Raw genomic sequence first — 72,089 nt, 5'->3', positions numbered from 1 at the left:
CATATTAGGGCATAACTTTTTGCATTATGCTTAATATTTACCCACCTCCCGAGGTGTTGTGAGGATTTGGAAAGTAATATTTATACAGCATTTTGCAGATGAAAAGAATTGCATAAGTGATAATTATTACCTACATTTATCTTCATGCCTCAGTTGAAACATCTTTTTGTCCAAGGTACTTAGTTTTTCTTTTCCTTCTTTTTCTTTTTTTTTAATTAATGTGTTATTTAACTTTATATAAGATTCTGGGATATAATTCTGGAGAAGGCAGCTGCTATACAGTTTATATTATACTGTGTCAGATGATTCTTCTCTTTTTTGTTTTTCATCCCATGATGCTTTTACCAATCCACTTTGCAACTAGAGGTTTATTCATACCAGAAAAAAAAAAATAGTTTGACTGTTCAGAAAATCAGCCAAGATTCAGAAGGCCTAAATTTGTTCCATTCTGACACAGGTTTCTTGTCTGACACTGGAAAAAAATCACTTAATTTCTTCATGTCTCAGCTGGCCATCTGTAAAGCAGAAATGGTCTTTCCCTACTGTGTACCTGGGTTTTAGTGTTACTTTTCTATATTAAACAGTGTTCATATATGTGATAGGAAAACCAATATACTTCAAAAGATGTTGTTAATCTCCTGTGTGCAGGTCATGGGATCTAGTGACCTGCAACATGGGGCCTGTATTTCAGAAATGCATACTAGTTTAACTGTCAATTAACTGAAGTAGTTTCCATTTTCTTCAGAGAGGATCAGGCAACAGTCATTTCAATATAATTACACATATCTCCAATGTTTCTCTTGATGTTTGCTTACAGAAAAGAAGATACAGTTTCTGGATTTGTCCCACAGAAAAAATATAATTAAGTTATTTCTGGAAATTTTACTTTGGACACACATTTCTGTGATTTTGTGTCAGATATAAACAGTCATTTCATTCTCTTATCTGGAGTCCACTTGCTCTTGCCATGATATGCAAAAGCGTATCTTCTGGGAGATGACGTGTAACAGTAATTGTTACTGATGGACCGCAGATTGGTAATTAGGTCTGGGGATATATGTGTCCATCCACACATATGTCACAATGTAGGACATACGAGAAGGCTGTTATACTCAAGTTATTCCCTACTGCAAGTAGTCAGGGAAAAATATGAATGTGTTGTACAACATGTGATCAGGTGAAAGCTGCTAAACATAAACAGTCATGTTCTTATTAGCTTTTTGATCAGCATGCAATGCTGGAAGTGTGGGTAAGATGGAGATCAAAATTTATCATATTTTAATTGAATTCAGTTATGCTTTTCAAATGGTGCCTCTATCCCAGTGGGAATGATCCATGGCAAGATAATGTTACTTAATAGTTTTATTTCTAAAATGCACCTTCTTTTTTCTATACGTGCAAGTGCTTTACAGCTCAATAAAAACCATTGTGAAACAGATACTAAAACATTACCCAAAAAAAATCATTTCACTTTCTGCCTTAAATGTAGCCATTAAAGTAATAAAGGAGGTCTACTGCACAGGAAAAAAAATGAAAACCAAAAAGTTTATATGTGGGGATAACAGATCATTCTAATCATGCTGAAGTTTCTATCAGCTGCAGTTTCACTGTCTTGAAATTGTATTAGGTAGACTCAGATCCAATATCCCCCACAGAAATAAGGCTGGTTGCTTGAAAAGGTAGAAGTTTTCTGAATGTATTACTTTGGAAGAATGAAGACAAGGTTATAACTACGAAAGGCAATTAACTGTTTATACGTTGACAGCTGTTAATGTTCAAAAAATGAAATTATTTTTGGAAGTTGATCAATAGTGCCATTATATTCCTGTCCAACTTCGATGGTCTTCCACTCTACTTCCAATACTGAAGGTGAAATGTGTGTGTCAACATAATCAAGGGAAGTTCCTTGGGTAAAGGCAGAAAGTCATCCAATTTACCTTCATTTCCTGGTAGCATAAGAGATGTAAAGGAGTAATAGAATTATTTTCTTTCCATAGAATCTTAGAATGGTTAGGGTTGGAAAACACCTTAAGATCATCTAGTTCCAACACCCCTGCCATGGGCAGGGACGCCTTACAGTAGACTATATCACCCAAGGCTCTGTCCAATCAAACCTTGAGCACTCGCAGGAATGGCACATTTACTGCTTCCTTGGGCAGCCTCTTCCAGTGCGTCACCACTCTCACAGTAAAGACCACCTTCCTTATATCTAACCTCAACTTCCCCTGTTTAGGTTTAAACTCATCATCCTACTGCCACAGTCCCTGATGAAGAATCCCTCTCCAACATCTTTATAGGGCCCCCTTCAGATACTGGAAGGCTGCTATGAGGTCTCCATGCAGCTTCTCTTCTCTAGGCTGAACAGCCCCAACTTTCTCAGCCTGTCTTCATACAGGAGGTGCTCATGGCCCCTTGATCATCCTTGTGGCCCTCCTCTGGACTTGTTTCAAAAGCTCCATGTCCTTCTTATGTTAAGGACACCAGAACTGCAAACAGTGCTCCAACTGAGGTCTCACAAGAGCAGGGTGGAGGGGCAGGATCATCTCCTTTGACCTACTGGTCAAGCTCCTTTTAATGCAGCCCAAGATATGATTGGTTTCTGGGCTGTGAGCGCACACTGAAGCCAGCTCGTGTTCATTTTCTCATTGACCACCACCTCGAAGTCTTCCTCCGCAGGGCTGCTCTTAACCTGTTCTCCACTTAACCTGTAGCTGTGCCTGGAATTGCCCCTACCCAGGTGTAGGACCTTGCATTTTACTTTGTTGAACTTAATGACTCATTTTTATTCAGACTCTAAAATTTTCTGAAAACAGGTTAGCTCTAGGTTATTTGTTGAGCTTATTCTAGAATAATATCTCAATAGGTAATGTGTGGTTGTATCTTATTCCCTTAATATATTTGTCATCTTACCATTTTCATGGGGGTGTCCCATCTCATGTACAGTGTTAATAAGACAAGTTTTGAAAGTTTTATGAAGATTCTTTTCAAAGCTGATATTTGCTTCCTATATATCTACAGACTTTTCAGAGACTGGCTGGTACTTGATTAGGTTGTCTTCTTGTTCTTTATTTTAACATAGCTATGTGTATCCTCATATACACCCCAATCTGATCTGAAACTCCTGTCTAAAATGTTATTTTCAAGGTTTCTAAAAGCATTGTGGAAAACCTGTGTTTCCTGTAAGGGTGAGATGAAAGAAACAGAGTTTTCATAATGCTTCTGTGATTCAAAGAATTATTTCTTGAGATCATAGTACACAATGTCTTCTTGTACAAATATTCTCAGATGTGATTACAAATGAGTTTGGCAACTATTTTTAACCTCTAGATATTACTTCCTTTGTGTCCTGCATTCTCCATTTTTATTCACTTCCTAACAGTATTATAGCAGGTTTTTCACCATAGCAGGCAGCTTTTGGGGTAATAATGTAGAATGTATTTTCAGCTCTAAAAGACTTCAGTTGCAATTATTCTCCTCAGAAAGATCATTCTGTACATAGATGTGTGTGTATATGTGCATGCATACACATACAAATATGTATACCCATACAGAGGCAATCAGTGTTCTTAATTACACTCTGTGATCCTCTGCATTTAGTCAGACTAGAGAGGGAACCAGCTTGTAAATAAGAACTACTTGTTTAGAAGAAATGCGCCTCAAGAATTAGCAATTCCTTCATGACTGGTCTGATATTTAGTTTTAGGCCACATCGAGAAAATTTGTATGCTCAGCTTTCTCTTACAAAAAGAGGTATTGACAGTCAAATTTTGTCACACTATGAAAGAGGCCCTCAAAAAGAAAACTTAGGAATTGTGTCCTGCAATCACTATTTTTACAGGTATAAATAATGGATTACGTTAAAATGACTAGCACTATGGCAGTATATCTGCACATCAAATAGTGTTCTTTTAGCTGATGGTAGAACTCACTCCTTACAGAAACCTGTTTTCTATAAATTATGTACCAATTTGCAATGCAAAGAACACCAAAGTATTTTACTGTATTTTGATATCTAGTGGCTTGTGACAGATGTATTTTTTTTAAACCTGCACATTGCTATCATTAAGCTGCCTAAAGACTTGCTTTCAACTGAAGCTTCTACAGTGCTGCAAACGATGAAAACGACTCAAAAAATTAATTTTTGCCAGTCACAGTGTGTAGTGATGCAGGAATAACAAGAGAGTATTATGAAATCTTGAGTAAGAAAAAGTAACTTCATCCTAAAATTCTTTTGCTTAAGACTTGAAGCTAAAATTTATTGTGTGAGAAATGATAATGAAAACTCACTGAGAAATGAATAGTCAGAAACTGAGGTGTTGAACAGAGCCATGATTAGCTTAATTTTAGCAAATTTTTAAATTTGGCAATTGTTAAAGTTTCAGGAAAGACACCTGAAATAGAAAAACAGGGTAGTAGAATTTCAGTATTACAGAACCAAGCTTATACTTACTAAACACAAAAGTAAATGTTAACATGACAAATACATCTTGGCGTTAGTCTTGTGTGTAACTAGGGATAGTTAGTACCAGACGAGATGATGTTAGGAAGCTAATGGCCATATGGTTAAATTGCTCAGTTCACAGTTCACTTTTACATTAGCAAGAGTATTTTAAAGAATTTGCTATCCATGGGTCTAGAACAACCATGTGGTACTCCTGCTAAATAACACTTTGAGCCAAGCTCAAGCTAGAGTAATGAATCCACTGAAGGATCACTTTGGTCCCAGAACTCCTAGGAGCTGCTTGGAGTGGTACCTTGTTTGAATGTTTCAAAACTAAGAATGCTTTCCTACTATAAAAAAAATTTTCACACGTAACCCTAAATTTGCATTCTCCCCTTCACTGATGGCAGTCTTCCACTAGCTTCCACTGTCACCCTGACATCTCTAGTGCTCATGTCTTTTTTTCATACTTCTCCACATATCATCTCTTTCATTACAGAAACTCATCTGCTAAAGGAATTCAAATCAAGTGCTCCCAAACATTAAAGGTATTTGAAAGCCACACCCAAATCTGCATCTGAATTTCAGTCTTTAAAGAGAATAGAAACAAAATGCATGGTGACACGTTAGCCTAGTAACAGGATTAACAAATTTCTAGTTGAGTTGAACTCCAAAATAGCAGTAGTTCTAACCACCATCAGGTTTAGAAATACAAAGCTGGATGTGAATTATGCTTTATTAATTTCTACTGACATATGAATTAAACTTAGGAAAGTGTTTTCTGCTTACATATTATTTAGTTACTGTCCCAACTAAATTTAGATTTCCTAAAACAATATATGAATTTAAATGAGTTTCCTGCCCATGCACATTTTTAATTTTTGTACTACTCATATCTTTTTGATAGCACATTGTTTTATTCCTTCAGTCAAAAAAAAAAAAAAAAAGAAAAGAAAAACCTGCCACAAAAGTGAATTTTTTTTATTGCATTTCATCTTAAGTCATCTTTTTAAAGATCTGTCATTTATACAATGACAAGAAAACTTTCTAAATTGGAACTAATTTATGAATTCCTTCTTTTTGGCATAATGTCACTTTGGAAGTTAAAATGATAATGACTGGAAAAATCAAATATGTTTATCTAAAAAAAGAAAAGGGGTTTTAAGACTTTGCTCTCATTAGAAATCTTTGCAAACTCTGTACACAGCAAGGTTATAGATTCTTTGAGTGAAAAAAATCTTTTAGGTTAAAAAAAAAAGCTTTAGCTGAGAAAGGTGAAGTTTGAAGAGAGCTCAGAATTCCTTTGTCTAACAGTTATAGATGGGTGAAATATCTGTTTTTCACTTATGTGATTGTTAGCAACAAAATTAATTTTCATTTTAAGTCTACCCTTCGAAATACTCCATATATGTAAGTAGATTCTTCCTACTCACCTTTCCATTCATGTGCAGTCCTTTGACTGCACAAATATTCACAAAACAGTATGGTACCTCGTGTTTTGCAATGAGAGGTTACAGCAGTGAGATGCACAGCTGAGTCTTTGCAACCAGTGAAGTAATTATGTGTTATTTTTTAATAACTTCTCCCTTGTAACAGAATGCTTTAGGAATATGCTTACAGTGGAATGTTAGTACACTGGAAAACTTTCTGACCTCTGTCTTTTCATTACAAGGATTTTGGTGCTAAGGAAACAACTAAGCTGCAGCAAATGAAGTAGAATTAATACCATTATGCTCACAATATGCCCATTGCCCTGGGGGAGTGCTGTCGACTGATCTAATAATACCAGAATCGCATCCTCACACCAATGTAAACTGCATCCATATGTTTCTTATCAAGACCACTGGTGGCACAAGTCCTTGATCCAGGCAAGTAATAGTCTTTAAAGCTGTACAGAAGAAAAGTTTCATTTGATGCTGTTGCTGTGCCCTGTACTACTGCTTCCTCTTACACTTCTGAATTTTTTGTTACTACCAGTAATGTTGGCATTTCACCATCTGTTCTTTCTTCAGTTTTTATTTTTATCCCATGTTTTAATCTTTTGTGATGTGCTCTTCACCAATGAAGTGCTTAAAAGCAGTATGTGGAAGGTATATATAAAAAGGAAGAAAAGTTTCCACCACTCATTTCCTTTCACTTCAAGTGTAAGTATTTTTGAAGCAAGGACTTTAAAATAATTATGATAGAATTTTGAAACCACTACAAATATTTCATGTCAGATTTTCTAAAGTTTTCTCTAGGCACAGTGGATTCAGTAGAGATTTCAGATTGCAAGTGAATAGGAAAATGATTCTTACCAAAAATAGATGTCAAATAAGCTAGTAGTTTCACCTTATAGTTAAAATCTCATTTTAACTATAGCATTCACACTGCAAAATATTCTTCTAATATCTGATGCATAAGCATAAAAAAATTAGAAATAAAAGTATAAACATGAATAAGATTAAAAAATATTCAGACAACATTGTTTCCTGTTTAAATCACTTTGAGGATTGATTTTCTCTTTTGGGATTATGAATAAAGCTCCTATCCAGGGTTTTCCTTTAATATCACTTGCAGCTCATTGTGTCACTGAAAAAGGTCTCACAGTTTAGTGATCTCTGAAAGTGTTTATTCAGTATTATTCTCAGAAGCTTCCACTGTCCTGCCCAGATTGTGCTACTTTTATTGACTAAACAGAACTCTGAAGGATCAGTTGTATCAGACATGCTGGGAGGAAAAAAAAAATAAATAAAAAAATAGTAGCTTATTGACAGTATAACCCAATATAATTAACAAATATATAACAAACAATATAACAAATAAGTATGCTTTGTCATTTTGTCTCTAGAAGAATTGGGGATTTTTTTATCCTTTATATGCAAAATTTCTGAGGCAGCTCAAGTGTGACATGGAACAAAAACACCCTTTACATGCAGTACTCATACTGATACTACTGAAGCATGCAATTCAGTATCAATCTCTATTTTATATTCAGTGTCTTGAAAGTATAAATAAGACTACAATTAGATAACGTGTATGAGCTTTTATACAAAGCTTCAAATCACTAATGAAATATGAAAAGTAAGCACGAGAGCAGGTGCTGCAGCTGGCTGACATAGAAAAAGAAGTTTCATTTCTGTCATATTTGAAGCACAAGAAGATGGGAGTGTCTATGATCAACAACATATTAAAAGCCTTTTCAAAGAAAATAAGTGATCCCAAGCTATCTGGATGCTATCCAGATTTCTTTGGAAGTGCTGTAATATGAGGATAATTGAAAGCCAATCTCTAGATAAAATTTTAATGTTAATCTTTATTCTGATATTAGAAATCTCTCCTATCACTGTATATTAACTGTCACATTTGTAGGGTCATGTACTTGACTTCTGTGCTTTATGTCAATTTTCTTTATTTCAAAGATAATTTGAGAAATGTTGAGATACACTGAGCTACATTCTGCTAGGAATCCATAGTGTTCGTGCACCATATGAGGAAACTTTTCATGAAGCAAAGAGACTGTAAGATACAATTATACAAAAATTCCTGAAATAGATTGTCAGTTTATCTACATCTGTAAATATAGGTAAAGATGTCCTTTAAGTTATGAATTTAAAAGTCATTGTTTGGACAACATTGATCTTTTATATGAAATCCAGCAATGCTACAATTCACCCCTGCTCTATCAAAGATAAATTTTTATTAATCTTTTCTATGAAATTTTAAAAACTGTATTATGCTATTTAACAACATGACTCTGAAAATTCATTTCCAGCTTCACTTTGAGAACTGAATCCTGTTCTCTCTCTGTCTCTCTTCATATAGACAGAGCTGGAACATTATATAAAAGCCAGTACAAGGATTGTGCTATTGTTACAAGCATTCCATTTGTAGAGGCATGACAGCATGAAAGAAGAATTAGTTCATGGTTGTGTCTCCTTCCTCACTCATAAGAGGGAAATGTAGTAGAAAACTCATGACACTGTTCTAGAAATATTATCATGCTGTATGTTTTCTGGTTTTCAAGGAGCAGGAGGAAGAATAATAGAGATCTAGAGTCTTGAATAGTTCCTTCTTCCTACAAGAATTATATTTACCATGTTTCATTTGTAGGAAGTCTTGTATCTGACTACAGGTGATCACAGAAAAAGGCTTTACCTGCAGATATACCTGGATATTGCTTGTTGTGTATTTGAGTGACAATAATGTCAGGGTGGAATTGCACTAATGTGTTTAAGAAAATACTTTTGGCCAACTTTTTTTACATACATGAATATAGTTTTTAGCTAAACCTTCAAAATTCTTCATTTTGTGAACAGTACTTTTATTTTGGATGCAATGTATCTGTCAGGCAAATTAAAAATAGTAATTTTGGAATGTTCAGACCCCAAATTGTACTGCCATTGCATTGGGATATTGCCACATTGTAGTACTGCAGTATTGACTTCTTAACTGATTTTACCCCTTTCTTCTGTTTGAGCTACCTATTTATCTTGACAAATCTGAGGATGAGCACCAAGGGGAGAGGCTCTGGTTATTATTTTAGTATGAATTCTTCAGATTTAGCATGAGTACAAGTTCTTTCTGCAGTGACAGCGTATGTGTTTACTTTAACAGTGCCGTTTTGAATGGATTTCCAAAGGAAGCTCCATCAGAGTCATAGCTTGTTGGATGCAATTATAATTCCAGTGGAATTTCCAGTGGAAACAACCAGCTGATTACAGGTTAAAGAGCCTCAGTGAAGCTGCCAAAGTCTGATACTTAACAGCAGAATTTTTTTTTTAATATTTTTTCCTCTTTTCTGTTTTGATTTTAAAGGGATGTAACTTAGCAAAAAGTCCATCATAGACTGGAAGGCTTGTGCAGACAGAAGGTAGTTAGTAAATGGAATTATGTGCAGAAAGGCTTTAATCCCTGCAGCTCTTATATAAGAACATCTGCTTGAGTTACATGCCATACATAAATTGTGTGTGTTCTTGTTTTTGTCACAGATCCTTCCCCTCCACCCTCTGCTCCCCTCATCTTATATGATACAAGACAAAAAAACCCCCAAAACAACTAATTAGTACTTCCAGCCCCCCCATTAGTGAAACTTGATATGTTTACTAAAAAAATAATTACGACATTCCATTCATAAATCTTTAGCAATGTCAGCATTATACTGATGGAATTATGATGTCCCAGTACAAATTGTCTGACCTGCTTTATGTTCCCCAGCACATAATTAAGCTGGCGGTGTGTTAAAGGAAGTAATTTTGTTCAAAGCTTTGGCACCAGCCGTGCAATGTCTTTTGCTCGTATTACTAACAGTTACCAGTCAATGTAAGGGACTGCATCATGTTTGATTCTGAGACAAGACATATCCTTGTGGCTCTGAGCGCAAGGCTTTGAGCAACACATGCAAAATTGAAAATAATGCTCTGTGCAGTGATTCTGTCAGGGTTTGGGTCTTACTCTCTTGAGGATTTGAGTGAGCAAATAAAGTAATGAATGATGACATGAAAAGCTTAAAACCAACAAACTTTAGGTTGTTTTCACAGATATTTTGAAACAGCTTGTTTCTTCTCATTGTTATCTTTGAACTTTCTTGCCCTGTTCTTTGAAGATAGAAGTTGCAAGAGAGTCTCTTTGTTAGCAAATTTAATTTTATTATCAGATACTCTGATATAATCTATATATTATATTAATAATGTATCACAGTATCACAGTACTGTGATAATTCACATCTTCTGGATATTGATTCTAGAAGATCAGCGTACTGTGAATTTATGCAGACAATACCAGTGCTGGTATAAGATCCTGATCCCACAGACAGCTCAAACTGTGTGTCTCACTGAAGTTCCTGAGTAATCACATAATGTTGAAAAACACAAATGTTTCTTTACAGTTCAGGCACACCAATGCCTTCTTCGCCGTTTGCAGTCATGAGGTCTCCAAGCCGGTAGACTGTAAGCTGGGTCTGAGTTTTTGTAGACTTAGAATCATAGAAGAGTTAGGGTCGGAAAAGACCTGAAAATCATCTAGTTCCAACCCTCCTGCCATGAGCAGGGACACTTCTAGGTGCAGCTCTCATTTGCAAAATTTTCTTGCATGTTAGATAATAGAATTTGGTTGAACATAAAAAAGTTGATAAAATACATAATTATTAACAAGGTAAATATGATTAAATGTATTTTCTCTGTCCCTGTGAAGAACTCAGGCTTGGGCGGATGATAGGGAAATTGCTACTGTTAGTTTAATTTAGGATCTAAAATACTTAGTACCTTGAAGACTCTGAAATTGCCTCCTGATTTCACTGTGGTTTAGAACATACCTTTAATGAAGACCTCTTTATTATTATTGTTGTTGTTGTTGATGTTATTATTCAGTAGAAAAAACTTCTGCTTTATTTCCTTTGATAAGTGAAAAGAGGTGATGATGATTAATTGTAGAATCAGCAAAATAACTCTAGTTCAAAGGATTAATAATAGTAACATTGAATAGGCTGATTATAAACAAGTAGTTTATTGCATTAAAAAAAAGAAGCCTTTTGTTTAAAATTCTCTTAGTTATACATAGTTTATGTCTTTAAATAGCTACAAATTCCGTTTCTGTTTATAAGTCAAAATTACATGCACTCTAATTCCTCCTACAGTTAATACACGATACAGTATTTACATTTGTTGAGCCGAACAAAGAGTCAGCTACATCTAGGAAGTATGCGCTCATATTTGAGCATGGCTGAAACTTTCCCATTAAAGTCAGCAAAACATTTAATCCAGGGTTAGCTTTAAATTGTCAATCTATCTAGTTACATAGTCTGAATGTAAACACTCCCCTGCCATCATTTATATCAAGTCTGGCATTTTTTTTGTACAGCATTCTTTTAAGATTTCAGTAACGTTTGTAAGATATATTTTGCCACCATTGGCTTTTCAGTGCATTCAAAACAGGTTAATAACCCAAAATATGCATTTTAAAGTAATTTCTCTGCTGTGAATGATAAATACTGGCTTTTCTGCTCTGTTCTCTGACTGAAAACACACTAAAAGACTGTAGACATGTCTTGAAACTTGTATTGCTCTTCTCACCTGATCTCAATGATGCAGGATTTCATTTCAGCATTTCTTTCTACTGTTGATTTGGATGTACAACTAAGGTTCCTAAAAAAAAAATCACACATAAAAAGAAGTATAGAAATGAATTATTAAAAGTTTTGGATTTTAATTATCTGATACCAGTGTCAACCTGTTTTTTCTGTTTGTTGCTTCTGAGGTGTAGGAAACATGTCATTAGACAGATTGCCTTGTAAGGACAAAATTAGCTGTTGCTCTTTCTTGTAAAACTTTAATTGCTGAATAATTTCCATGTAGATTAGCAATTATTAATTGCATTGCAATGACTTGGCTGTTTATAGACTGCAAATTAAAGGTGTATGTAAATATCTTGGAAACAGTGGAAAATAGACACTGCTTAGTAATAAAACCTGTCTTATTCAAATAGCAGAATGTTACATATCCTATTTCCTTCTAAATACTATAGGGTCTTCTAAACATTCACAGGATTGGGGCTCACTAAGCAGTATGTTGCATTGCAAATTACAACAAGCCTTAAAATTACCATTTGAAATAAAATACAACAAAAATGTTACCAAGTATAAGTAGAGCTCTGGATAAACTATTTGAAAATCCAAGTTAAGGAAGAAAGAAAAAAAACCACCGTAACATTTATTTCTGAACAAAGAAGTTTCAGAGTGGCTGAAACTATTTGACAAATAGTCTGAGTAGAAACAAAACTGACAAAAATGTTTCAACACAATGTTGAAATGCTTCATTTTGCAAATGTCAAAATGAGCTCTTTCGGCGTTTCGAAATGTTTTGGGTTTGTGCATTGTAATGGGAGCCAAAGAAATAAAAGGCTGTGTCCTCTTGCCAAATAAATGCTGTGAGATGCCTTGGCTTGAGCAGTTTGCCGTCTTCCTGCCTTCCAATAGAGTGCCCTCACCCTTGCCCAAGACAATGTGAATTCTGATTCTTGATGATGACCCACTTTGCATGACCAATTTGTACATCACTTAGCAGAGAGGGAATCAGTCTCACATCATAATTGTTCGAACATGTACTAGGAAGACAGAAAAGCATGAATTTCTGCCCATGCACTAAATTCAGCAGAGACCAAACTTTAACCAAGGACTTTGATGTCTCAAGGAACTGTATTACCCTCATGGCATCAGTATTTTAGGGTGAAACATCTGTAGTCTACTCCTTTGTATGGAGTATTTAAATGTTATTTGTTGAACAGAACAAAATTCATCATAATCTATATTTGGAGTATCGTTGGGTAATAATTCTTGAGTATCTACTTATTTATTTTCATCTGTTTTTCTTTTTTTACCCAAACTAAACTTTCTTCCTGAGGAGATTTTTTTACAATTTATTTCACTTCTGGGGTTTTTCAACTAGTTACCTGACAAGAAAAAAAAAAACAACCAAAAAAAAACCCAAACCAGTATTTTCAGATTTCTTCTCCAGTTGACCAGATCTTTAAAATACTGATTTAACAAAATTCCATATTTGGACTGATGGGAGTTGCAGGAATATGTCAAGGTTCAGAATTAAACTTTATATCTATTAGGCTGTCTCAGTAAGTGTAAATCAGCATAGCTCCATTCATAGAATCATAAAATGTTTAGGTCTGGAAAGGACTTTAGGATTATTGTGCCGTGGGCAGAGACGCCTCACTCTAGATCAGGTTGCCCAATGCTCTGTCCAACCTGGGCTTGAACACTGACAAGGATGGAGCATTTACCACTTCTTTGGCAGCCTGTTCCAGTGCCTCATGACCCTCACAGTAAAGAACTTCTTCCATATATCTAACCAGAACTTCCTCTGTTTAAGTTTAAATGCATTTGTGAGAATGAAGACCTTGGGTCCACTGTAGGAGAGGAACTGGTTCAAGACCATTTTAAAAATCTGAATGTGCACAAGTACATGGGTCCTGATGAAAACCATCCATGGGTCCTGAAGGAGCTGGTGAATGACTCTGCTAAGCCATTGGCCATCATATTTGAGAAATCATGGCAGTCAGGTGAAGTCCCCAGTGACTGGAAAGAGGCAAATATATCCCCCATTTTCAAGAAGGGGAAAATGGATGACCCGGGGAATTACAGACCAGTCAGTCTCACCTCTGTGCCTGGCAAAATCTTCGAGCATATTCTCCTGGAAGGCATGCTAAGGCACATGAAAATCAACAAGGTGTTTGGTGACACCCTTCACTAAGGGGAAATCCTGCCTGACCAATTTGGTGGCCTTCTATGATGGGGCTACGGAACTGATGGACAGCAGTAGAGCAGTTGATGTCATCTACCTGGACTTGCGCAAAGCGTTTGACACTGTCCCACACAACATCCTTGTCTCTAAATTGGAGAGACATCAATTTGCTGGATGGACCACTCGGTGGATAAAGAACTGTCTGGATGGCTGCACACAAAGTGTTGTGGTCAGTGGCTCAATGTCCGGCTAGAGACCAGTAACAAGTAGTGTCCATCAGGGATCAGTGCTGGGACCCGTCTTGTTCAGTATCTTTGTCCGTGACATGGACAGTGGGATTCAGTGTATCCTCAACAAGTTTGTTAATGACACCAAGCTGTGTGGTTTGGTTGATATGCTGGAGGCAAGGAATGCCATTCAGAGGGACCTTGACACGCTTGTGAGGTGGGCTGATGCCAACCTTATGAGTTTAACCATGACAAGTGCAAGGTCCTAAACCTGGGTGGGATCAATCCCAGACATCTACAGGTTGGGCAGAGAAGAGATTCAGAGCAGCCCTGAGGAGAAGGACTTGGTGGTGCTGGTCAATGAGAAAATGAACATGAGCTGGCAGTGTGCGCTCACAGTCCAGAAAGCCAACCATATCCTGGGCTGCATCAAAAGAAGCGTGACCAGCAGGTCGAAGGAGGTGATCCTGCCCCTCTACTCTGCTCTTGTGAGACCTCATTTGGAGTATTGTGTGCAGTTCTGGTGTCTTCAACATAAAAAGGACATGGAACTGTTGAAACAAGTCCAGAGGACGGCCAGGAGGATGATCACAGGACTGGAGCACCTCCCGTATGAAGGTAGGCAGAGAAAGTTGGGGCTGTTCAGCCTGGCAAAGAGAAGGCTGCGTGGAGACCTTATAGGAGTCTTCCAGTATCTTAAGGGGGCTTATAGGGATGCTGGGGAGCAGCTCTTCATTAGGGACTGTAGTGATAGGACAAGGGGTAATGGGTTAAAACTGAAACAGGGGAAGTTTAGATTGGATATAAGGAGGAAATTCTTTCCTGTTAGGGTGGTGAGGCACTGGAATGGGTTGCCCAGGGAAGTTGTGAATGCTCCATCCCTGGCAGTGTTCAAGACCAGGTTGGACGAGGCCTTGGGTGATATGGTTTAGGGTGAGGTGTCCCTGCCCATGGTGGGGGAGTTGGAACTTTATGATCTTAAGGTCCTTTCCAACCCGAACTATTCTATGATTCTATGATTTCATCTTGTCCCTGATGAAAAGTCCCTCTCCAGTATCCTTGTAGGTCCCCTTCAGACAGTGGAAGGCTGCTGTGAGTTCCTCATGCAGCCTTCTCTTCTCCAGACTAAATAGCCCAAATTTTCTTAGCCTGTCTTCATGTAGGAGGTGCTCATGGCCCTCCTCTGGACCCGCTCCAACAACTCCATGTCCTTCTTAAGTTGAGGTCAGCGAAATTACACAAAGTACGCCAGTGTCAGTTAGTTGTGCTGTTTTATACTAAGCAGGGTATTGACTCACTGTGCTTTGACTTATACTAGGAAAATTACAAACAGGTGTGGTAATGGATTTGTTTTTTCCCCACAAATCCCTTACTTGCTGCTATGTATCTGTTTATCTAAAAACACATAATAGTTTCATTGACTCAACTGACATATTCATAAAATAAGTTAATTAATGCTGAATTGTTTCTGAAAGACTGAGATTGGAAGTCTGGTATATTTTGAGAAATGATAACATCTGTGTTATGTATATTTGTGTTTGCATATTCAAGTATATATTGTTAAAATCCATCATTTCTGTTCTTTTCTTTCCACCTCACAATTGAACAGGACAGGAAAATCGAACTTAGCTTGAAGAAGTTTTATTAGTGTCCATTCAAACAGTATGAATGTAGTAGTATGGCAGTATACTATAGTATAAACTTTTGTCACTAGCAGTGACAAAAGTAGTATAAAACTTTCATGTCATTAGTTCCTGTGTATATAAGGAAACAGCTGGAAGAATCTTATTTAACCTTTTTTTTGAGTATTGCTGTCATCTACAACACCATAACTGAAGATAGTGAGTCAAAATTGTTGCAGATCAATATTATATAGATTTTATGAAAAATGAGGAACGTATATAACCAGTTATAATATTGTCAATCTGCCATGTCTTCCTATTCTTTTTTAAAACCTCCCCATTGCAAATCACAGTATCATGTGCTTTAATTAAAATGAAAAGAGTGCATATTTATCTTACTCCAAATGTTGTTCAAGAGTTTCATAAGGTTACTTCCTCAAATGTTAGGCTGTGCCCTTTGCCTTCTCTTATCATTTCCATCTGCTGAAAAATTAATTCTGTGTGAAATAAAACTATATCAGAGTAGCCATGGTACATAAGGCCGTAAAGAGTCAGCCTAACCTGTTATATAATGCCCACTTAAATCCTACTAGTTTCAACTGCATTGATGTTACCATTGTACACATTCCTGATTATTGCTTAAATACACGCAATGTTTCATATTAAGAGAAAAGTGTGCTTTTCTTAATAAGAATCTCTTAACTGCTCTTCCAAAGTCCAATAAATTTATAACACTTTGGACTGATTTCACTGCATTTAAAGATCAGGCCTTTAAATACATGTTTAAGGAAAACTCTTCAGCCAAAAGTATATAATACGAGACCTTTTTTGCACTGAGACAGTCCTGGTAAATTATGTCCCATTACAAGGTTATACAGGTAAAGCACAAGCTCTGACCTCCTTCTGTAATACAAACAGGGAGTCAGATTTAGGGGCAGAAAGATGCAGGTTAGCATCTCCAAAGAGTGTCACAGGAACTGAGGTAAGCCTTTCTCAAACATCATTATATGTGCCATTTGAGACTCCGTGATCTTGTAATTTTGGATCCCACCCTCTATAAATCTCATTAACAAGTTAGTTAATAAGATATGTGTTTGTCTATATGTATATATATATCCAGGGTATGTATTGTGAATCATACGATTTTTTTAAGCTACAGTAAATTGCTGGCAGCATATCTATAAAAGAAAACATGATGAGTGATCAGTCTAAAAAAACAAATGGGGAACTCCAACTGATCGCAGTTTGAAGTCCTTTGCTGGTATATTTATAATATCCTGGTGTTTTAATAAAAGTTGAGAGATTCATGCAGTAAATGATTTTTCCTAATTGACTCAGCACATTTATGCATGAGAAGTTTATTTATATTCTTAAGAAGTTTGCAAGCACAGAAATACTTCTTGTTTGTAAAATAAACTGCTGTTTTAAGAAATTAAGCCTATACTTCTAGTACAAATCTTTGTTAAACTGAGTTTTGTAATAATAGCATAAATTCTGAATAAATGTATAAGCCAATTATGAGATTTTAATGAGAAGATAACACGTTTCCTAGGCAAAATATTAATTTAAATTTCTCTTGCTTTTCACTAATGAATTGGTTGTTGCCTTTCGGTGGGTTTTGTGAGCGACTTGTTTTTATACACTTCGACAATACCGCGTGATTAAAATCAATAGTACTGTTGAAGTCAGGGTATATCTAGAAGAGCATGGTGTTACATTTATAGTATTTCTTCTCCTTTTACGTTTTTTTTTTTTTTTTTAGTTAAAAAAAAGTATGCCACTGGAGCATTTAATGTACTAAATTAAACAGCAGTCAGAAATGTAAATATATGTATTTTCTTGTTTCAAAACATAGTATAACATAAATCTATATTTTTTTTATTCTAAAGGCTGTCACTGTACTGCATAACATGCATCCATAAGAACTCGATTTTCATACCTTAATTTCAGCAAAATACTTTTTATGCGATATTTGACTAGGTTCTACTTGGTTTGATTCATGGATCATCCTGTATCCATGGCAGATTACTTTGGCAAGTGTGAGCTTCCCCTCATAAGACTACAGCAACACTTTCCTATCTCTCATCAGGATTATGAAGACAAAAATCAGCCCATGATAGTAATTTTTTCTCCACTGAGAAACTTAAAACACTTCACATAGGTATCTTAGCCTCTTCTTGCCTACCGATGGTCACTAATAAGTTGATACTTAAACTTCTTCCCTTTTCTCTATGTTCGAACTTGGGAAAATTCAGTAACAGTTTTGTATGTTAAGTCCTAGCTTCAGGCCATGGAAGCAACCCTTCAAGAAGTAGGCCAAGATCATCAATATGTCACAAATCCATGTGCTTTCAACATAGTAGCACAGACAAAACAGTCAAGTTTAACCTTAACAAGTTCCACCTTGTGTAGGTGGTTAATGTTTAAAGCCATTCCAGATCAATATCTTCTACTGATTTTTTCTTCATATAGGAGGAACACATATTTTTGTGTGACATCATAAAATATAAAGTATCTAAGAACTTCTGAGATCTTGTGAACTGGTTTGAGAACATCAGACAATCAGCAAGCTGACTCAGTGCTTCTGATCATTTTCTTGTGATTCCCTATTCCAGAAAAACCCAAGAAGTACATGCCACATATTTATAGTAAAATATTGGATGCAGTTCTTTAGTTTGTGATATAAGAACACAGATTAGCTGATTAACATGAGTGGTGGGAAAATCCCTAAAGCTCATTCTAGCTTAGTGTATACACCTTTGAAAAGGCAAGTGCTGGCATAAGCATCTCTCAGATGCACTTGCCACACTGCAGAGCTCTGAAATGTCTAAGCAATTGGAGGTTGTCTACCTTCTCTCCCAGGATTTGTCAGTATGTCACTGTCCACAGCTACTGACTCTTTTGGATCTTATTTTTTAGTCCCATTCTCCCCAGTCCCTATCCAGGTGCGGAATTTATATGCAAGTTCTTGGCCTAGAGGCAGGAATGCTCCCCGGTGAGCTATCCTGACACTATAGTACATCCTGCCATGAGTTTTAACATCACTAGAGACAATTTTCCCCCAAAGGAAATAATGACTTGCAGTAACACAGCTTGTTGTGAGATCTTGTTGGAAATCCAAACATGTGGCAATTTACGAGTGTCGGCAGATGTTTTTAGACTTGTGTGGCAATACGCGCTGTGTGTTAGATGTTGGAATCTGACCCTTTGGCTTCACCACAATGGTGTTCTAGGAAAACCATGTAGAGTTGCCTCTACTATCTTTTCTATTTACTTTCTTTTCCTTAATATACTCCAGTATGGTTTACCCATAAAGGAATCCATGTAAGTTCTGCCTGTAGACATTTTTATCACAGTCTGAAATCCTGCCTACAGCTTTTCTATTTTATCTAATCAATGAATTTTGTGTGTATTTTTTTGTTTTCTTTTTTTTTTTTTTGTTGTCATTTATGCTTTCTTTTTATGAAATTCTTGATTGACTGAATTAGGGTTGTAAAGACTTAAGTAAGAGACAAAAAATAATGAGGGTCATAAATTTATTTTTCCTTTCTCCTCCCCCAACCTTATGATAATCAGTATTATTTAATAAGAAGAGTGATATTTTTCCTACAAAAAAAAAAAGAAACTTCAATTCTCAAATACAATTTGAATACCTGTATTCTGCCTAACTGGAAAGTAAAGCAATATGGATTTCATACTGTTTAATGACAAAACAGTCTTTGCATTCATCCTTGAAAAGTGAAATGGGGTTTCTGGCTATTACTATCAAGAAGAGCATAAATAAAGCTGAGCACACTTCTGTGCAGTGTTCAAATAGAAAATAATGTTGTTACAGGCTGACTTGTCTGAAACCTGGGTTTGGCATATTTAGCATGTTTTATATCATCAGTTTCTGTTACAGCTGTTGGCACTAGCCTGCAACATGATTAAGAGGTTTTGATGACCTCAGCTTCTGCAGCTTATTAAGTCACCCAAACAAATAAAGAGGCTCTGTCAAACAGCTTGCACCCAATCTCTGCCTTACCTGTCTAGCGACTCCTAGTTCTCTGCTAGTATCCAGCTGGTTCTGCATTGCAGAAAGTTTTAAAAGTTGATTATTTCATCAAAACTGGAAATTCTCAGAGAGCTTTTTCATCAGTTCTCTGTTGAAATCGGACTCATAAGGTTAGGAGACATTTGATAAATGACAACATTTGAAAACTCAAAAGCTTTATTTTTCCAAATTAGATGAAAGTCTTTGGCCTTCACATAGAAATCCATATGGTGTGGTGGTGTCGTGGTTTAACCCACAGCCAGACAGCTTGTTACCCACTCCCCCCCCTTCTTGCCCTCCCCCTACTCCTGGGGGAACGGAGAGGAGAATCAAAAAGAAATGCAACTCCCACGGGTTGAGATAAGAACAGTTTAGTAACTAAGGTACAATACGAATCACCACTGCTACCACCAACGACAACAATGATAAGAGAAAACAGCAAAGGAAAGGAGTACAATACCACGCGCCGAACCGCCAGTCCGACCCGGCCGACCCCCTCTCCTTCCGGGTTCCCCCCCAGTTCCCCCCTCGGCATGACGTGCTGTGGTATGGAATACCTCTTTGGTCAGTTTGGGTCAGGTGTCCTGTCTCTGCTTCCTCCCGGCCTCCCCTCCTCCCTGGCAGAGCATGAGACTCACAAAGTCCTTGGCCAAACCAAAACATCACCTCTATCAGCTTTGTTCCGAGCCCGAAAGTCAAAACACAGCACTGCACCAGCTACCAAGAAGGAGAAAAAATGACTGCTGCTGCTAAACCCAGGACAGGTGGTAAAACTGATACTTCAAGCCAGGTTGGAATTAAAGTGAAAACAGCTTTCCTGTTGGTATTTCAAAATATCTGTCAGGCAAGTAGGTTTTGGCACAATGGAAAAAAGAGAATACCAACGCAGCACTAAGCAAATCTGGTGATCCGAAAACCTCACTAAAGCAGAAGTCTGTATGACTTACCACAGTGGAAAGTCTGCACCTAGTTTCCGTCCCATGCATGTGTTGCTTGGAAGTGACTGTATGTGGCTGTACCACCTTGGGATGATCCCCTGTGCCTGGCTCTCAGGCATAACTCTGCCACTGGAAATGGGACAATGCTGAAGATTAGCTTCCATGAGCAGAAAACATTTGGAGGCTATATGTTTCTATTTTCTCTTTCCTCTGGAAATTTTAAAATAGCGCCTAATGCTTTGCGGGTGCTAGTACAAGCCAACTATTGCATTTTCAGAAGAAAGATACCTGAAGTCAACAGCAAGAACTTCATAAAGCCTGTGGAGTCTCAGCGAGTGGAGCAAAAGAAGGCTAGAACTTAATATGGCCTCTAACTGTGTGTTTGCTCTGTGGCAGAGTCACTACCTGAAGTAATACAATGTCATGTCTTCCTTGGAGAAGGTCCAACTTACGTGGATTATCTGGTGTTAGCCCTAAGAGGCTATGGTACATGTGTCCTCCTAGCAAGTATAGCTATGACTAGATATCACAGATAGGAGATGTGGCTAAAGCTAACAACATTTTTAGATAAAATTTTGTAACCTCTGTGTCACACCCCAGAGTTCATCCAAGGATTTGGCATTTTCGTGTGTATAAATCCAAACAAATGATCTTGAATGAGAAGCCAATGACTTTGGGTTTCACTACCAGCACTCAAAACACACTGCACACTTCAGTGAAAATGGATTAGATCACATTCTAGGGATCACATATGGAAATGGAGCTTACTGGGTTTTTTTACAGAGCAAAAGGAAGGATCAGAGTGTTCTGAGTCATGACAGAAGGCTCTATTTACTCTTAAGTTAGGAATCTGCTATGTAACAGTTAGGACTATTCTGTCACCATCAAGGGAATGCTGGCACAGGCCACTAAAATGACAGTCTGCTTGGCTGGGTCTCATTCTGGGGGAGTTTGCAATGGTGCCAACAACTTCGAAGTGAATCAGAAGTTGTTTTAAAGTACTGAAAAGCAACATACACTGAGCAAATACATGAGCAATAAGAACAAAGCTGTCATCAGCTGTCCTGTGGAAGCAGGAAAATGCATGTTGTAAAGTGTGGCTAAAAGCAAAATTCTTATTTGCTGCCTCAGTGAGTACCCAGCTTTCACAGAAGAAAAGCTGATCATTTTCAAATACACGTGCACAGTATGTCTGCTTAAGCTGCTTCAGTAATAACCTGTATGGAAAATGATGACAAAAAGCAGTCGTACTGTCCTTCAAGTCAAAATTTTTCTTGTGATTTTAACTCAGGTCCTGGTTACAAGCTAGTTCGATTTATTTTCATTTGACTTCCACAGTTTTTGAATCCAGTTTTCAACATGCCCGAATTTGTGAAAAGCTGGGGAGCATGTTTATTCCCAAAGTGAAGCAGTCTTACAGGCACCTTTCTTTTTCTCTAAGGCTGCCCCTTTCTCTTTGGCATAAAAGTGTGGGCAATAGGCCATGCTTCAATGTCTGGGACCATCTGCCAATGCAAACAGAAAAAAATTAATTATGAATGGTGTCTTCCCATGCTAATCATTTATTGTAAAGGAGGTTTTCAGCTTGTTTGCAATGGCTGTAGCCTAAGGGTTCACACTGTATAAATTGCCTGATTAGAGGATACAGAACACTTCTTAATAGGCCTCAGATGATTAGGAGAGGGGAAAGAAATTAAAAAGGCCATTTCCCTTTAGGTATGCAAATAGATTGCAGAACAATAGGCAAAGATATGATAGATCATGACATAACATACCCTCTTTTACCTTATGTACTAGGCAAGTAGCAAGCTCCATTACATATGTCAGCTGAGATGTGAATTTTTTCATAATTGAAACAATGCCACTGCCAGATAATGCATGTTAGATTTCAAGATAAACTACCAGATTTTATGTCCTTAAGCAATTTGGGCTTTGCTGCCTAAATCTATCTTAGCAGTGGTTATATTCTGACCTTGGTTTAATTTAATTCCGCCTGCTTTAGCTTCTTTGAGCTGCCTACTCAAATAGTAAAGACTAAATTTGCTTTTGCCACACTAGATCTTCCTCTCGAGTCATAGTTTACATGCCTGCATCTCCTAAACAGCTAGTGTTTTACTGCCCATTTGAAAGTAGCTGGGTGTATTTAAACAGTTAAGTAAACAGCAGGAGCCATCACCTAGTTGACTGTCATACACATATATGCATTCTATTTTTCCCATACAGTTACACACATAGGCATCTGCATAGGTCAAGCATCTGCTGTTTCCTGTGAGCTTGAATATTTTGGGAGATACAAATTCATGTTTCCTGGTACAAAGTAACTTGACTGTCTTTAAAGTAGCTCCTAGGGAATTGAAAGGTGAAAGGTGATAGATAATATGGCATTTAAGGATTGTTCTTTGATGACATACATGATTTCTTGGAGCCTAAATTACTGCAGAAGTTGGTCAGAACTGAGTGCTTAACAGCTACAACCCTCTGAAAAATCACAGCACATGGTAGAGTGCAGTGGAGATAGTCAGCAAAAAATCTCAAGTGCTAACAGGATAGTCTGAAGTTTTCCCTCCTATCTGACTGAAGAGTTAATTCTGATAGTCACATTGCTATGTCATCAGTGTTCTGGAGGCAGGATGCTGAGAATCATCAAATGAGGTTTAAAAAGCATAGATTTTTAAAAATACGAAACTTTTGAAATATTTTTATTCTAATATATGAGCATTTGGGCTTAAGATTTTCTTTACAAGTATGCATGAAAAGTAGCAGGGGTTAAGACCCCAAGTCCAGTCTGTTCTGAAATTTTTGAATAGCCAAAACTAGAATTCTTCCATAATTATAAGAGGCTAGCACCTGAACATATAATATGAAGCTTGTTCTCAAACTACTGGATTTTAAAACTGCCTACAATTTAAACTGTCTGCATCTTGCTGTATTCCTTATAACATCATAGAAACAGGTAGTAAGTTTGCATGCTTATCCAGGGGAAGTTTATGAGAGCAGAATGAACTGTGTGTTACAGTCATGAGAAGCTCAGCTACACATGAGAAACAGTGATGGTTTAGTGTCTCCCAGAATAAATCAAAATAAAGATTCAGGAAGTAATCAAGTCTAATTTTTTTTTTTAGATAGATATTTTGTTTCTCATATAATAAGTGAGCAAACAAGGAACTGAATAAAACCTTCAAGTAGGTGAACTGTGTCTGCATGGCGTACTTTTCTGACAGTTCAGTATTCCCTGCTTTCTCACCCCAGTATTTTTCCAGAGGATAAATGTATTTGCAGGTACACCTTACATGTAGAGCTTGATCCTGTGATCCAAGTTCAGGATTTTAACTACAGTAATGCCCTTCAATCAGATGCAAGGCAGAAAAGGGTGACAGGGCAGAGGGCAAGGAGAATTTTATGATACAGTCATCTGCAGCTTCCAAGAGCTGTAAATGGGGATTTAGAGTGATATTGCTGTTCTTTCATTTATTTCACCAAGTAACAAGGGAAACAGCACTTTGATTGTAGTACTAATGAATAAATAATGCAGTCATTTGAAAGATGGAGTTTAGATTGAGAAATATATCCAGTATTTTTTAGTGGCCTTGAAGTTCCATTAATTTACCAGATCAGAGAGAGGAACCACACAGAGAGATGCATGCAGTGCAAGTGTGACCTTGCCAGTTGCCCCAGACAATGAGGGGCAAGAGAATGATGTTCCTGACATATCTTTGCTAGTACTGCCTCTGCACCCCATGATTTTTTTTTTTTCCCTTAAGGGATGGGGTGGGGGGGGTAGGGGGTGGGGGAAAGAAGATAATTCTAGGTTAAATACTGTTCAAACCTGTAGTATCTTTTTTGAGCTTGATGAGTTGCATCCTATGAGGCCCCTGGCCTGCCGGAGCAAAGCACAGTGAGGGATTACCAGTCTCATTGGGAAGCTCTAACATCATCTGTCAATGTTCTATGACCATGTCCTTGGAATGTTTGATGAACTTTCCGTAGATAGTTCTGGTCCATTTGGTTATCAACCGGGAGTGCTGTCACTGTAGTAGCATGTAAACTTTCTGGATTAGGTGAAACATATTCCCTTAAAACGTCAAAGATGATCAGAGATCAAAGCACTTTAAAGTTACCTTTCCTCCTAATAATTTCTCATTACTTTCTGTTGCAATTCTTTCTAAGCAGTTCTTCCTCCTATATAGGACTGTGTAGACCTGGCTTACAACTGTCCCTTGATTGCCAGTGGATCCTTTCTACAGCATTTCTCTCTTAGTTCGATTACAGCAAGAACAAAACCAAATTATAATTTCTTGCTTTGTATAGCTCCAAATGTACTGTTGCTGATTACTTTTCTAATAATTTGAAAAAAAAAGGTTGAAAATCTGTCATGTGCATCTTCTGTCTTTATTATACCTTGCTAATAGAGTCTCGGAAGGCCTAGGAGCGGTGGTGCACATTTGTGTTGGTTTGGAAAAGGAGTACCTCCCATAAATATGTTTGTGGACTTTCCCCTCCCTGCTTCTGTGGATTTTAAATGCTCGATGAACAACTGAGATCAGGTCAGAATAGGATGAAACCTGTCAAACATTATTGATTTCTTTTAGAAATGAAGAAATTGGTAAGCCATAATATTAATTGGTCCTGCTTGGCAAATCAGTAGTTCTCTATGGATGCAGGCATTTCAGGATCACTATCATCATTCAGACATGAAAAATTTTTAAATGGATATGTAATAGACTATTAATTTTTATTAAATTAATATTTCCAGTTAGCATCAACAAAACATTTCATTTCATTTGATGTTTGTGTTTTTCCTTGTTCTTAACTATTAGATAGATGAAAAGCTTTGAATCCAGTTTGAAATATGGTATTATATATCCTACGTTAGGTATCTTTGAAATAGCATGTGTGGGTGTTTATGACATTTTTGAAGACTGATGATTGACAGTCACTCCCATAAAAATGGTAATATGAAGAATCACTTGTTCCAAGAATGCTGAGAGCATTCCTTACTTTGATTTTTATTCCTTCATTTCTGAAATCTGAAAAAGTTTTATTTATTTAAGAATAAGAAAATATTAACAAAAAGGCACTCCATTAGGCTAATCTACTATTTTTTTTACTTGACTGCACAACCTAAAAAATCAGATCATATTCTGCCTCCTAATGTCATACAAAGTATTGTTTCAGGTCTTGTTGATTGTAAACTCAGTACTACATGATGCTTATTATTCCACAGCACCTTGGAAAGGCAAAACAACTACAAAAACAATGTAAGGAAAAGGTGATTTTGTGAGGTGATTTCTACCACAGTGAGTGTGAAAACCAGAAGAAAATATCATTATCAAAAGTGAAAAACAGCTCTAGTGTCTAATCACATTTCACCCCACACCTCACCATGTTTGGGATAAAAGTCAAATAGTATTTTAAACTCTAAGGAAATCATGCTACCAGAGAAACTGCCCGGACAGCAACCTGCGGTTTGAATGCAGACAGCTATCTGAGCAAAATTAAGCTCTGTCTGAATCTTCTTTCCTGTTTTGGTTTTGACATGATCAATCCCCCTGTTTCTAGTCTGGTCATTGTATGTGATGAGACAAAGTATCAGACTGTAGTGAGATTGTTGAATATTGACTGGAATCTTAAAATGCTTCTTCATTTATTCAATTTTCAGTTTTGCGGCAGTTTTATATGCACATACAGAGTTTCTTGGTTTAGGATGTTTTAGGTGTAGGAGGAGTGCACTAAGGATCAAAGCAAAACTGATGATGATGGGTGCATTAAATTATTTTTGATATCCATTACAGGATTTTTACAGGTGAAGTAAGTTTTTATCATAAAGTTTGGTCTCTCTGACAGTTAGACTAAGACTTTTTGTTTACTCCTCATTTCCATCGGATTCAGCTTGCTTTGATACAAAACAGTCCTAAATTTTGTCTTGTCCATTCCAGGTCACTTTTCACTATAGACAGCTTTTATTAACTAATCATAGAACATATAACCATATAACTAAAAAAATCCATATAATTGTTAAAATGAAGTACTCTATAAAAATAAGTTCCTTTCTTTTGTGCTGTTCTGCCAAGAGGTAAATCCTACCTGTCAGTTTTTCATTTAAATTGCAATGTACGGCATTGATAGCATTTATATAGTCTTTGAGGAATGTTGGCTTGTGATGCTACAGAGTTTAGGGAAGGTCAATTAATTTTTATTTTTGAATATAGAGCAGAAAGATATCTATCTGCAGAGTGTTCCTGCTTAGCATACTGACAAATGAGATATTTGGTGCAAATAAGTATAGCTCCCCAAAACTTCCTTACAACAGCTATGAATCTGTGCAAGTTTATAAATTTCATGCTAGTTACCAACTCCAAAAGATAACACTTTTTTGTATACACTTCACCAAACTGTCTCTTTCCACAGCAACAGTGCAGTATGTACTAGCTGAAAGAAGTGCCATTTTAGCCTTCAACATACCAAATTTATAAAATAATCAAGTCACATTCCAGGGCTTAAAAACTACTCCTTTCATGAGTGAATCATGTGAATTTAGCAATTAGATAAAATCTACTTACATTTTTAAGGATATTAAAAAATACAAGATATAAAATATTTATACTTTATATAGATAAATTAATAAATATACATAGATAAATCTAAAATATTTATACTTATATAAATAGATAGAAGGCAGTACATTTAGTTTATAGGAGGGTGGAATAGAAATGTAGGCAATCTTCTAGCTCTCCTTTTGCCAGGCTAGGTCAACTACCTAAACTGCAGTGAACCAGTTCCTATTCTATCTCCAAGAGCAGATTGGAACATTTGCCTCCCTCAGAAAGTGCTGTGATACCTGATAACAAACGACAATCTCTTGGATGGAAAAATAAAAAATGTCATAAAAATAACATAGATATTTTCTTGTTATTATAAAGGACAGATAACTTCTCAAATTATGTGTCCATGCAGAGAAGTAAAAGGTAAGATCCCCTTTGTACGTATGTGTTTGTTAATTTAATCTTCCAATATTCAATATGGTGGGAATAATGGTACTGAAAATAATATGTTACTTTTAAGACCTTTTAAGGACCTTTTCTTGGATGTACATACTTGTTAATTAGAAGTAAATTCTGTGTAAGGCTCTTTATGTTAGACAGCATGCAAAGAATATCCAGACTGTGCAGAAATGGAACATTTCTATTCATTTTGTAGTGAAGCAATTGTGCATCTTGCAGTCTGCAACCCTTTTTGGTTAGTATTTTTGCCAATATCTTGTGAAAATGCAGAAAATTCCACGATTTCAGCTAGCTCCTTAGTGATAGCTCAATGTGGTTTAATAGAAAAAAATATAATGTGCAGAAAGATTGATAAATGACTTGTGAAAAAGAAAGTTACTAGAATACTCTGAAATGTCTGTTGGCCCACCAGCAAAGTATGAATTCATCATAATATGAATCACTTGACAATCCTAAAACAACATATCACAGGTAGCACAGACCTTTACATTCCAGAAGAGTGACAAACATGGTATTTTACAGTGCTGTGGATGGCTGATGCTGATAAGAGTAAGAAGTATACTGGAGTTAAAAAGTTCTCTTAAATGAAGCCTAAAAGGCAATCAGCTAGTGAATTTTATCTTTTGGTTGTTTGTGTTTCAGATAGTGGGCGCAAAAGATCCCCTAGCATGATTTTACTTCCCTTATAGGCATATACAGGAGGACACAATCTATTCTTGTTTTCATACTTGAAAACTAGGTGCTTACATGGGTCACTGTGAATATATTTTTACAAACCAATGCCAGTGTAAACGTTCCTCTTGGGAAGATTGCTCACTGCTGAGGCTCGAGCTCTGCAATTTTTTTCTTACCAGGATCTGTGACCTGTTTGTGAGTTTAGTGACATAAGACACACAGAAGTTGCCAGGGTAAAGATAACCTTAGATAGGGTTCTACTATTTGTCATGTAACACAGCTGATTTCAGAGACTGATGCCAATGTCACATCTCTTGCTGCCAGCAATTCACAACAGCTTTTGAACCCAGATCAGTTTATAACCTACTTTATAATGTGACTTCATTAAAAGCTGGAGTGATATAACTCAGAATAAAATAAGTTGCACCAGGATATGGGAACAAGTGTACCCAGGAGTCTTCCTTTGGGGAAACTGAACTGAGATGTGCTCACACCCATCCTGTTGGCTAACATCTGCCGACAAAAGAAATGAGGGGAGGATGTTGAAACTGTTTCTGCGTGAGAGCATCTACTTATAAGCTAAACATGGTTTATATTATGCACACGGATCTCTACCTGATTTCCTTTAATTTTTTTCTGAGCTTAATCCAAAGTGTGTTATAAACATATACACATTTGGTAACAGACCTAAAGACACATACATATACTGAAATAGCTGATCAGATACTAGGAAAGGAGAGAATCACTGCTTGCAAGGAAATGTTCTAGGCCCATTGTTTTAATACTAATGGGACCACTGTCCATGTAAAATCTCTCGATTTAGTCCTGAGAGGTATCATTAAGCTCCCAGCTTAACTTCTTAGACTCTTCTACTTGATAAGATAGAATTAGCATGCTTTGAAACTTTAATAAAACTGAGAGTTTTATTAAAGCAGTTTTTATGACTATGTGTGTATTCAAACTAAAACCAGCTTGGAATCTGGTCAGAAATGAAGTCTATTGATGATACCGTTCTAGGATTTACTTTCTTTAGTGGTGAAGTCAACTTTAATGGTTCCCTGGCTTCTAGGTCATAGACCTTACGTTTGCTGTGCTGCTACAGATTTTTGTGAGGCCACTTCCATAGATTTCAGCACACCAAAGAGGATTAGCTGCAGCACAAGAACAGAAATGAGCATCCAGAGACTAAAAGAAAATGCAAGAATTTCTATGCCTTACTGTCAGAGAAAAATGTCAGGTAATTACACGTGGAGCAACACCAAGATTGCATTTCACTGATTATTAAGACAACAGATATATTTGAACTTGTTTCTCAGCCATCTCTCACCTCTAAAAGAGCAAGTTTATTGTCAGTTCAGTAATAAATTTAAACACCCTTTATGCTGTTTTATTGATTACTCATAACTGTAAGAAAACTATGACCTAAATCATTGTCCAGGTGTGTGCTTTTTGAATGGGGGATCATGGTTGTGTGGACAGAGAACTTGCAAATATACATGTATAAGAAAGAGGCAGAGTTGGAAGGTCTGCAGGGTAATTTTGGAGCTTTATGACATATTTCGTGTTGTGCATTGGCAAGTGTTAGAGATTTGTGCTTCCGAGAAATCACTCACTGGAGCAGGTGACCAATGCTCTAGTGGGTTGTAACACATCAGCTATACTTAAGTGGCTTAAGGGGTTTGGTTTGGGGTTTTTTGCTAACAAGAATCCAGCTCTAGTGTGTACCTCACTTTATTGTTATTGTGTCTAAGCTAAAACCTCTTGTGACTGTGCAACGATTTTTTATCTAAAAAAAGGAAGACCCAAATCATAGAGTCTCCTAGAAGTCAGAAAATCTAATTTGTATCTACCAGTGGCTTATATGATCAGTCATTTAAAATAAATTAAGAAAACAATACATCTCCCTTCTAACTGGAAAGTTCTGGCATGAGCATGAGCAAATAACACTTATAAACTATAGCAAATGATTTCTTAGGAAACTGTCTTTTATTCATTTTATGTATGTATATATGCGCTGTTGTATCTTAGCTTCAACCATCATGTGTTTGTTTAAAAGAAAAGGACACACACCTTGAAAGTCAGTTGTCAAACAAAGTGCTTGAATTCCAGCTGAGCAGGATTCCCAAAAGAGCAATCCTTGCCAGTTTGTATTATGGAACAGCCTAATACCAACACACTGTTCTGTGGAGGCTTGTCCACGCACTAAAGCAGCCTGAATTAATTCTCATGTTAGAGTCAATCAGCTTGAGAGTTTTCCTGAAGGCAGGTGTTTCAAAGTGCATGCAGTTTTAATGAAAAGAGAAGATAGCTGTTCTCAAGCATGTAGACTTAGAAAGAGAATTTCCCAAAGGTTGCTGTGGATATACCAACACATTAACAGTTAAATAAGATTCTCTCCAGTGTCAAGCATGTCTGGTAAACCAGCTTTGCAAAGGCAAGAAGCTTGTCTCTCTTCTTAGAGCTCTTTCCCCCTTTGTCTGATGCTGTTATGAGGGCACAATACTGAAATATTGTACTTTATGGTTTTTCTGTGACGTCATTTATCATTTTGGTGTTGTTATTCCTTGACTCCTTGTTTCCAGTGAAAGTTATTTCTTTTTGTGATAGATTTGTCTTCATTAAGAAATGAAAGGACTTTAATGGGATTAGACTGGCATAAAACAAGAGTTTTCAGATCTAGAAACTTGTTATACATGAGTTGAAAGTCCACTGACACTGTGTTAGTATCTGCATTGCGCTTGTTTAACTAAGATAGCAAGGAAGAAATGATTGAGAGAGGTAAGCTTGTGTGGGGACAGACTGTTCTTAGACTTTGTTTATATTTATTGAGTTAATAAACTCACATAATAAACTAGTTTTAGTCTATATAAACCGTTTTCAAAAATTATTTTAGGAATATCCTTGTAAGGTGACTTTGGGTGTAGATGAGGACAAATCAGTATCTCAACAGTGTCACGTATAGTCTAAAGATTAATAGGAAAATCTTTCAGTGTGGTCCGATTGCATCATCAATGCACCCTCCCTATTGAGGCAACTTGCTTTTGCAGCTGTTTGATATAAATTCCTCGCATATGTCTTAGTCCAGTTGGTTTATTTTTATAAACAATAAATAGCCCAACATTCCTGCAGTGTTTCCCTTCCCTCGGACAATCTCATGGAGCCATTTGCCACGAAGACAGTGGCTGAGATTAGTGGCGTTTGCACAGATGGCGGCCATCATTTTGGAAATCTCATAAATAATGGAACACGTGGACTTTTTCCTCCCCCTTCAACATGATCACAATAGATTATGAGGGCCTACAAATCACTACCAGATGATATTAAGTTGCTTTGATAACACTCTGGGTCCCTTCCGGTGTGATATTTTTCTTCATTAGAAAGGATAGCTCAAGCACACCAAATCCTCTTACTCTTTTCTCAAAATTTATAGATCTCAGTCTCTAAACTAATTGTTAGTTGCACAGCATGCCTTAAGCTGTGCCCAGACAGAGCAATTACATCCCCCGGCCCTGATTAAAGGCGCAGAGGAAACAGAAGTGCAAAGAAAATGAAACACTCTTGGCTGTTTGGGCAGGATGTCATTGCTGTTGTTTGCCTTTTTGACATTTGTTGATAAAAGTGAGAAAGGAGGTCAGTTATCCATCATTGACCCTTGTTCAAAGCGAAAGATGTGACAGGCTTGTCCCAGGCTACTGACTCCGTTTATGAAATTATGGAAAGAAAAGGGGTTTCTAGGCCAATGGGCTTCTTTTGTCTTAGCAGCACAGGAATTTCTTCATTTTCCCCCTGCTAAATTATATTGATTTCTACATTTTTTAAATTCATTTACTTCCGTGTATGTGCCTAAAACCACAAAATGTCTTTGTGAATGACCAAAGCGGTACTATCATATAAGCTCTGCAAATTACCTAGAACAAGTCAGAACTTATATACAGATGTTTCTGCATGTTCAAGCATTTCTTATTGAATGTTTCTCATCTGTAAACTTAAGCTTTCTAAAAAATTAGTTTTTTCTTATGAAATTCACAGTAATTTTATGGCTTACAATTTGTACAATTTAACAGTCGAGAACAAGAAACACGTGAAAGCACTATTTGCTTTCACCCAATATCTTTCCGAAATTATCGTATCCAAGTTTGTGAATTGAAGAAGAGTACTTATTTTTAAAGTACTGAAATTGCTTAAAAGTCAATCATATGCATGCATTTGAAAATTTGATGAGGGAAGCAACAACATTTTTGCATTAAATCTAAGCTTACGTTTTCAGCGGCGTCTCTGCTTATGTTTCCAGTCTAGTCAGACTTATCTATTTTGAAGAGTAGTTTGTGGAAAAAACAGTGCAGTGTATTGTATTTTAAGTATATTAGCCAGGACTACTGGAGACTTCACATTTTAAAGGCTTTGTTTACCCAGGTTCTCTAGTTGCTTTATATGATATACTAACACTGCTTCATACCAAACAGATGGGTTGTACAAAGGATCAAAACTGTAATCTCATGGTGTCTATAAGGAGACGAAAACAAACAGCTTAACTAATTTTGAAAGTAGTAATAGATTTATGTCCCTATTTTATTTTTCACTTCATATTGTTTTCTCACTTTTTAAGAGACAGAGGGATTGTCTATTAAATGACCACACCTGGTCCGAAGGTTTAAATGTCTAATAAATTCAGATGTACATGGATAGTTCATAAGTAATAGCAGTAGTTGCTGCTCTTCTTTGTGTCACTTGCACCATGACTGAACAGAAGTTTTCAGTGGTCACTGTCTCTTAAAATGACCAAACATCAAAGAAGTTCAATGAACTTGAAATTATATCAGGAAGTAGATCAGACAAAACCTTACTTGGGTGCATCTGTAGTTTCCTCAGTTTTATGCTTTTAAATGGATTTAGTTTCCGATATTCTGTCTGTTGAAACTGTACACTTGCAAAACTAGAGGTCACTCCCCCATGAGCCCTGGTCTCCTGGACAGTTTTATTATAGCAGTTGAAGGCTGACTGAGCTGGTATTAATAGAATAATACAGTAAACAAATGACTTGCAATAAATTAGAGCTTCACACTTTGAAGTCTTTGTTTAACCAGGTTTTTAATTGCTTTGTGTGATACATTAATAGCCTGCTTCATGGTTGCACCATGGATCAAATCTATAATCTCATGATGTGTGTAAAAAAAGCTCATCAAACAAAACCAAACTAAAAACCTTAGACAAAAATGCTTATGGCCTACAATCCCCACAAAACCACTGTAATTAACGGTGGAGCATTGTCAGTATGGAAGTCAGTGTTTTAAGACTCTACACAAAGCATGAAACGTTGTGTTACCTTCCCACAAGAAGCAATGATGGGCAAAAACCTGTTTTCAGGTGCAGTGAGTTTCTATCTTTCTCGTATAGAGGTATAAAGACTGAATTCAGATGGTATTTACTAAAAGCTAATTGCCTCACGTTTGAAGTGGTCCTCAGCTAAGCCCCTTGTAGAAAAGTTATGCCCCCTCTCCTACTACCTTTCTACCAGTCTTCACTAACCAGTATTGCCAGAGAAGCCCTGCAAATATATTTCATTAGCCTTACTGCCTACCTTAGCTGACAAATATAGTTGTTGAGAGACGTACTTCAGATGAAGGGGTGATTTCTCTTTTCTTGGTAAAAGCACACATAGATTTTCCCACTATTCTTTTTTACAGTGTGCTTATTTAGGTATTTATCTGTGTAATTCAGACATCAAAGAAAGAGTCAACTAGGGATTTTTTGGGTAGAAGACAAGGGTAGTAAAAAAAAATATTTTTTTTTTCTGTTTCCTAAGAACCTCACAAAGAAAAAGAAATCCACTCTGACATTCTTTTTTCAAGCTACATAAAAATTATTTTCTGAAATAAACAGAATGCACAAGCTCTGCCAGCTCTACACATGTGCTTTTGGTGCAATGGGTGAATGTAACTACTGTTCCTGTGAGACAAGGCAGAAGTGAGACATTACATGCCATGTGGGAGAGGCTGTTAACAAATTGGTGGAAATGGTTACGGTTTTCAACTTGTCAAGCATCATTTTCTTAGCTTGATGACACCTTGTAAGACCAATAAATAATTTATGGGGTATCTAAATGTTTCAAATAGGAGTTTAAGGACTGGAGGAAAGAGGTCTAGGGTCTCATACTTAATCCTATTCAAGCAGCTTCTTATTAAAACAGCCCTCCACAAATTGATTACAGCTGCAATCCCTTTTAAGAAGGATTATTTTAAAATCCCAATTATAAAGACTATTTGTAAAGAGTAAAATACTTAGTGTCAATTTTGCATGGAGTCTGTGGCTTGACTCAGTTGGAAGAAGTGGGTTATCCTTTTCCTGCCTTTCTTTTCAGGAGAATCTGCTCATAGTGATCATTTTAAACAGCAGCTTTAACACGATCTCTGCAAAGGAGGTTAGCTTCTATTTTTGTCATTTGTGTTCCTTGGCTACCTCTGCTAGCCTCTAGGTTGACCTTTGCTTCCTTTTGACTCTTCCCCTCAACTTTATCTGACATAAAGAACTGATACTTAAATTCCAACCTAACTCAGAATTTGGCTCTCAGATCCTTTAATAATGGTAACCCAAAAGGGCACCTCTGCCATTCTTATTAGTCATATACACACCCTACAGCAAATGTGAGTGAATGTGACAGAAACGAGAGGCTAATATGGCATTTTCAGTGCCTAAGACCACCTTTAAAAGACTTCTTTGCACCATTCTGGTGACATAAGTGTAATAAACTGGCTGAAGAAGGTAGTTTTATGACTGTTTTGTATCACTGGAGACATAGTAAAGAAGCATGTCAGGCCAGTGGATTTGATTCTGTGATCTTCCTCCAGAAACATTTCTAACAATCTAATTATGCCATTATATTTTAAAATATTCTAGTGCATTCAAAGGGCTTCATATTATACACTTTGACTCCCCTAAGGAATAGTTTTCCTACAGCTAAGCAATATAATACATCGTGTTTGCATTTTCAAATAAGACGATCTCAGTTGTACTCACTCAAACAAGTAATGTGCCTTCTAAAACTTCAGTCACCAGAGACTGTTGCTTGAACTGCTGTGACAAAGCTTATTTTCTCATGGCAGAAATGTTTGAAATAGTGTATATTAAATAAATATTGTAGAATTGTCTGAGAAAGAGAGTTGGAAATTTGTAAACATGAGTACTTAATCAAGAAACTGAACACTTAGGGATCCAGTCAGGGACTGAAACATACCCTATAGCCATTTATCTAATAAAAATTAACCAAGTACTTAAAGAGCGAACACTTGTAATGAGCTGCTTGTGAACAAGCTGGCAAGCACGAATAATTCTCTGAATACAAATACACTTCCAAGGAAAAGCTGAACTGCTTCGGAACAGTTACTGAATAGAAAAATAAAAAACAGGTGGCATTTACCAAATAAATTATGTGTTTCACCCAGTTTTGCTGGCCATGACAAGAGTGATAAACAGTACTTCCTTTCATAGATAAAGGATAGCTAAGAAAGATGGTAGATTGGGCAACTTTTATTCAGGTCTCTGTTTAATCACACACTCACCATTTCGTTCTAGTCTTACTGTTTTATGCTTATGTTTTATTCTGAGAACTAGGGTCACATTTTTCCAGGCTGAAATCAAGTCCAGTTAATTTTAGCAGAAGTTAAAGGCAGGCCTTAGCACTCCTGTGTCTGTCTAAATATACACACTCTTAGTGTATATAGTAGCAGTTTCTTACTATCAGATAGGCATTGGGAGGGTACATGTATTGATGGTAGTGAAGCATGTGAATAAAATATTTAAGATATCTGGCTAGATAATCTGGCATCATGGAATATATAAACATCTCTCCTGCTAGGTATGTATGTTAAGTACCGGATCAGGTTGTTCATGCTTGTGTTTCTCATTTAATGTTTAATGACTGTATGAATACAGCAACATCTTTTTAATCAAACTATAAAAAGCTCTTACTATTGGAAGTCTTTTGAAGTATGTATTTTACTTTGCAACCATTTTCCAAGTAGGGCTAGGGGAAGATACCCATTAAAAAAGGTTATTTGTATTATTATTTCTTTTCTGAGGTTTTGTCTGTTAGTTTATGAGAAGGCAGACTGCTAATAAAGCTTTTATGCTAGAATCTCACCTCTGTGTGGACTGCTATGCAGGCTTCTTTCTACATATACATACCTGCACATGTGCATCTATCTATTTCACTGGCGTATCTAGTCATCATTACTTTTACAGTAAGTTTTAGCTTTCTGTTACATGTGCTGAGCTGTAAAGTATTAAGCCTTATAATCCTTCAACCCCTTAGATGTGGTTTGCTGGGGGGGGGGGGAGGGCTGTAAATCCATGGTTGCAAACATGAAAAGCCTGAAGCTGTGAGCAAACAGGAAACAAATTATCTCAATCCCAGAATGTAAACTACCATTGACAGAGATGCATGGAAGAATCATAACAGGGAAACCTGCTGCAATTTTTCATCCAGTTACCAGCTGAATTGCTGCCATTACACTGAACCAGCAAGCTGCCAGCCTCACACTGACAAGGCAGAGTTCTTTAGATGTTGCTGTGTGCACAAAGCAACCATATAGCCTGACTGGCATTTACTCCTTTTCATGCTTGCAGACTGATAATTATTGTGCACTGCCTCAAGCTTGCAATTAGAGGCCACCAAGAAACAAAAAATAGATGAATTTCAAGATTAAGCCTTTTCCATGACAAGTCATATTTTCGCAGCAGGGAATGTGTTGTTGCCAGTAAAAACAGAAATCACCTATGCCATACTGTTACCAGATTAAGGGACATATTAGCTGCAGAAACAAATGGAGAATTTACATATAATAAAATGTAATAATAACAGTCATTGTTACTGGTGACACAATTAGCCTTGATACCAACTGCTATGTCACAGTGCAGCTTTCAAGGGGGGGGAGGGGTAAAATAAAACACTGAACTCCAAAGTACTTGTAATTACATATTCTATGGTCATTTTGAAGTACGGGTATTCACTATGTGTTTTGAGCATATTCTGGTTCTACTTTGCCAGGCTTCTCTCCAGTCTCCCAAAGCTTTGCACTTTAAGTTCGTAAGAGATACTTCACTTCCATTATTGCATACAAAAATGTGTCCTCAGTGTGTGCCCTCTGTGGCCCAGACTCAGTGGTAGGTAGAGTATATAAACTTAGTAAAGTATTAGAGAATTGCTTAGGATAAAGTGGAATACGTAAAGAAGAAGTTGTCAATGAGGAATGTTAAAGAGAAGAGTTTGAGTTTCTTTTCTACTTTCTCATTTTATGACTTCTGTGTTGCATAGTGATGATTCAAACAAGTTGCCTTGGAAAATCAGAGCTGCCCTTCAATAATAATCAAATCGGTCTATGTATAGATATGTTTAGTAGAGTTTATCGTAAAAATACACTTGTTTCACTTAATGGAGGGGAGGTACAAGGGGAAGGAATGGGTCTAGTTGAAATTCTCTCACCATTAAGAGCCATTTAGGGAAGTTCTATCAACTCTGAATGTTCCTCTTCAGCTGTTTGAACTAGGGCAAGATAAGTGCCACAAAAACGGGGCGGGGAGGGGGGTTAAAAATAGTGGTAGTTTTTAAAGGATGATCTGTTGAGAGATAGGGCACTGTGGTTCAGGACAATCTGGCTAGGCAGAACTGCTGTCTGGGAAGAATGAGAAGCAACAGCCCTGCTCAGGTTGCCAGGAATGGCTGATCTTAGATGAGAGTAAACATCTAACTACTATTAATAAACAATAATTTTGTTTTCAGGAGGCTGTGTGATCACTATCCATTGATGGATGGAGTCTGGAAAGACTAATTATGACTACCTGGGCTCACTGAACTTGCTGAACAAGAGAGAGAGATTTATTTGGACTTTCATATAAATCCAGCTCTAGTGTCAGGGTGTTACTTCTGCTTTGTGGATCATTTACAGAAATTAATAGCTTGCAGAAAATTAAGCCATCTCATTGAGAGGTTTAAGTATCTGAGCTAATGCTCAGATGAGATCAGTTAGGTGGGACAGAGAACAAAAAAGAGTGAGACCACTATTCTAAAACTGATAACTATTACATTATTTCAGCTGCCTTGCAAAATTTCCCTGAGAGTGAAGGGAGCTGCACAAAGTAGAGGGCAAAGTTCTAAAACATAAGTTTTATGTCTTTATAAGCCATAAAGATATCTTGTACTGCAGTTGCTTCTACAACTGTAAGTTTAATGTAGCACAGAAATCATCCTCAGCCAACCACAAGACCATTACCCAGGAGTTCAGATGGGTTTTGCAGCTACTCTGAAGGTGTATCAGGGATGAACATGAGGTTTATCAACAGTGTGGATACCGCCAAGAAACTAGAGAGAGGCAGAAATACCTGTATGTGATATTTGTTCCCTGCATCTTTCTGTCATGCTTGCCTTAGTAATTTTGTAAGAGTACTCCCACATCATAAGCTTTATGAAAATAGCTGTGGTCAAACTGGAATTTGGGGGAGGGTGAATCTGCATGTAGATAGGTTTGTATGAAAGGGAGCAGATTTTGGCCCTCGAGGGTAATCCTTAACTATACCATGTCTACATGCTAAGCTTTGCAGGATAGTGTCAGTTATTTAGAGAGCTTATATGTATATATTTTGTCTATCATCTGGTATTTTAATATGTGATTATGAAAACATTTTGAAAGGCAGCTGCATCTGGGAAAAAGTAAACAACGATGCACTTGTTTGGAGCAACAGTTGCACATCTGTCAAGTCCTCACTTTCCACTCAGTGATGACTTACATTATCCTCGCATCCTTACTGGGTGCTGCTTTTTCCATTTAATTGCAGGAATGCAAGCAAGCATTGTCTTTTAAGATACCAGCATGGGAGAGTGTTCATCTACTTTGTTTACTAAGTAGGAATGCTTCACATTCTGCTTACTGAAGTTTTTGCCTTTATCTCCCAGGGACTGCAAAGTGCTCATTTTTGCCCAAGGTCATTCTGTATGATGTTTAGTGAAAACTTTGCTGCTCTTAGTCTTCAATCTATGTATTATTACTTATTTTTATCTTGCTGATGTTACTTTTGTAGTCTTTAGTCTTAGCCAGATTTTGAGTCTTATACAATTCATTGTAATGCCTAACATTATTTGCCACAAAATCCATACTTAGTAAATCTAAATGTGCTCTATAATTAAAAAAAAAAAAAACCCTAATATGACGATGATCAGATGATCATGGCGGATATGTGAGACAAGATTAATTCCTTGCAGAACTACCTACACACAGGAAGATGTGCAATAATATGTACCTATACAAATGTACATGTTATTCACAAATAATCCTAGATTCAAAGCATGAGTATATGCTTTGGATGAGTATATTTCAAATAAAGGGTTGTTTATTTGGGGGTTTCTTTATAGATTTTCTCTTTGTCTCTCAAAGTATTCAGCAGATTTTTCCAAGGGCTTCTTCCTAACTCTTGCAAAGCATTTTTTGCTCATCTCCTTTTCTCAGGAAGATTGTGTATAGCAGAGTCAGCTCTTACAAGACTCATCAGCTTCCTGTCTCGACATCAGGCTTTTCCTTCTCCCTTTAGTCTTAAAAATGCACATTTCACTGTCATCCTGAAACTGCTTAGGCTATAGTCACACTTATAGCATCACAGTACTCAGCAGCAGATGAGAAACTGCCTCCCAGAAGCAGATTTTCTAGATGGAAGAGACATGGGAACAAAATTACCATTTCCCAATTGAGATCCTGCTATCCAATAGATTCTGCAATCATGCGTCTTTCAAAATCAGATGATGGCCTTTCTTCAAAAATCCTGTAGTGTATTTTGGAAAAAACACCTCTTTTTCTTGATGGTCTTAGTGATCTGCTGTGAAGGAAAGCACAACATGGCTCCTAGTCCTATATTGTATAAGCAATTTTGCAAGCCAGTAGTATAAAAACAGTAACACTGGCCTGCATGTGGCTCAGCAGACTTCTTAGAAGCATCAAATTGTGGAACTGCTAACTTTGAATTGGTTGATGAAGTGCTATTCATTAGGGTAGCACCTTTTCAGATCACAATGACCACACACAGTTGTCCAGGCTGGGAAGAATTCTTGCTGAGTATGCCTTTCTGCCCATCACAGATGTCCATGCTTTATGACAACAATTCACTTTACTAGCAGTGTTGTGTGCAACCACAGCTGAGCCACGTGCAAGGTTCACATACAAAGCACACATTTCAGACTTTAAGAAGAAATGAGAACCATGGTAGCAAAACACATTGCTTTGAAACGCTTAAATGGAAGTGGTACAGATCACAGTAAAACCTTTCAGAGTATAATTCTCTTAATGTATTTATTACATTAATAATAATGGTTTATAAGATAGGTTTCATTTCTGTTCACCCCCCCCCCCCAAATATTGACTGATGCATTATTTGTCATTAATGCTAAATTTAGTGAAGAAAAATTATTTTAAGGTGTGGGCTCTAGAGGAATCAGTTTGTAATTCAATATCTGTGCAAATAAATATGTTAGATGTGTATATATTTGCACACATGGAAATCTAATTTTCATTTCAATTTATACTAAGATTAGTCCTACCAGAGCTATAAAATGAAGCTGTTTTGGGCCTGAATGATTACTGGAAAAGACTGATTTTATATGAGAGTGTAATTTTACTGCATTTCAGTGGGATTTTGCATGTGATTTTAATAGGAGTAAAATTTCACCCATGTCATAACATAAAAATGGCTTTGATACGAAAAAGAATCAGACATGTACAGTTATATGTGTATATACTTGTACTGTCAGACTTACATTTGGTTTGATAACATTTCAGTTCTACTGATTTTGAATTGTTGTATCTCTAATCTGATTTTTTTTATTTTTTTCATACTGTTTGGAGTAAATTGCAAGGTTCTTATCCGTGGCACTGACTTTATTGTTCTGCCAGCATGTCTTCTTTTGTCATCAAAACAATAACTTAGTTTAAGTAGTACTTTTTAGGTTTACTAATCAGACAGACTAATTGTATCTTTTAATCTGGATCAATCTGCTCTTGCTTATTATGATTTGGCTCCAAGTTCCCCCAAAAGAGGAACATTTGCAAATAATTTAGTGGCAGAATCACGCTCATATAAACACTACAGAATTGCTGAAAGGTCCAACAAAAACTTTCTAGAATTTTGAATCCAAGTGTCCAATATATTCCATAAAAGGAATATGTGGCTTTTCTTAAACCTTGGAGTGAACTTGAATGTGTGTGTCTGTCTCTTCAGGTGAACACATAAAAGGACTGGATTAAAAATTAGGGAATGGGGTGTTTCCTTTATTTACAAAGCTGAAACTGTCTATTCAGGGTGCTTTTCCTAATTTAATCTACTAACTAAACTTAGAAAGACCATATTAATATTCAATTTTAACTTCATTGCCATGTGTATACAATCCCTGCTTAGATTGCTTACCAGGGTGATTATTACTAACTGAAACTGTTAATGTTTTGGTTGGATGTGTGTCTTCTTGAAAATGGACTGAAAGATTTTTCCCTATAGGCTACTGAATTTTCATTGCATGTTAACTATTTAGGTTATTTTCCAGCGCCACCACAATCCAGCAGTGAGAGAAAGTAGAAACCACAGAAAAAAAATTATTAAACTTGTCATGGAAACTTGGAAATTGACTTGATACCTAGGGTATTTTTTTCACATACCCTTAGCGGGGGCTCTTTGTTTATAACTTGCTGTCTGAAACTAGACCTACATTATGACCAGCAGGAGGCAGCTGCCCTCAGGAAGCATTAACTCTAGAGCATCAACACAAAGAATCAAAAAGGTTTGTAAAAATATCTATTCTTCTTGCCTGTTTGGGAGTGCAATCATACCTGCATGAAGTAATTTTTTTCTTCAGATCGAATTGTGATTATTTAACCATCCACCTGCATAAAGAAGTACTTTAGAAATACAGACTAGGCTGTCTATTGTGAAGAAGGGAAAACATGGCCCAAAATTATGTCCTAAGTCTCATATATGTTCTCTCAGTAAGGGAAGGTCCTGAGAAAATGTACTTTACCATCAATTATGCCTTCCTGAGGAAAAAGAATATTGAAAGGGTGGGTTTTTTTGACAAGTACATTATAAGAGATTAGTTCATTTGAGTCGAGAGCGCTTAAAAATGCAGCTGCATGCAGATTTCTTAAGAAACTACAACTGACAATTGAAGAGGAAACCTAAAACAAGATTATGAAAATTAATCAGTTGGCACAGAATGGTTGACATTAATGTGTGTACTTCTTTGTTTTGAAACTAGACTGTGGAGGAGTTTTCTTATATGGAAAATTTCATCTACTTGTACTTGTCTCCTCACACAGTCAAATATTTTGTGAGACAGATCAAAAACCCTCTTTGACAAGCTTGCTCCCACGCTTCTCCTTTTTAGCCTGCTTTTTTATTGGGTTTCTCCTTTCTTCCTGGAGGCTTGTTCAGATAAAGAAAACTGCTGGAAATCTGTTTCAATAGCTATATATCTCTTGAGCAATCAATATTTATGTGAAATATGGAAATGGAGTTAAAAAAATTTTAAGGGATGGAATAACGCAAGTTCCACTAGCCTGTCAAATAAATCTGGGAGCATGGAAAAGGCACTGAAGTTGGCTTTGAGTGAGGCAATCAGGAGAAGGAGGTTCTTCGATGAACTATTGCTGGTCACTATTGTTCAAACTCTGTGCTGTACCCTATTAGTGTTATTAGTGATTTCTCTAGGATTTTTTTTTTTTTTTAATCTTTAAAAAGAATGTGATATTTATGTGACAAATGTCGGAAAAAAACTTCAGTCACCTTATAGAAAATGTAATTTTCCTCCCACAAAAATAAGGAAAAATGGTATAATTGAGCATGAAATTTGAATGGATAAGTTTTTTCAATTAAGCATGATTTCAATATCTGTGTATATAGACCCAAATGATGTGTTGTTTTGTCTAGAGTAAGATTTTTTCCCTTAAAAAGTAATAGTCTTCTTCATGTCTTACTGCCATAAAACAGTTATGCTGTAAAAATGTTCTCCATTCTGACACATTTTTTCATTAACCTGGCAATGAGTCAGTAATTGAATACGCATACAAACTGAGTCCTGAAATAATGCCACAGCCACAGTGCTCTGTGCAAAGCCCCTGTGGATCACATGTCAGAAGGTAGAGCATTTGGAACATGGTAGTGAGAATGTAAGTGTACCATTTAATTGTTTGCATTGAAGTTGATAGCAAATTAGGTACTTAACTCAGTAGTGACTGTTAAGGCCTGTTTATCCCAAGAGTACTATTCATGCCAAGTACATTCAAACCAAGCCTGGTTTCAGAAGGGAAGAAGAGATATCAAGTCCCTCTATCAATACAGACAAATTCAGATATCTTTAGTGTAAAAACACATGCATGCTAAAGTAAAGAAACATGACTTAGACTCCAAGGATTAGTAGCTTGCCACACTAATTTGCTTTTCTTTTTCTACTTTCCTCCTTGAATTGTGTATATCTACGCAGACTATATTAATTGAATATCCAAGACACCATTGATACATCACATCTCTCTGTGCTGTGTTGGAGAATCTGGGTACTCCAAGGGCGTAATAGTGTAAGTACAATTTAGGACAGGTCAGACAGAAGCTTTGTTAGCTATGAGCATAGTGAGAGGACATGTGGACATCTTCCCTCTCTGCTCCCCTCTTCTCTGACAAGTGGTTGCACAGACTCAACCTTTATACTCTTTCAGAAAAAAAAAAAGGAAAGAGGTAAGGAAAAATAATCATTTCAATAGTAATCTGGGAGGGATGGGTTCTTTAAGTAGCTTTCTAAATGCCATGATACTAAGAAAACAAACAATAAATTACATGACAATACGGAGAGAGAGCACCTCCTGGAGACTATGGAAGTGGCACACCCAGTATTATCCTGGCTTAGAAATAGGGAGTTGGGAACAATAAAAGACTTAACTTTTAGTTGAAAGGGATGTTCTTCTAATAAAGACTCTTAGCCAAACCTCTCTTCTTAAATGTTAACAGGTTTGCCACCACATTGTAAGTCTTCTCTTTCACATGTGCACAATCCTGTGATATTCCTCTTTACACTTATAGGAAAAATAACATCTTGTTACAATTCAAAAATTATAATTCTCATGTGCTAATCACTTTCCTTGATGGGGTATGTTTGCCCTCCTTAAAGTTTAGCCATTTCCACAGTACTACTATTCATGATTTTCAAAGTCTCATGTCTGAAAATATCTTCCTTCTACTGAACAAGTCCTCTATAGTCTGAATTCAGACGTTTTAAAACATTTTTACAGATTCTAGTTTTTCATTATTGCATAAACAAATACCCACGTTAAATAGCGATCAGACATTATCATCGTATATTTTAAAAATACTTCTTTGTTCATGTAAGTGTACAAACGCAAATAATGTAGAGACACTAGACTATATGAAAAGGTGTGTGACTAGCATTCTGTCTGTTGTATGAAGTGTGATAACATAATAGTCAAATATAAAGTGCGCAGGGAGTTGCAAGACTGCATTAATTAATATGCATTGTGTGCAGCACCAATCACTAAGGGGTGAACCTCTATTTATGAAATTTTCTTTTCATGGTCATGGTCTTTATTCTATCCATTTTCTATCCACACATTCCACAAATGAATCTTATCCCAGTTAGTGTGTTTTCTCTATTCCAACTACATCTCTGTAGAGGTGGTGTCTTGTTCTGCCTGGTCTGTAGTCTTAAATTTGCTTCTTACCTAAAACAAATAATCAATCCAATGCAACTTCTGAGTAATTCTTTAAGTTATTTTAGCTCTCTGTGATATCCTGACGTCTCTCTCACCCAAAAACTTTTGAGTTTTGGCTTGTAGCCTTCTGTAGCTGGGATTATCAGGAGGCTTGGAGACCGTGCTGTTACGACCATTTCTCCATGGTAGAGAACAACCTCTGTGATAAAATCTTACCTGCTTTGAAAAGGAGCAGGTGAGCTCCCCTCTTCCCTTTGCATCATTAAAATTTATACTTTCACTGAAGCAGAGAACCCTTGAATGTTACAGGTTTCTTTTGAGCTGATAAATTTAATGATTCCCAAATTCTTGTGACCAAATTAAATTAAATGTAATGCCAAACTATCTCAGTTCTGGATACTTTGTGCAATGTATTTCTCTACCAAATAGAATTCTATAAAGACTATATGAACATTTTGACACATAGCCTCTGAAAGAGCCTATTTAAAAGGATCAGTTTCCTTTCTGTTGTGAGTGTACTGAAAATGTTATAAGGCTTATCACTGATGAAAGTCAAAGGTGACTCAAAGGAACATACCTATTTAATCGCAATTATTTCCAGGAATGTCATCTTAAAAGGATAAATCTTTTAGCTAGTGCACCCATTTTCAGACTTGCCCAAAATACTGTTTCATGGATTTGGTCTTTAATCCTTTGACTGTTGTTTGACAAATGTACCCGTTATAGGCATGGTGTCTGCTATAACTCTGAGAGGAGTATATCTGAGGAGTTTGTGAGCTTGGCTTTAGAACAAACAAATTTGAAATTAAAAAAAACTTTATGGGTGTGTTTTAAATTGATTCTGTAATTCCTTCAAGGCTCAGCATGAGTAATTTAAAGCTCAAACAGAAGACACACTCCACTGGTCCAGTTTTGAACTCTCTGCATTACTTGTCTTTTATGCAGGAGCATGCATATTGAAAGTATGTATAATGTGTAATGTATAATGTAGACGAGAAAGGCTGAATCAAGATACACATCATACTGATGAGGTATGCCTTTTCCTCTGAAGCACTTTCTCTGCTAAGGGGCAAAATAATCTGGTGATTACACAATAATGTCATCTAACATAAGATGGATTTTTCTTCCTGTGATCCTGTTCATTTTAATTTTATTTTAATTTTTACCTATGCACGCAGCACTGCGGGCCTCTGTTTTTCATCCCAGGGTGTTATATTATTTGCTTTTAAGATAAGGAAATCTGAATTTCTTTAAAGAGAAGTTTACGCTGATAGAATCTCAGGACAGCATAAATCTGCCTGTTGTATCAGCTCCCCGTACAATAGTACAGTGTGTATAAAGCAGATACTGAAGTTGTGCATTTTTCATCAAAGCCTGTAAAAAAAAATATTCTTAGGATCTTTAATTTCTGTGGCTCTCCCACCTAACATCTTCTCCAGAGGTTTGATTATTGCACTGTGATAGACTCCTTAGAAAAACCCAAGACAGATAAGATAGATCTAATTTCTAACCCTGACATCTCTACCACCCATTCATTACTCTTTTTTAGCGCTCTTGCTATGCCCTCTGAAAGCAAATGTGTCAGTTACATCTGCAGTTTCTATCAGAAGGGAGAAAATTGTTGTCTCTCACATCAGAGCTATTAAAAAGTGGAGCATATTGTGTACAGTTCAGAATCTCCTCACTCCAGGTGCACAATCAGTCTGGTGGGAGAGGATCATTCTACCTGTTTGTCAGAGAGTGCAGGTGAGTGACATCTGTTCCACTGCTGCTGTTTGTTTTAAACACTTATTTCATAACTATTGTGTGGAAAGGCATCCTTCACCTTGTTAGTTTAGGGTATGTCTGAAATCAAGCAATTTTTGGTTTATAGTATAAAAAATGTGTGTCCCTGTGCTTTTGCACCACTCCTGAACTCCACAGTGTCTCTCAGTGGGTGACTTATAAATGTACGAGAACATCTCAAAACACATTTTGAAGAAAGGAGGGAGGGAGAGAGAGAGAAGAAAAGGGAAAGAGACACTCATCTAAAGTTACACTATCATCTTTAACAGCTGTGTGCATGTTGAAGGAAGTAATGGGGGAGTGAAGGTACTGCATATTTCAAAGCTGAACTCTTGCAGTAACAATAAGAAGGGGGGATGTTGTACAGGGTTAGCCAAGCGTTTGAAGTACATCACCATAAGCCAAACCAATGAAGTGGACAAGATTTCTAGCATGCTGCAGTGGTGCCTCTGCGTACTTAATAACAGATGTTTGGTCTCTCTAGGCAGATAATTGTCCTGCTGTAAGGTTGGCTTGACCTGTGTGAGCAATACTGTGTACAGCACTGAAGCAGTAACAAATGATCATAGCTTTTCTCTTTTTACTGGTAGAATGCTTAGCCACGCTTCCTTTTAAGCACATAATTACTCCAAAGCAACTGGAGCCCATACATCCTCCTTGCCTAATGGCTCTGAAGCCATTTTGCTATAATTTATGGGGACAGGGTTCAAAGTTTTAATAATATTTGGATAACATCATTGCCAAAATGTCTTTGAGCTGTGATGAATAGAATGAGAGTGTGCACATTTTGATTCTGTGCATGACAGTGCGAGTGTTAACAGCACCATACTTTGTTCAACCTTTATGGAAACATTCACGAGCCAATTTTCTCATGAATTGTAGATATGAGCATGAAGAATTATAAACAGCAGTGGAAAACATACAGGGTTGCTTGCTCATATGGCACTGTCCTGTTAAGTGAGCCTGAAGTAGCTCTTCTTTATGCAGATAAATTAATTGCAGGGAATACAAAAATGGTTTAAATAAACCCTTAGCAGAAAATGTATTAACACATCAACATAAAATACGCATGCACTGTGGCATGCTTTCGTATATTTATGTTTATACTCTCTGCTCAAGTGGCTCACTGATTTTTTGGCTTCCTATCATTCACCTAATAATTTCAGCATCCTAACTGCACCTCTGGGTATGTTTATCTGACAATCCAAGCTGTTCTTTGCTTTATGTTGCTAGCTGAAATTGGCTTACCAATTTGCTCTGACAGTTGCTTCATTGTATGTATGATAGGTTAATGATGTTAATCAAAGCTAAATAAGAGTAGACATGAACTGTTCATTGAAGACATAGACCAGCCTAGGCCAGAGGGTGCTACTATTGGTGAAGCAAACAAGCCCATTTGGTAGGTGGTAAGAGATCACAAAAATAACATCAAAATAATATTTCACTAAAGCTAGTGTACACCTAGAGCTTCGTCCAAAGCCTGCTGAAGTCTGTAGGAGTCTCTATTGATTTCCATAAGATCTAGACCAGGCACATAAAATTCTGCACCATTTGGCTAAGAATATTTTTCTTCCAGTTAGGTTGACAGGATATGAATCTAATTGTGAACAAACTGTAGCTAAATTCTGCAAATACTTCATCAGTGAGCGGTTAAGAATTTGTTAGGCAAAGAGCAAAAGTATTTTCCATCACAAAAACATTATAGAAATGCTGACTTTCTCCATTCATGACAGCTGCTCTCAATGATAAACAAAAAGAAATACTAATATGAACACAAATTATTGAAAATGTTCCCAACAGTGATGGTAGCTAGAAATAATTTAATAAATACTCTTTGTTTAATTCCATTCAATGATATTCAAGTGATGCTTCATTTTATCAAAGGGGCATTTGATTACAGAAATAATCAGCTGACAGAGTCCCAATTCACTCTAGCCACTAAGTATGCATGTAGACATCTCGATGAAACATATGTGAGGTTTGGCAATTATTTCTGAAAAACTGGTAGGCTGCCCTTAATTACAGTGGTCTGATTATGTATTCAATAGCCTTACTTGAAAATTTTAATGTTTATTATGAAATTTTATGTTAGTTTTAAATATAAGCCTTAATTGGTTTTTTGTGTAAACATTTGGTTTTATTTTTCTCAACAGGTTGAGCAGTGCTCACCAAATAAAATTATTTCCTCTGATCATACTGAGGCTTAAGAGACTCCATGAACCTCCATGGCCACTATAAAACAAACAAGAAAAAAAAAAAAGTAGGATTCAGTTAATCTTTCAGCCCTCAATATCATGGAATCATATAAAATTTTGATTGGTAACTCCTGTGGTGATCTTAAAATAATACATGGACTATTTTAATTCTGTATTAAGCTGCTGATAAAGTCTTTAAAACCAGTATATTTCTGTATTAGGTTATCACTAGAAGGTGAAATATTTACTTTGGTTTTCCTCCTCCTAATTCTTTTCTTCCTTCAATTACAAAGAGGGTCTGGATACCTTCAGTTTCTGAAGTTAAATATACAACAGCTCTGTATTTTTTCTTAATTGATTTCTGTAAAAACGATGATCTCTAAGAATGAATTGAGAGACAGGAGCTATAAAAGCAGAAGTAGTTTTACATTTTGAACAATTCCAACAAGGGCCTGAATACTCAACAACTGATAGGCCAAATAACAAGTTGTTAAATTCTCAATGCCCAGTCACAGAGTACCTATGTGTCACTTTGAGTAAAGATTAAAAAGACATTAGAATTAGAGATTTCACAGCCAGTTTTGATTAAATCAAAACAATCAGAGTAGTTGCCTTTGCGTCAGAATTAGGTTTAAAAAATCCGGAATCAGAATGCTGTGCCCATAAGTTCAAAGTTATTCAAAGATAATTTTTTAGGTGCTAGCTTTGAAAAATATATATTGCAGAATATTGGAGGACTCTTCTGGCAAATGCATGTTCAATTATTTTGCCTCTTCCATGACTTAGAACACTCAACAGAGCTACAGAAATGTTGCTATTTGCTGTGCTGTAGAGAGAATTCCACCATATTCAGTCAAATCATAGTAAATCCTGCTTTTTAGGTCATGCTGCATGGTTATTCTCACAGCAATAAAAAAGTAACATAGATAAAGGCATTTCTACAGAAAATATTTAAATTGAAATCACTGGGAAACAGCTCCAGATCTCTTTTTCATCCTTTTCATTAATTCACGCACAGTTTGTCAGTACTTGCTTTGATCAAAGTTGTCCACTCCTCACACACAGCACAAAACACAGTGATTCGTCCCCACACAATGTATTGCAAATAGAAAACATGTCAGTAGAGGAGCCTAGAAGTCTCAAAAATTACATTGTACCACAGGAAGAGGATGGGTTTATGCCCAAATAACTATGTCATTTCTACATATGGTTAGAGAGTGGCATTTCCAATTTGTCTGCAATCCTTTTACCCCCAGAACAATTGCATTATTGGTCTTTGGAGAACTGCTAATTTCAATTTTCTGTTTTCAAATCACATCTTGTTGAATGTCCTAGTAATGTACTTTTGCTATCACATCAAGAGAAATTAACTTAGACACAGATATGATACCAACCCTTTATTCAGTCTCTGTTTTTCTACCAAGGAAAGGTGTATTCAATACAGCATAGAGGGATTTTTTAGTACTTATGTCAAAGAAAAATCCTGAGAGAAATCACCAGAGTGCACAAGATGTTGTCCATCAGTCTCCATGAAAGGTGTAACTACTAATTTAACTGAGGAGCTGATATAACTCAGTAGTTTATGGGCCAAAGTGTACCCTTCCCCCACCTGCCTATATGCTGCAAGGTATGCTACTGTCCCCAGATTCCACATTGTTTAGGGAAAGCTAATGAATAATGAAGAATGCCTGGCAAACCCTGTGGATGTGTGGATCACGGTATGTGTCACTTTGGATTCACATGTAAAGTTTATTCAAAACCTCTACACCCAGGGAAATTTAGCTTGCACTCTTACGAGAATGGCCATTCTTATCAAATCTGTGAAACCTGATAGTTTTTATTTAGTAGGAAATGCATATAAATGCATGCAAGTGAATGATTCTTAGTGGTACCCCCCACTGGGAAAGATCCCCCAGCACATGCAAAAGGCCGAAAGTTCTACAGAGTCAACATTTTCTCCATGCTTAAAAGTATTTATGAAATGGCAACCTAATCTGGCAATATGTCATGAATATGCAGAAGGTTATGCTAAAACAATGCACAGAAACTGTTTAAGGTGATTTTTTTTATTTTTTTTCCCCACTTGTTCCCGTTTTTTTTTGATTCTCCCATTGTGCTACACTTCTATCTCTGAAAATTAGTGCTGTAAGCTCATGGCAAAAGAAAAATTTCACAGATCTCCATTGTTCAGTGCTGGCAGATGTTGAAACTTTTTGAAGACTACAGGGTATTTTAGTTTAGTTTTAGTTAAAATTAGTCTATTGGTACCTACTAAATGACACACCTCTCCAGGTATACTTCTAATTCCTACTTAGCATCTGCTTGTGCAGTGGAATTTGAAGTGACCTGCTTCCTCTAAGTGAATGGGAGCTCTATTCGATCACCCTGTCCTTTAATTTAGCTCTCCCACCTAGAACAATGGGTGATTAACACAAGTCAAAACAAGAGCATAAAGGAAAAAGGCAGCTCAACCCGCCTTGGTGCAGCTGCTCAACTCCAGTGTTTGCCTGCTGTGTAGCAGCATGCTACGGTCACTGCCAAGCCTTGATCTTCTCTCTCTTTCTGTCAGTACTCCAAGGATCCATCCTTTGAGCCCCACAGATCACACAATTATACATTGTTGGAGAACTTTAGTGTCACTTCTAACTGATACAGAATCTGCAAATAGAAACAAAAATGAATCAAACAGAATACACAAATGATGTTTTAAGAATTATTTTGCTGGGGATTTTTTAATTCATCCTGCTATTTCTATTATCATCAATGCTCTTTCCCCTCTAATTTATTGAAATGCTTGTCTGCTTATTTGTCAGACATTTCTGGTTTAAGGTTTGGGGTTTTTATGATTTTCATCTTGATCCTACTGCTACCATAATATCTCATCAATCTATATCTTCCTTAACTCAGAATTTGTTTGAAATCTTGGTTTAAATGAGTTGCACTTTGATTATAGAAATTAACCTATACTTGCCTGCGTATAATTCCTAGAAAGTTGCTTCATTGCAGTTCATTTTGGTCCTGGCCTAAAGGATGTCAAAGGATAACGTCAATGCAAGAAACTCAATTATTTAAATTCCTGTAAATCAGGCTCAGGAAAGTGCATGTGAAATATTCGCATTGATAGTGACCTTTTTAAAACAGAAGGAAAAAAAAAATATTTAAAAGGGATGAAGCCATTAGCTGTGTAGAATTTACTTTCAAAAGCTTGTAAAATATACTGCAGAGCAAGAACATTTCTGTTGATGCTAGCTACAAAAGGTTTCAGAGATTGGTTGTCCAGGTGCCTACCCAGATTTCTGCAGACAGTAAGGGGCAACCTGTCCCAGAAATTTTATTGTCCCAGTTCTGCAAAGATTTAATCACCCACTCCACTGTACTTCTGAATACCAAGGTATTGAATCTATCAGCAAAGTCTGCTGCTTTTAAATTATTATGGATAAATGTCATGGTTGGTTTTCATTTCTAGTCTCTGAGAGAGGGTATAAAGTTGCTTCCTCAGGCCCAAACCAAAGACTACTAGGGGCAGTATGTGTCTTTTTCTTACTTTAGTAATCTTTGCATCAAGCCTTTGATTTTTTTCTTCAAAATCTGACAGGCACACACTCAATTTCATATGTACATAATATGACTCCTTGGGAATAAAAAAAAAAAAAAAAAAAATTAAATAATAAAAAAAGCATTTCACCTCTGGAGACAAAAAGCCATGCTTCCCAAAGGACAGGTTTACTTGATAGTCACTTAGACTCTGCATACCTGCCATGATTCAGTGTTTAGAAAACAAACAGATAGGGTTAGATCCAAACAAAGGATTTATTTTAATAGTAAACATATTTAAGAGGGTGCCTGCCTAAATGTGAATTGTTTAGGGGATGGATTACCATTTTGCATACATTTTAGAGCTCTGAGACAAGCCATTAAGGGATTAACACCTCCGATTTATGAAAATGCAAGGATGATAAAGAAACAATAGGGGTGACAGCATTGTGTAAACGACATTGATTCATTTCAGAACAGGGCTGTTAACTGCTGGAAATGAAGAAATAAATGGAACAATGGATAGATGCTTTTACCAGCTTGTCATTAATTAGCAGTGAGCACAATTCTTTTATTGTCCTTTTTGAAAAATACAAAATTGGTAGGAAAATACAAGCACTGAGCAAATAGATTACTGTGTCACTAGGCTGACATCTGCATTTTCTTCCTTCTCTAATATATTTTGTTTTTCAAATGATATCGAAATTTTAGCCTGGCAGCAAGCCCAAATTTTGCTTCCTTTGAAATCGCTAAAAAGATGTGTTTTCATTTTTGAAACCTTACTGCTTTATGAAAGCTGTTGTTATACAGCCATGACTTGAGAAAGGGTTAATAATTGTTAGTGAATCCTCTGTACCACAGCTTGGAAGCACAAACAACAGTTCAATGCACTATTCTGCTGACCTATTGCATCTGATCAACTGTGGTTTTATTTCTAGCAATGCCAGCAGGTGGGAACTGACAACATGTTTCTTTGGAATTGTAAAGAAGGATATTCTCTGATGGAGAATTAGCTGGAAGTAAGCGAGGTTGTTTGGCACAGATCTAAGCAGGGACAATGCTTGATTATGGCTATCACTCTCCAGCTGCTGTCAGAATGTTAAGTTTGCTTTCTTGAGGCCTGACAACTAACACATTTCTTTTTCTAATTAGTATCTGCTACTGTAAGATGCTGATATTTTACTGCATGTCAGATGTGCAGGGCTGAAATACATCACTGAACTCAGAGGTAGGTGTGAGTGCTAGGCATTATTTTTTTACCTCTCACAGTGAATTCAAAGCATCTCTGTGTCTTAAAAAAGCTACGTGGATGGAGAAGTTAGTGTGCACAAACCTTCAGTTTTGTACCCTGAGAAAGGCTGCAGAATGAAGCAGACAAATCAAATATCAGCTAAACAAAATACCCTGAACACTGGTTTAATTTTTGTCAGCATATTCAGGAAATATTCCCTTCATTAATATTTCCTCATTGTATCAGCAGAACAGTGTTTTTCCCAGATGCAAGGGGACAGGGATATTTACACCATGAAGCAGCAGCCCTGCCCACCAGATTCAGGTCGATAAATTAAGCTCAGCTCTGTTAAAGATTTGTCACTTTGCCACCTGTGTAATGATACTGTATGTAAGGAGGAGTCAGGGCTTTCACCTGAGGCAACTATTAAGCACAGCTAGACAGGAGTAAAGGAGCAATGTGGGAACTAATGTGTGGATGCAGGTGTGACTGAAAAAAAAATGGGACCATAGGTATAAATTCAGCCAATGCTGAGTAGCAGCCTGCTCCAACTTTTTAGCATGAAGCTCTGTGAAATTTTGCTGTATATCTGAGGGGAGAGTGTTTCGGGCTAAGCTTTATTTTTCAGGCTGACAGCACAAGCATTATTTCATAAACCACTTTAGCATCCTGAGGTAAAGGTGAGAGTGGTTTTTCATCCAGGGTGAAGGCAGTAGTTTCTCACCTTAAGTGCACATAAGAGGTTTCATTCGAAACTGATTGTAAGAAAGGGCTCTTCACCCAGCAACAAGTAGGTGAGCTGAGTCTTTTTTTTTTTTCTTTTATTGCACCAAAAAAGATGGATTGTTATTCAGAAGACTACAGCTAATATTTCTTACTAAAGTGTTGCTATTTTTTAGATGGTGCCTGAGCAAGTCACAAAATACATTTAAGGGGGGGAGAAAAGCAGCCAATTTAATTTTTCTTTCTTCTTCAAAAGTTCATTACAAGATTGTGAGTTTCAGACTGAGTCTATCCAAATTCCAATAATATTATCCCATAGACAATAGCCATAATTATTTTGTAAAACTATCAAGCTTGGTAGTACAGCTCCTGATGTCCCAAAGATGCTTAGAGCAATTCTAGGTGCTTCCAGTCAAAATGTTAATAATCAGTCCTTGTGCAGTGAGGCCACTTGTTTCCAGCAGTACTGGTTGTCTTAAGTGTATGTTTAAGGTTTGCAGGTCAAAAAAGAATTTAATGTAATTTTCGTTAATGAAATTCTGTACCCCAAATAGTCTCTTCAAAGACAGGCTTTCAAAGATAAGTCTTCAGCTCTTTGCAGGTTAAAAATAGACAAACTTTTTTTTTTTTCAGCACCAGAGATAAATGAACCCTTTATTTGTTGCAGATATAATTTATATATGTACCAGTACTTTATTATATATGTCTGTTTTCCTTTCTTTGTTTGCCAAGAAAGGCCTTCCTTTTGTACATGAATTTAACTCCCTCTGCTTATGACTAATCTCCAAGAAGATTTAAATTCTGGTATCAGGTTGACAAAGAATTGGGTCACAAGGTTATAAAGCAATAAAAACAAATGTTTAGCAAGGTTTCCTCCTACCTATAAGCAGAGTTTCTTCTTCATATATGAAAGTCACAGAGGCTCTGTAAGAGTTCCTAGAATTATCTGTACAGAATAAAACAGTTGTAAAGGTCTTATTGTGGTAAAGCACTGAAGCACATGATTTACTCTCAGACTGCAAGCAGTCCCATTGATTTCAGAAACTAGTGACATGCAGAAGGTTAAACATGTGCTTGCTGAGCTGGTGCCAAACCTGGTATCGTTCTTCTGAATAGTTTAGAAAAACTTCTACTGTTATTAAAACAAACAAACAAACAAACACCCCCACAAACAAACAAACAAACAAAAACAACCACAACTAAGCTATAAGTTGTATTTTAAGTCAAGATATGAAAGAACCAGCTCTCATTAAAAAATAAGCTAGTTATTTGTGCAAACACAGTAGGATTTTTTGTCTCTGTTGCTCCTGTAAGCACAGCAAGGCCCCGTGTGCATCATCCCTTGCACAGCCAAATAAGTACTACGGTTTTATTAACTTTCCTTCACAGGTTGCCTGTTCAGTGGAATTTACATTTCAAAGAATAGTCATAGCGAAATCTCCAAGCACATGGAGCTGTACTGTCAAATACAGGATAGAGATTTTAATTGTCTTTGAATTCCAAGCAGGTGCAATTCAACATCATCTGTAAGATTCATGTTAAATTCAGGTTTGAGGAATGTATTAGTTCTGAGCTCTCTACTCTCTGCTATGTTCTCAGATGCAAATTGCTCCATGGTAGTGGAATGATATGCTGTTTATTTAACATGTGGGACTCTGACGTTTTCAGCGGAATAAAAATTCTGGGTCTAAGTGAGTTATAAAACTTATGCTCTGACTGGGAAAAAACCACTCAAACTTCTAAAAGCATAAAATCTAACCCATAAAAGGGAAAAATCAAGTAAGGAGATGACCTTTCTCTGTATATCTCTTTAACTTCTGTTTCAGTGTGATCTTTTACCTTGCATTGCAATTCATGAGTACTAATGGTCTTTATAGTTAATTTACCATCTTTAATTTCTTTTATCTTGATTTTGATTATATTTAAGATGTCTCCCGTACTGTTTCATTCTCTCCTAATTTTTATGAGCATCTGAAAGGAGAAATGTAATATGTAGACTGAACGGCATTCTTATTCTGCGCTTCGTTGCTGTGCATTCATCAGCTCTATGTCAGCAAACCTGAGCAGTATGAGATTCTTCAGTTTCCAGGAACCGTATAGCATAACTTCACTAATTTTTCCATGTGTTCTCTTCCCTTGACAGATTTTTGAGAAATTAACATCAGAAAACAAACCTAAATACAGTGACCATGGCAGGTTTAGCCAGGATTTTGGATCATTTGCTTCCTCAGCTCTGCAATAAGAAAATAAAAAGAAACCTCTTGTTTAGAGTGATACTTTGTAGGTACTTTAGGCTGTGAAATATGTATGAGAAGGCCATCCCAAAATAAAGGGATCTGGTTGATGGAATAATCAACAGCCACTCCCTGAGTTGTCATTCTTACTGTACAGTGCAAGTGGGTTAAAAACTTTCATAAATGAAGTTACAAACAAATAGCTCTTCTGAAGCAATTGTTTTCAGGAGCTACTAATAATGTCCATGGTGGGACTTGTGGGCTAAGAAGATCTGCTCATTTTGGTGAGAATCACGCATGTCCTAACTAACAGAGTGTGTGTTTCAGTAACATGAAAGTGCTGGGTGAATGCCAGAACACTGCAAGTTTTGGAAGGGTTTCTCTTCCACTTGATTTTCTCACTGCATGACAGAAGTTCCGAAGTCATATCCAGTTAATAAAAGGATGGGGAAAAACAGAAGAAAAGGGAAGACATTCAAAGGGTCCTGTAGAATTTTTCATGATGGAAAAAGCAAAAAATCCATGCTTTGATGCCTGACGTTCTCTAGTCTATGAAGTAAAGGAAAAGAGCTGTGAAAGTTTTGGCCATATTTACATTGACACAGTTAGAGATTTATACATTTTGTCATAAATAAGTAATATTTAACTGTGACCAAAAAAGGATCTTGTACAGTTAATACCCCTTTATGGTTGACATTGAATTAAAACATTCTGTAAGGGGCATAGTACTGCAGGATCAATTAAAAGTAAATGTATTCATGAAAGTTACATGAAGTAATGTCTGCCAGAGCCTTGCAGACACTGTTCTTCATATAGCTGTTTGACACCTTAACTAAACAAAAAAGCATCCATGTATGTTGTCTATTCCATATTCGTTGGTGCCATTATAATGGGAAAGCAAAAGTCCCTGACGAAATCAATTTTTCTTAGGTAAAATTCATAAGAGCATTCAGCTAAGTCACTTTCAAAATAGCTACCAAACAGGTGTGCTGACTGTAGGGTTTCACCAAGACAGGTTCATAAAACATTATGGTTAATCACTACATTTGTGCTAAAAATCAACACAAAATGAAAATCCAGGCAAAGTCACACTAGTATATTCAACTCTTCCTTGTTAGAAAATCTTTTGTTCATGACCTTAAATATAAAAAGAGGTGTATGCAAACTAAAGTGTGTGTTGGATGGGAACCATCCTTCAGTGTAATCTTCTGTGGACAAAATAATGATTCACATCTGGGGTGGAGTAATGCCAGGCACAGCCACAGATTGGGCGAAGAGATTCAGAGCAGCCCTGCCAAGAAAGACCTGGGGGTATCAGTTGATGAGAAAATGAACATGAGCCTGCTTCAGTGTGCACTCACAGCCCAGAAAGCCAACTGTATCCTGGGCTGCATCAAAAGGAGTGTGACCAGCAGGTCGAACAAAGCAATCCTGCACCTCTACTCTACTCTTGTGAGACCTCACCTGAAGTATTGCAGGCAGTTCTGGTGTCCTCAACATAAAAAGGACATGGAACTGTTGGAACAAGTGCAGAGGAGGGCCACGAGGATGTTCAGGGGACTGGAGCACTTCCCATATGAAGACAGGCTGAGAAAGTTGGGGTTGTTCAGCCTGGAGAAAAGAAGGCTGCGTGGAGACCTCATAGCAGCCTTCCAGTATCTGAAGGGGGCCTAAAGGGATGCTGGTGAGGGACTCTTGATCAGGGACTGTAGTGACAGGACAAGGGTAACGGGTTAAAACTTAAACAGGGGAAGTTTAGATTGGATATAAGGAAGAAGTTCTTTACTGTGAGGGTGGTGAGGCACTGGAATGGGTTGCCCAAGGAAGTTGTGAATGCTCCATCCCTGGTGGTGCTCAAGGCCAGGTTGGACAAATCCTTGGGTGAGATGGTTTAGTGTGAGGTGTCCCTGCCCATGGCAGGGGGTTGGAACTAGATGATCTTAAGGTCCTTTCCAACCCTAACTCTTCTATAATTTTATGATGAGTTTTCTGTTTTCTTTGAATGAAAAACCAGCAATTTCAGCTTTGGTGAGCTCAGGAGCTGCACTAATTAATTTGATTAATGCTCAAAATGCAGCAAGTAGGAAAGAGGAACTGTGAGTTTTCACTTGTTCCTTGCCAGTTGACTGGAAATAAACTGTACCACTCTATAGGCCATGTTGCATTTTTAACCACAGTGTTTTTGGTAGAACCCCGCCCCAAAAAATGTAGCAATAAGAAACCCATTACAAGTTCTTTGAACAGCAGTAGTACAATGTCTTTTTCTAGTTGTGAGGGATTTTATCCCTGAGGTCTGCTGTGTGAAAAAAGGACATGGTATCACAGAGTTACGGTTGGAATGGTGCTGGAAGATAATATTCAGCAATAATAGTCAGGACCATAGAGCCTCCTATAGCTCCTGTAAACCTAATTTTTGTGTATATCATAACATTTGAGTGAAAAAGGAAATCTAAATTAGTGCAAGAGATTGCAATCAGTCTTTGAAAGATGAGTTTTATGTCTCAGAGATGTCAAATTTATGTACTCCTTATCCTGACCTAGCTTTCTTTTTTCTAGTGTATCAAAGATAAGGACATATCTGTGCAGAAAGTGGAGACCAATTTGCACTGCTCTCACATAGATGCTGTTTTATCTGAACTTTTGAATCAGTATCTACTTTTTACATACCCAAAAATATTTTTTTACTTAAGCTGTCAGAAATATTTTATTCATTAATAAAATATTTGCTTTAGTCCTCCCAATGGTAGGTGAAAGGATTCCTGAAGAGTTAGTGCTAATTAATACAAATATGATTTCTTGCATATTCTCTCATTCAGCTCTGATCTGCCAATATTTCTATTGACATTTCATCATGACTGTTTTACCTGCTTCTTGAGAACATGAAAGAATCCTTTGTGAATGTCAGTTTGTTGGCAAGGTATTTATTTATACTGCAAAACCAAATTGGTTTGTAGCTGAATTAATTGCAGGGGTCTCTAGGTAGCGGCTGGTTCCCAAATCCCTGGTAAAAGAATGCTAATAAAAGAAGGTGGGCCAGGATTTGTCCATTTAATCTTATGATGAGTCTCAGTAATTTCAGTGATACATGATGTGGCCAGAATCAAAGCGAAAGGTTCAACACAGCTTATTATCTTTATCCGTAAACAGCTGTTTATTGTGCTGGAGAAAACAAACCACTGGATAGCTATAGGATAAACATGTTTAAATCTGTTACCCAGACTGGGTGGTACAGTAAGTTATACAATAATTAGAGGATGAATATATTTAGGTTAATTGCTACCTAACAATATTATGTTGTTGCAGTGTGGTACAATATGTGCCAAGAAAAGCCTGTATATTTGTTTCTGCTGTTAACACAAAAACTTGTGCTCCAAAACATAACAAAGAAAAGGCATGTTTGAAATATTTCCATTCTCCTTCTGAGGGACTGTGTTTCAACATATGGTGAGAATAATGAAAAGATAGCCTATGCAAGAATACCTTCTGTCTGTACTGCCATCATATTCTTTTTAGATTACTGATATTTATGGATAATATGTGCCTGTGGAAAACACTTCAGGTCACTTTCATCATCTTGCTCTTTTTCAATTTGTCAAAACACATTTGTATCAGTCTATCCATTCAATATCACTTTTAACAAAAGATTTTATAAGTTTGGACATTTTTTGAAAGACTAGATACTTTTGCCCAGCCAGACTGCACAAACAGGTGAGGCTGTGAATAACAACTTGAAGTACACAGTTTTCAGTCACCTGGTAATGGAGTTGCTCCTCTTATAAGTCATTGTAATTACATACATGTGCACTATTGCAGAAGCATTTATTCAGTTGGTACTTGCTTAGAATCTTGGTATTGTAAATACAGGGCTTTGGGAAGTTTATTTTGATAGTTTGGCAGCTCTGATAACATAATCATAGAATCATAGAATCAGCCAGGTTGGAAAAGACCTTTAAGATCATCCAGTCCAACCCTTATCACAGCACTGCCAAGGCCACCACTAACCCATGTCACTGAGGGCCTCATCTACACAGTTTTTGAACACTTCCAGGGACAGTGACTCCAGCACTGCCCTAGGCAGCCTGTTCTAATGCCTGAGCACCCTTTGGGGAAGGAATTGCTCCTCATCTCCACCTAAACCTCCTCTGGTGCAGCTTGAGGCTATTTCCTCTTGTCCTGTCCCTTGTTACATGGGAGCAGAGAGCAGCCCCTTCCTGGCTCCATCCTCCTGCCAGGCAGTTGTAGGGAGCGATAAAGTCCCCCCTGAGCCTTCTGTTACCCACACTAAACCCCAATAGGTCCCTCAGTCATTCCCCATCCCACCTGTGCTCCAGGCCCTGCACCAGCTCCATTGCATTCTCTGGCCCTGCTCCAGCACCTAAATGTCTCTCTTGCAGTGAGGGGCCCAGAGCTGAACACAGGATTCAAGGTGCAGCCTCACCAGTGCTCAGTGCAGGGGAACAATCACTGCTCTGGCCCTGATGCCACACTGGTGATGATACAGGCCAGGGTGCTGGTGGCTTCCTGGCTGCCTGGGCACAAGCTGCTGGTGTTCAGCTCCATCAGTCAGCACCCCCAGTTCCTTTCCCATGAACAGTTTCCAGCCACTGTTCCCCAAGCCTGGAGCATTGCATGGGGTTGTTGTGGCTCAAATGCAGGATCCTGAACTTTGCGTTGTTGCCTGAACTTTGCCTTGTTCAATTTTGCCAGTCTCATCCCACTGGCCACAGTTTATTGATCCAGCCTGCCCAGATCCCTCTGCAGAGCTTCCTACCTTCCAGCAGATCAGCGCTCCCACCCGACTTGGTGTCATCTGCAAATTTACACATCCCAGTATAGCACTGTATGGAGCAGTTTGCACCAGTACAGACCAATATAGGCCACTATGGCCCCAGATACTACCGGGGTTTCAATATCCCAGTGCTCCCAGTCTCTGCCACAGGTCTCTTCCTGCTTGCTGCCATGCTCAACTCCCAGTCCCTCCCAGGGTTCCCACTACCTGCTGCAGGTGCTCCCAGCCCCACTCAGTCCTCCCAAGTCCCTCCCAGTGCTCCCAGTCCCTGCTCACAGGTGCTCATGCTCATCCCCCACCCGACCTCCTTGCTGGGGTTTTTTTTGGGGCAGACACCCCAAATTAGGCACCCACCCACTCTGGGGCTGCCCCCCAGCTCCCTGATACTGGGAGGGAGTGTGTCTTGGGGTGTCCCATGGAGTGTGGTTTGGGGGCAACAAGGAGCGTTTGGGGCTGGTGGCTTTGCGGGGGGGGGGGAATGGAGCGGATAAGCAATAATTGACCATTCTTTGAACTTTACACAGATTTTATTTAAAAGCATAATAACATAAATATCTGTGCATGTAGTACTTTTACAGATGTGCATGTGGGCAGCTTTTATAATGAAAGAATAAGAACTTTTTTGCTTCATCTTTGTAAACAAGAACTAATTTAACGCCATGTTGCTAAGTGAGAGCATTAAAAGGTTGAAAATACTTTTTATTCAGCTATATTTCTACTGAGGTAGCATGAAAATATGGTGTCATTTAAAAATACTAAATTTAAAAGAAAAAAATGAGTTTCTGGGTAAATGAGTGGTTACAAAGAGTTACTACAAATTTAGGATAATATTTTTAAGAGGCAGTTATGAAGTGGTGTTCTGTCATCCTTAAATTAGTATTATGCTTAGAGACACCCTGCATGAGGTTTATAATCAGCTAAAGGACTAGTGCAGCACAGCTCAAATAATATACTTTATAGTCTGCTATGCAGGATATTCAATTTTGTGAACAAAATACTTAAATTGTCTTTGATTTCAATATTGTTCTGAAAGGCTAATGGTGAAGAAATAGTACTTTTTTAGTAGTAATGGTGTTAGAAATATTAGAAGTATTTAGAAGTAATAATAGTATTTTTGTTCATGTTTGTATGTAGGACAAATAGGTAGAACAAAAGGAGTGATCTCTGATGCTGGACAAGATTTCATATTATGTACGGAACAGCACTCAAAGAATGACAATTCTGATGGCGTTTACTATTTGAAGATAATATATAGCACAGGACAGATTTAGACTCAGTTATAGTATGAATTTAGCTGGTTAATGTGGACCTTTACTTGAGCATAGTTTTACTTTTCAGCCTAATCGTGTTTGTTTGCTCTCAGCTTTTCATAATTAATTAAAAATTCTGGTTAATGCAAGAAAAATGGCATGTCCAACAGTTTCTCACAGATATCAATTGAAATGAGCAACCAAATTAATGCCATATGACAATGACAATTTTGTAAATCATTTTTTGACCTGATTTGCCTCTAGAAGAGTTTATGCTAAAAATATTTATTCTAATACAAGCACATACCAACCATTTTTATCCCACCCACAAGCAATTCATCCTTAAGTTTTAATGCGGAAAGAACTCTTTGGAATTAGCTGGAAGTTTTGTTTGATAAAGGAGTCTAGTTTTAACTGCTAAGCCAGCTAGTTCCAGAATCAATTTTTTATTGTTAGTGTAATATATTATATTAAATTATATTCCCTCTACCATTATTACCAGCAATGTCAATGATAGCTACTGATTACCTTCTATACCATTAGGAATAGGGAATACTTGTGCCCAGCTAGTAGAAACTTGATCTTGGATCAACCAGTGTACTGCAATGAAAGTGGAATAACTCATGGGATGAAATTCTCACTTAAGAGCAAAAAGTTCTGTTTTTTTTCCAGTGAAATTTCCACGTTTCTCTCAGCATACTTATTTCCTACTAAAGAAAAACAATTTTAATTACACAGAAAGGATGTAAGCATAAAATTATTACATTTCTTTTATGGAAACTAAAAAAACACACAGTATAATTAAAAAATAACATTGCATCATTAATGAAAAATTCATTGTCTGTCCCCAGTGCTTGACAAGAAGGAGGGAGGAATCTGGCATATTGAAAGAAGCCTCTTATTGAAAAAATATTTAATTATACTAGAAGTTTCATTTTTATACATTATACAGTTTAATACCATCCTAGCAAAGAAAAGAAAAAATGTGTTTGTACGTTTTTTTGAGTCTTTATGGTGAAGAAAACAAGCAGGAATGGTTTGGCAGATATTTTAGATTGTTTGCTTTAAAGCTGGGTTTGTGCTTGTTTTCAACCGAGAACTATCATGAATAAGAAACAGTTGTTTCTCTGTTTTTTTTCCTGGGGGATCCCTTTGTCTCAAGAGAACTAGAAAGGAATCTTTCACAAAGATTTTCTCTCAGTTGTGGTATTGCTGATGTCAAGCATGCAAAAATCATGAGTCAGCACTCCAAAAGTCACGGGACTATATTAAAAAAAAAAAAAAAACAACCTTTTTAAAATATATATGCTGCACTTTTTAAGGTAAATGAATGGCATAATTTTTATACTTTTTCTGCAAATGGAAATCTTATTTTTTAAAGCAAAAGAAGAAAAAAGAAGAAATGGATGAGCTTCCCAAAAATTTGCATGACTCCCAGAAATGGGGTTTTGAGAACATTTGAAGCATTATGAACAATCAGCATAATTGCAGGTGTTGGCAACATGGCAGTTATTTGTGAGAACTTTGATCTAAACTGAGGACAATAAAAACAAATGAAAAAACTGACAGAAAGAAAAGCGAAGAAACCTTCCTTTGCATTTCAGAAGCTTGGGCTGCTGTAATAACTTTTGTTCTGCAGTCCTCCCAAGAAATCCTCAAGCACAAATTCAGGAGAATAGGCCTCATGTCTTTAAACAAAAAGACATATACACATCTGATTACCAGATACTAGATAAAGTCAGATAATGACAAATAACACTTTGATTTTGGCAAAGAAACCCAATAGGCAAACTAGTGCAGATGCTGCTGTTAGAAAGGTATAAGACCTCTACCACAGTTTAAAAGACAAAGACTATTTGAATCTAACATCATGGTTTCTGGCCAGAAAAAAACTACAATTATTTTTAAAAATGTCACCTCATTCACATTCAGTGATCACAGAAAATGGAAACATTTTAAGGAGCAATTATAAACATCTGCTAAAGGAAAAATGAAAACATGACTAAGACAGAAATGAGCTGCCAACATAAAGTACTGTGTGAACAGATCCACCGGAAAAACACAATTTCTGAGGATAGGTTATATTTGAAATTTAAAAAAAAAAAAAAAAAAAAAAAACCAAAAAAAACACCCCACAATATTATTATTATAAGAAAATATTAGAATCCACCTAAACCATTTTACTTTCAGTGAGTCTGGCCATCTATTCAAATGTCAAGGAATGTGGCTACACTTGCAGTTATGCAGCAGCTTCTGCCCCTGCTGCTTCTCCTGCCTTTGTTCCAGCAGAAGTGTTTCTGCAGGCACAGTGAACTGGACTCAAACTAATCTAACTTTTTTTTTTTTTTTTCTTTTTAGTTTTTCAACTAGGTCATTTTTCAGCTGGGCTGGTGAAGAAAAAGCCAATGGCAGTGCAGATGGTGGTGACAGCTCATACGGGAAAGCTGCTAGATTTCTAACTATTACTTCAAAATACTGATTTCAAAATCAGTGCTGTAATGTCAGCATAAATAACTGTTTGTTAGAAAATGTTCTCCCAATATGAGGGCTAGAAATGAGTGGAAAACATCTATAGATCTACACCTCAGCACAGTGTTTAAAGTTGTTGAGCAGCTTGCAGGACACAGGGCTGCTTTGTGAGATCTATTGACTCCAGCACAAACAGAGTGACTGAGTTAACACAGAAGAGAAAGCGAAGGTGTGAGTCGCACAATTTTCCAGGTATAACTGTGCCAGTTAAAGACATTTCCATGAACAGCTCATACCACTGACTGTAGAGATACAACGCCACGTGTCCTTTGGCACAAGTCATGTGCACATTTTATAAAATACTGCAGGCAGCCTGGTTTTGCTCAAGTCATCTTTTCTTAATGCCAAACATTACATCTAAAAGCAGCTGTTCTGATTGAAAGTGTTTTATCACTGTCCATTGGTAGAAGCTTGCAACTCCCCCAGCTCTGCTGGCTGACCAATTAATTTTAATTATTCCTAGTCTATTCCCTTCTGTAACTGGGGAAAATCAGGCAGATTAGATGTGGGCAGATAAACTGTGCTGGGTCAAAAAGTTAGTGAACACAGGTGTCTTGCATTGTCTAACCATGCTGCAGCTTTCCCTGCCCAGAGAAGTCTGCAGACTGTCTATCAAACAGCTTATTCATTATGTTATTGGGTTTTTTTTAAATTGGATTAACCTGTTGTTTGAATTCACTGCATTACTACAGAAATGCTAGTCCTTCTGTATGACAGGGGGAAATACTGGGGAAACAAATACCTGCTGGTAAGGTAGATGTAATTCTTTGTGCTAGTGGTAATGCCGGTTTGAGTACAAGACAAGCCATCAATTAGAAAAACAGGCCCACAGTCTTCAGATTTGACCAGAACTGAGAATGTGAAAAGGAACTTCCAGGAAATGGGAGTTCTGGGAGAAGACTCCAAGAGACCTTGCTGACTCGATCTTTAAAAAAACATCTGAAATTGTAAGAACAAAATAGACTGATGTCAACAACTTGTTGCGGTTTATACTTGGGTTATGAGCCAGCAGTGTGCGCTTGCAGCCCAGAAAGCCAACCGTATCCTGGGCTGCATCAAAAGGAGCGTGACCAGCAGGTCGAAGGAGGTGATCCTGCCCCTCACCTCTGCTCTCATGAGACCTCACCTGGAGTATTGTGTGCAGTTCTGGCATCCTAAACATAAAAAGGACATGGAACTGTTGGAACAAGTCCAGAGGAGAGCATGAGGACAATCAGGGGACTGGAGCACCTCCCGTATGAAGACAGGCTGAGAAAGTTGGGGCTGTTCAGCCTGGAGAAGAGAAGGCTGCGTGGAGACCTCATAGCAGCCTTCCAGTATCTGAAGGGGGCCTATAGGGATGCTGGGAATGGACTCTTCATTAGGGACTGTAGTGAGAGGACAAGGGGTAATGGGTTAAAACTTAAAGAGGGGAAGTTTAGATTGGATATAAGGAAGAAGTTCATTACTGTGAGGGTGGTGACGCACTGGCATGGGTTGCCCAAGGAAGTTGTGAATGCTTCATCACTTGTGGTTTTCTAAGAGGGCTGGATAGAGTCTTGGGTGACATGGTTTAGTGCAAAGTGTCCCTGCACATGGCAGGGGGGTTGAAACCAGGTAATCTTAAGGTGCTTTCCAACCCTAACTACTCTATGATTCTATGTGCTGGCTCTATTGCTAAGTTATAGGAGCTTGGAACCCTGAAGAAAGACTGTGATGGTAGAAATTGGGTGGTATTTAATGTCATCTTGTGCTCTTATATCTCAAAATATGCATGTAGATAGTGTTCAGGGGTGTATGTTTTTGCTTCTACGTGTCTAGAAATCAAGTATGTGCAGACATGCATGAGCAAGTTGCTTCCATGTGGGTGTCAACTGCGTCTGCTCTGGAAACATAGCAGAGAGCATAATTTACTTAAACTCCTAAGCAATCAAAGCCACATACTCATGAGAAGCATCTTTCTAACAGATTTCCTTGGAATATGGCACAGGATTTCAGAAGATCTGTAGTAAATCTTTCTGAAGATCTTAAAATCTATAAAATATTGAATGTGTATTGCAAACTGCATCTTCTTGGTAGTTTGGTAATGGATAATTGGCTGCTGGTTTAAGCCTGTGGCCAGGAAGAGAATAAGAGGAGTTATACAATAAATCAGCAAAGAACCAGCTTTTGACATTCTCACAAAGAACTGCAAGGAAGCTAGTATTTCTTGAGAAAGTTATTCCAATCTTTTTATCTAGGTTGGAGAACCCAAACCAAAACCTGTTTTCTGGTACTAGAATCTCCACTATTGATAGAAGATGGTACACAGAACACAGGTAGAAATAAAATTTTTGCTTACATTTAAGGAATTAAGAACTTCCGGAGGTGTCATAAAACTAGTAAATCTTATTAAACTGGAATTATCATCCTGAATACTTGTACATAGGAGGAAAATTAATGGTGCTCAAATCCATCATTTTAATTACATACCAGCCATCCAGGTTCAGGGTGTGCTGCCTTAATTAAAACCGTAGGTCATAAGCCATGGGTTCCATGATGAATAAAGTATGGCTTTAGGCTCCTGTTACTGGGTCAAAATGGTGCAGTGAAATGATGTAAAGTATTGAAGTGGGCTAAAGTCATTCTCTTGGTTTAAAATTTGTTTAAAAAAAATTATACTTTCTACTAACAGACTTTATGTGTGACTAGAAACCATCTTTCCAACATATAATATGTACTCGCCATTTTTACCATAGAATGGAAATGATAGAGCTGAAAAAAAGTGCATATATGGTGTGTTTTGAATGTTCTTATAGAGTTGCCATTGTAAGACTGGACCAAGAAATACTCATCATACATGCTGAGGAAGTATTGATCATAACAGCCCTATTATTAACAGAACCACAGCAGTCTAAGGATGTCTTTGTTTTTTCTAAGTCAGCTATACCAGTTTAAAACTTCTCCCACAGCTCTGTCTCCTCCTGATATATTTGATTACCATATTTAAATTACCAGGAACTAGAAAAAGAAAGCATAAGTATGAAGATTAATATACTCCCATGGTCTGCATATTTTGAATATAACAAGTTTCAAACTGTGATTACAGGCCTTTTCCAAACTTAAAAATATTTGCACTGTAGAAGGTAGTTTAAAGAAAAATGACTAAATAAAAGTTTAATCTCTCAGTGCTATTTTGTGTTTCTCCGTTGTCTCTCCACTTGGAGCTCTGATCTTATCAGATGGAAACCAGAATGTTGGTTTTAATCACTGACTGTAAAAGTGACAACCTGTACTTTCAGCAGTTGTGTTTGTTAGTTTTAGGGAACAGAGATATGGAGATGTTAGAGGACAAAATAAGATACCTGTATTCCTGCATGGACTTCAGTGAGAGTCTTAGAAACTGCCTAAGGGTATATTTTTATTTTCTGATCATTAAATTTATCTGAGTTTTATGACTGGTGGTTTTTTTGTTTGTTTGTTTGTTTTGTTGTTGTTGCTTTGTTGTTTTTCTTTATTGGGTTTGTTTGTTTTGTTGGGTTTTTTTTTTTATTAAACCAAAATTAATCTGGAATAACTTTGTATACATCAGCAATGTTGTTCAGATACACTAGCCCAATTAATGTGGAGTTATACTGGCTGGGCAGAGTTGTTATTAGAACGTTGCCACCTTTTAGACACAGTTTAGGAATTCAGCTCAGTAAAAGACAGGGTAGATATTATACCGGCTTCATATGCAGACACTTTGCTTAAAAAAAAAGCTAAAATTAATGAGATATAAATATTTTTGCTGCAGGACCATGATGCACTTTTTTCCAATAGGAAGGAAGCAAAACTGGAACGTGATTGGTGAGCCAGAAGGATATCAGTCTTTGTTACTGGCTCAAAAAGCTTGGAAATAGGAAAAGTGACAGCAAAATTCAACCTTTTTATTTTCAGTACTGCAATATACTTCATCTCTGAAGATACAGACTTGTGGTTTCATTTTACTGTTGTTCATGGGGGGGGGAGGGTGGGGGGGAAAGGGGGTAGTGAGAAAGAGACTGCATGGTCTGATTTACGGCTGGGCTTAAACCACAACAACTGTCTTGGTTCAGCTGCACTGGACTGCAAAACATTAATTTAACTAAACAGCATTAGCATGGCTTTCAGCTCCCCCATACTAGCATAGTGTCTCTTTATGTTAATGAATCTTCTACCAGTTTCAATGGGCAGTTTTATTTCATATGAGGAGAACTGAGAACAGTTTCCTAGTCTGAGCTCTTTGCAGCAGTGCTGAAGTCTTGCAGTAGGACACTAACAACATCACAACGGCAAATGTGACAATCTGTCAGTGCAAGCCCTGCAAGCACAGGACTGTGCATGGCACCTCAGTATCTTTTGAAGGCTCCCCTGCTGTCCATGGGGCTCCCATGATTTCTAATGCTCCTGTTACTCATATTCAGCTTTAGCATAAATATGACATTGGTATTTTCCTTTAGAAAAACTGGATAAAGGAAAAAGACTTTTCATGCAAAAAGCTGACATCCAGAAGCTGCATAAAGACCCCAAAAGTCTACCTAGGTCCACTTAGAAATAAGATTAGGACTAGAATCTGAAAGATTCAGAGATGTTTGTTTGAGGTTTAGTTTTGGTTTGTTTTGGTTGGGTTGTTTTTTGGTTGGTTTTTTTTTTTCCTAAACAGTTAACTTTAAGGGGAAATAATTATAGAATGTCTACATGCTTACTTTTAAACACAGCATTTTTTCCACTCTGCCCCAAGTGTGACATTTTAATGACCTGCTTTGCCCTGGTTTTTACTGGCAGCATATATTGAAGGGGTATTTTATGTACAGTTTTAACATTTGAACAACACAGCTCCATGCTCTGTCACTCTTTTATGTTGTAGAAAATGTCTTTAAAGTTTTTATTTCTTTTAATTGCTTACTAATTTGAGGGAATTTTTGCAAATGTCTTTAGAAACTTCCAGATTCATCACTGGTAAAGGTTATTAATTTAAGAAGAGCAAGCAAACTAAAAGCTGCATATATTCACTCAAATTACTATCCTAAATGACTCCATGGGGGGTTTCTTATAGGGGTCACTGAAAGGCAGAAAGGAATGTTTTTACTTCTCTGCTTTGTCACAAAAATTAAGTTACAAGGGCTATAAATGCAGGTAATACTTTTTATTACTAGATTTTCCTCTATAATGAATATAACATTTATTCTTTTCATATAATGATACCCACTGAATGTCTTGGTACTTAGCATGTCTACTCTTACCTTTAACAAGGGTCTGAAGTAATTCCCTTTTAAAAGGCTTGCAAGCATTCTGAAGGCAAGAAAGAAACCCTGTATGGCAGGCTTGCTGCTGGAAGTGGAAGATTGAAGGGTGACACTGTCTTGCCCACTGCCAACTAGCTCATCAATAATGAGTGAGAAGTGAAAACTAAAACCAGAAAATTCACGAGTCTGAATTGGAAAGACCAGAAAATTTTGCAATGCAAAATACAAAATCAGTGTATTTCCAGAAAATTTTGCAATGCAAAATACAAAATCATATTTCCCTGCTATAAACTACATTGCTCTGTGCCATTCTGCCAGAATCCACTTTTGCATGATTCTCTAGTTCCAAAAAAGATTGTCTTGCTATTGCTGTGAGATTTGGGCCACATTGTTAAACTGGGATAAGCAGCTCCAACCTCAGCAAGGCTGCATTCTCTAACAGCTGATCCAGTGAGCATGCTAGAGTTGTTCAGTACAACTGGGCTCACAAGGCTCTCTCTTCAGGGGGATTACACCTCCTTCCCAGCACTGCTCTTCGAGAGGGCATTAATATTCTCTGAAAGGCAGCCACTCACCTGTGGCTCTGTAAGGCTGATCTACTTTGATCTTGGCCTCAGAAATAGAATGATGAGGGATAAAAGTTCAAAGTATAAGAAGAAACTCAATATGCAAATAATGTACCTTATCTTAACAAGTAATGAGAATTCCCTCCATTTGTTGCTGTTGTAAGGAAAAATAGTTTAATATCTTTATGTGATTAGGACTCCACGGTACCTTGCTAATGAGTGGCCAAAGCTATTAAGATTTTCCTGTGTCTCCAGATAGACTGGCAAACAAGCATCAATAAGCAACGGCAAGTCTAGGACTGACTAAGATTTTGATCTGGCAAGTATTTTATTAATGTGGCTAACATGTTGAGTTATTTTGATTGTAGACCCAGTAAAGCAAATGTATAACACAGAATTTCAATATTTTCCTTACAAGCAATTTGAGGATTAAGGAAATGACCAGTAATGAATGGGTTTTTTTTAAACAAAGTTTATCACAAATGACCCCAGATTGTGGAGAGTTTACTATTTAAGCAGCCGTGTATGGACAGGAGATTCAGAAAATTACCAGTGAGGACAAAATTCCTTATTTACAGTGGTTTGCTCAGAACCGAGGAGATATCGTTCACATGAACACTTAGCCTGCAGAGCAATGACAAATACCAGCAAATTTAGCTTTCATAAGTGTATTTGAGAAAGATTAGCACACACCATTCAGTTCAAGTTCTAGTTTTTGGGTTAGCTGCCTTTCATATTAATCAGCTTTGTTTTTTTTCAGGGCCACCTTTTCTGTGTAAGAGCAGTGGGTAAATGCCATGTTTAATAACTCCTACACCAACTAATTCCTTTTTCCAGCAATTGTTTGTTTTAAAGAAAAACAAATTTAGTTTGTAGAATTGGAAGAAAAAAATCTAAATTAATGTTATTTGTTCCTAAAGTGCTAGAAAAGCTTATGTTTCAAGGAGTCACATTGCTCTTTCAGGACCATTTACTGTTTATCAAATTCCTTTCTATTTATTTTTCCAAGTCCTATAAGTACAGTAGGATTTAAGGTCATAACAAGATATTTTTTCATTGGATCAGCTCAGATGCTAATTGTCACAATGAAGTATAGCATACTAAGGAGAGTGAGATATTTCA

General features: G+C 37.1%; 1 long non-coding RNA gene across 1 annotated transcript; it reads left to right on the top strand.

Annotated features, from left to right (window-relative positions):
- The first annotated feature begins 14,220 nt into the window (after positions 1-14,220).
- LOC133224291 (uncharacterized) lies at positions 14,221-58,592 on the top strand. Its single transcript, XR_009728825.1, has 2 exons — positions 14,221-14,418; positions 58,079-58,592. It is a non-coding gene; the product is annotated as an uncharacterized LOC133224291 (long non-coding RNA).
- Positions 58,593-72,089: the final 13,497 nt, after the last annotated feature.

Source organism: Neopsephotus bourkii, unplaced genomic scaffold (genome assembly GCF_033783945.1).
Source record: "Neopsephotus bourkii isolate Nb327-2 ecotype Australia unplaced genomic scaffold, CSIRO-AGI_Nbou_v1 NB_1671, whole genome shotgun sequence".
Taxonomy (NCBI): domain Eukaryota; kingdom Metazoa; phylum Chordata; class Aves; order Psittaciformes; family Psittacidae; genus Neopsephotus; species Neopsephotus bourkii.
The sequence above is the reverse complement of the archived record's forward strand: the minus strand, read 5'-3'. Positions and strand labels throughout refer to the sequence as shown.